The 71,783-nt window shown below is 34.9% G+C and overlaps 6 protein-coding genes across 9 annotated transcripts in view; 4 read left to right on the forward strand and 2 right to left on the reverse strand.

Annotated features, from left to right (window-relative positions):
* Window positions 1–5,581, forward strand: part of LOC111431019 (beta-amyrin 11-oxidase-like) — a 5,663-nt gene extending 82 nt beyond the window's left edge. Inside the window, exons 1-8 of the mRNA XM_023067509.1 lie at window positions 1–248; window positions 1,113–1,596; window positions 2,549–2,815; window positions 3,371–3,460; window positions 3,552–3,630; window positions 3,725–3,831; window positions 5,162–5,283; window positions 5,372–5,581. The exon at window positions 1–248 is cut by the window's left edge and continues 82 nt beyond it. Of these exons, the coding sequence (XP_022923277.1) occupies window positions 16–248; window positions 1,113–1,596; window positions 2,549–2,815; window positions 3,371–3,460; window positions 3,552–3,630; window positions 3,725–3,831; window positions 5,162–5,283; window positions 5,372–5,465 (1,476 nt within the window). The 5' untranslated portion in view covers window positions 1–15 and the 3' untranslated portion in view covers window positions 5,466–5,581. The remainder of the gene's footprint in view (window positions 249–1,112; window positions 1,597–2,548; window positions 2,816–3,370; window positions 3,461–3,551; window positions 3,631–3,724; window positions 3,832–5,161; window positions 5,284–5,371) is intronic.
* Window positions 5,582–10,611: 5,030 nt separating this feature from the next.
* LOC111431020 (beta-amyrin 11-oxidase-like) lies at window positions 10,612–18,660 on the forward strand. Of its 2 annotated transcripts, XM_023067510.1 has the most exons (9): window positions 10,612–10,745; window positions 11,561–11,858; window positions 12,710–13,193; window positions 16,336–16,602; window positions 16,720–16,809; window positions 17,323–17,401; window positions 17,476–17,582; window positions 18,250–18,371; window positions 18,465–18,660. In XM_023067510.1, exons 2-9 carry the CDS (start codon window positions 11,626–11,628, stop codon window positions 18,553–18,555), a joined length of 1,473 nt encoding a protein of 490 aa, XP_022923278.1. In that variant the 5' UTR covers window positions 10,612–10,745; window positions 11,561–11,625; the 3' UTR covers window positions 18,556–18,660. The 2 variants fall into 2 exon arrangements, with proteins under 2 accessions (XP_022923278.1, XP_022923279.1); XM_023067511.1 differs by lacking the exon at window positions 11,561–11,858.
* Window positions 18,661–28,519: 9,859 nt separating this feature from the next.
* On the forward strand, window positions 28,520–34,371 carry LOC111431015 (protein phosphatase 2C 29-like). 2 transcript variants are annotated; one of them, XR_002708426.1, is made up of 5 exons: window positions 28,520–30,565; window positions 31,461–31,574; window positions 33,020–33,284; window positions 33,692–33,887; window positions 33,967–34,371. XR_002708426.1 is itself a non-coding variant. In XM_023067504.1 (4 exons), the coding sequence occupies exons 1-4, from the start codon at window positions 28,658–28,660 to the stop codon at window positions 33,814–33,816; spliced, it is 2,412 nt and encodes an 803-aa protein (XP_022923272.1). In that variant the 5' UTR covers window positions 28,520–28,657; the 3' UTR covers window positions 33,817–34,371. The 2 variants fall into 2 exon arrangements, 1 of the variants encoding a protein (XP_022923272.1); XM_023067504.1 differs by having other exon boundaries at window positions 33,692–34,371.
* A 52-nt stretch (window positions 34,372–34,423) lies between these two features.
* Window positions 34,424–36,756, reverse strand: LOC111431017 (pentatricopeptide repeat-containing protein At5g46580, chloroplastic-like). Its single transcript, XM_023067506.1, has one exon. The coding sequence runs from the start codon at window positions 36,621–36,623 to the stop codon at window positions 34,506–34,508; it is 2,118 nt and encodes a 705-aa protein (XP_022923274.1). The 5' UTR covers window positions 36,624–36,756; the 3' UTR covers window positions 34,424–34,505.
* Window positions 36,757–64,022: 27,266 nt separating this feature from the next.
* LOC111431018 (protein NRT1/ PTR FAMILY 6.3-like) lies at window positions 64,023–68,450 on the forward strand. The gene is made up of 5 exons (XM_023067507.1): window positions 64,023–64,273; window positions 64,388–64,565; window positions 64,705–64,744; window positions 64,836–65,404; window positions 67,389–68,450. Exons 1-5 carry the CDS (start codon window positions 64,156–64,158, stop codon window positions 68,257–68,259), a joined length of 1,776 nt encoding a protein of 591 aa, XP_022923275.1. The 5' UTR covers window positions 64,023–64,155; the 3' UTR covers window positions 68,260–68,450.
* A 2,064-nt stretch (window positions 68,451–70,514) lies between these two features.
* LOC111431016 (oxysterol-binding protein-related protein 2A-like) overlaps window positions 70,515–71,783 on the reverse strand; it is a 6,639-nt gene continuing 5,370 nt past the window's right edge. Inside the window, exons 11-12 of one of the 2 annotated variants that reach the window (XM_023067505.1) lie at window positions 71,103–71,289; window positions 70,515–70,858 (exon numbers count right to left, since the gene is read on the reverse strand). In XM_023067505.1, coding sequence (XP_022923273.1) covers window positions 71,107–71,289 — 183 coding nt within the window. In that variant the 3' untranslated portion in view covers window positions 70,515–70,858; window positions 71,103–71,106. Of the gene's footprint in view, window positions 70,859–71,102; window positions 71,290–71,783 lie in introns of those variants that run through there. The other variant, XR_002708427.1, reaches the window with a different exon arrangement.

A 71,783-nucleotide genomic window follows, 5' to 3' on the forward strand; every position in this document is an offset into this window, starting at 1 on the left:
AGCTATGAAGAAGAAATGTTAGCAATGGAGGTGAAGAACTGGTTGGTGTTGGTTGTTGCAGCCTTTGTTTTTGTTTTGGGGGTTTTGAAGAGACTAAATGGTTGGTACTATGCGGCCAAGCTGGGGAAAGCATGGCCTAAGCTTCCTCCTGGTGATATGGGTTGGCCTCTTCTTGGTTCTACCATATTGTTCCTCAAGAGTTTCAGCTGTGGCCAGCCAAGAAATTTCATTAGCAACATTTTCATAAGGTCTCTTCTTCATCCCTTTGATTCAAAGCTTATGTTCAATATGTTCCAATAATATATTTCTTCTAAAACCGGTATTATCGTGTTTGGATTCTAATTTTCATTTTATGTCATTGTTACACGTTGTTTCCAAGTCTCAATTTTCGTCGAACCCTATAATAGATTATTATTGTGAAGTTCAAGATTATTGTGTAATTTAGCATTTATTGACATGTAATAACAATTTTGAAAAGTGTGAGATTGCCGTTGATTGGGGAGTAGAATGAAACATTTCTTATAAGGGTGTGAAAACCTCTCTTTGGCAGACCCGTCTTAAAATTGTGAAGCTGACGGCGATACGTAACAAGCTAAGACGGAAAATATCTACTAGTAGTGAGCTAAGGCTGTTACAAGTAGTATCAGAGCAAGACATCGGGTCGTATGCCAGTAAGGACGCTGGACTCCCAAGAGGGAGGGCATGTGAGATCCCACATCGATTGGAGAGAGGTAAAGAAGTGGAAACCTCTCCCTAGTAGACGGGTTTTAAAATCATGAGGTTGACGACGATACGTAACAGACTAAAATGGACAATATCTGCTAGCAGAGGGCTGGGGTTGTTACAAGTGATATCAAAGCTAGACACCGGGCAGTGCCAACAAGGATGTTGGGCTCCTTAAGGGGGTAGATTGTAAGATCTCACATCGGTTGGAAAGGAGTAAGAGCGGTGAGCTAGAGCCGTTACCGGAAGAAACATCAAAATTATTATGAATGTCAGCTAATTATTAATATGATTGATTAAGATATCGATCAAAATATTACGAGCTCAGATGAAAAGAATAGAGACACTATTTCGATATCTCTCATCAAACTTCTTTTCTTTTTTTACAGATATGGGAAAGGTGATATGTACAAAACACACATACTTGGTAGAGCAACTATAATTGTTTGTACATCTGAACTTTGTCGTCAAGTCTTAGGTGATGAACACAACTTCAAACCTAGTTTTCCCGTAAGCATCAATAGGTTATCCGGTAGAAAGTCACTGATCCAAGTCTTCAAGGCGGAGCACAGGCGGCTTCGGCGGCTGACGATGGCGCCGATCAGCGGCCACGCGGCGCTGAAGATGTACATCAATCATATTGAACACACAGTGATGAGTGGGTTAGAGGAATGGGCAAGTATGAAGAATCCAATTGAACTATTGTCGGAGATGAAGAAGCTGACCTTCAAAATTATTTGGAACATTTTCATGGGTTCTTCTTCTTTTGAGTATTCCATTGATGAAATGGTGGTTTTGTTTTCTGAAGTTGCATTAGGGTTTATATCTTTACCCATCAACTTTCCTGGCTTCAACTTCCACAAATCACTCAAGGTAACTCCCTTCTTTCTTCTAGTTTTGCCTTTACTTTTACTTGTCAATAATTCATCGGGTTTAGTTCACACATGTACGATCCCATATCGATTTGGAGAGGAGAACGAAACATTCTCTATAAGGGTATAGAAACCTCTCCATATCAAACATGATTTAAAAAGCTTGAGCGAAATCCTGAAAGGAATAGCCAAAGATGACAGTGGGTTTGAATTATTACGCAATAATAATTTAACTTGGTATCAAAATACTGAAGTCGTGTGTAGAAATGTCCATAGGTCATAGGGTAGAGATGCCTTCCTTATCTTTGTTCCCGCCTCCCAATTTTATCTCTGTGAAATTCTTCATTTATTTTGTCAGGAATCTCGTTCTTCAAAACATTTTTTTTCCCATTTATAACCTTGATTAAGTCATCCTAATAAATTTACTATATTTAATGAACAAAAATATAATATAATGTTCAATATAACATCTAGAAACTCAAATTTCAATATTACGACCTAGTATTTCACATATGAGTATATATAAATTGGGCAGAGCAGAATTTGGCATACTGTTCAAAACTTACCTAGTTAGAAATTTGTTAAACTGCTATCGGTTATAGGATGTCAAAACTACCTAAGTCATTGTCATATTATTCCATATCAACGCCACACTCATTCCAAGTCTCAATTTTCATCAAAGATTCTAATAGATTTCTACTCCTTTTGAAAAAAAAAAAAAAAACAATGAAGAGTAATATTGCAACTTTTAAAGTACATTGAACTTAAGAGGTATTTTTGTAGTTTAACTTAAATTTATCATAACCCATCAAGTTAACTTTTAGAATTGACCGAAGAATGGTTACAAACGCTAATTGAATTGATAAATGTCCGTGTAAATTATAGCTAAGAACTATTGATTTCTTTTCTTCTAATTAAAAACCTTCTCTCTCAAAATACATATTTCAATATAGGCTAGAAAGAAGTTGCTCAAGATACTTCAATCCATCATCCACCAAAAGAGATTGGTGAAGAACATGCAAGGAAAAAGTTGGGAAGCCAAAGACATGATGGATTTGCTTATGGACGTGAAAGATGAAGATGGTGAAGAGTTGGATGATGAAACCATTATAGATTTGATATTTGGTAACTTATTTGCAGGCCATGAAACTTCATCTATTACAGCAATGTGGGCAGTTTTGTTTCTTACAAAGCATTCACATATTTTTCAAACGGCGAAGGTAAGTTTTTAATAATACTCGTAAACTTTCTGTTTCAAAATTTTCATTTATATACTTAAACGTTTTTAAAAAAATTCAAAAATATTTTTACTATCGGTAAAATTTAAAAAATATTCATGAACTTTCTAAAGTAGCATAGCATTAAAATGTATATAGTTAATTTATGAGTTGTCAATAAACGTTTTTCATCCATATATTGACCGTAAGAATTCTTTTAAAAAAAATTTGTATAAAATTAAAATGCTTCTACTTTTTAAAATTTTAGGATTTTTTCTAAAAATATTTTTGAATTGTAAAAAAAAATTGAAAGGTATTAATAAAACTTTTAAAAATTTAAAGATATTTTAAAAATATTATTAAATATTTGGGGATATTTAAGAGTAAAAATATTTTATTAGGTTTTTTTAAATTTAAAAATATTGGAAAGTTTATGTATTTTTAAAATCAAGGAGAAGGTTTGAGAGTATTTTTATTTATTTAGCCTAAATTATTGAACCGCTTGTTTAAATTTATATATTATATGATCCATTATATTATAAAATATATTTCTTTTAGGAAGAACAAGAACGTATCGTTGCACAAAGACCCACAACTCAAAAGGGTATAACTATCTCAGAGATTAAACAGATGAAATTTCTTTATCAGGTATATTTTTAATATGTATTTTTCTTGAAATTGATTTAGAATATATATGTATATATATATTTTAACGATAGTATTATTGTTGATATTTTAGGTTATAGATGAGACGCTACGTCTTGGTGGAGTCACATTTATGGTTTTTCGTGAAGCATTAGCGGATGTCGAAATTAATGGTTAGTTATTAAATATATTTTTGCTGAAGAAATTATAATAATTTATTTTTTAATAATATTGGGTTGTGTTATTATTCTTTTTTATTTTGTTTAGGTAAAATTATACCGAAAGGATGGAAAGTGATACCTTGGTTTGGAGAGCATTTCATTGATGAAAAATATTTTCCTTCCCCACAAGAGTTCAACCCTTCAAGATGGGATGTATGTTACTCAATCCTTTCTTTTCTAATCAAAGTTATTGGATTAATCACTTTTTGTATGCAATATGTGAGATATTATTATGCTAAACTTGTGAGGTCCCATACCCTAGCCATCTTAATAGTCACCGTGATGTGGGCCAGCGAGTGGTGGATTATAAGATTGGTTGATGGATTGTGAGATCCCAACAAAACATTTCTTACAAGATTTCTTAAAACTGTGAGGCTACTAGTGAAGCACTTCAGGGTGTGGCGGATTGTGAGCATTTCTTATAAGACTTTTTAAGATCGTGAGGCTGCTAGCGAAGGATTTCAGGGTGTGGTGGATTGTGAGCATTTTTTATAAGACTTCTTAAGATCGTGAGGCTGCTAGCGAAGCATTTTAGGGTGGGGTGGATTGTGAGCATTTCTTATAAGACTTCTTAAAATCGTGAGGTTGCTAGCAAAGCATTTCAGGGTGGGGTGGATTGTGAGCAGACTTCTTAAAATCGTCCAGCTGCTAGCGAAGCATTTCAGGGTGTCGTGGATTGTGAGCATTTCTTATAAGTCTTTTTAAAATCGTGAGGCAGCTAGCAAAGAATTTTAGGGTGGGGTGGATTGTGAGAATTTCTTATAAGACTTCTTAAAATCGTGAGGCTGCTAGCGAAGCATTTCAGGGTGGGGTGGATTGTGAGCATTTTTTATAAGACTTCTTAAAATCGTAAGGTGGCTAGCAAAGCATTTCAGGGTGTGGTGGATTGTGAGCATTTCTTATAAGACTTCTTAAAATCATGAGACTGTTAGAGAAGAATTTTAGGGTGTCGTGGATTGTGAGCATTTCTTATAAGACTTCTTAAAACCGTGAGGCTACTAACGAAACATTTCAAAGAGTGGTTGATTATGAAATCCCACATTGATTAGAGAGGAGAATAAAACATTTCTAATAAGATTGTGAGATCTCACCTTAATTGGAGAGGAACTAAACATTCCTTATAGGACTTTGTAAAGCCGTGAGTCAGCTAGTAAAGTATTCCTTATAAGATTCCATATCGACTAGCGGTGGACTTGAGCTATTACATGACCCGATGAATTTAAGCAACCCATATCTAGATTGAATTATCAACTTAGAATTCAAACAAAATATCATGAGTATACAAGGAACACTATCTTCATTAGAACGTAGCCTTTTAAGAAACCAAAAGTAAAGTCACAAAAACTTATGCTCAAAGAGGACAATATAATATCATTGTGGACGTTCGTTATTCCTACCAAACGTATAAAGTTTTGCTATCTATTTCCTTTCCCCTTTGATCTAATGGCATATTGAATGGAATTTTGGTTGTTGTTTTGTAAAGAATTATGTAGCCACGCCAGGAGTATTCATCCCTTTCGGATCAGGAAGCAGACATTGCCCCGGAAGTGATCTTGCCAAGTTCGAAGTCTCAATTTTTCTTCATTATTTTCTCCTCAATTACAAGTCAGTTTTCTCTTAACTTTTCATTAATTAATAGATTTAAACATGAACATTATCTTAATTACTACACAATTATTTTGTAATAATGCAGGGTTGAACTACTTAATCCAAATTGTAAGTCGACTTGCTTGCCATTTCCTCATCCCAAAGACAAAGGCTTGGCAAGAGTGTATAAAGTTGAATGAAAATATATATGATTCAACTATATTGTATATTTGTGATTGTAAAATAAATTGTAACGATTTATATGATTTGAACGTTACTACATGAATGCTATGAAAAAAAAAAATTCTAAGCTTAATCAAGTAAATGTACGTAGAAGATAAAAAGGTCGAATGGAAAATTTAAATCATAAAAATAAACTTTAAACTACGTAACAAAGGATTTTAAAATTTGAAAGTCGAACTCTGACTAACTGTTCGATGACTTCATTGCAAGCATAGTCAATTGTTTGAAACGTCATTGCCAATGCATATATATAAATATGCCTATGATTATTAGGGTTGTAGTAGGAAAAACCTTGTCTTGGATTGTAGTTTGTTTTTTTTTTTTTTATACTCGAGATTTATATCACTTTCATACACTTCAAATACATAGTTTTGTGTGCATCACTACGTGCACACGGAACTCATTATGTATAACACCCGAGCTCTGATGAGAATTAATTTTTCAATTTTTACTTATTAAGTCTGAGATTCAGGCTTTTATCGATGGTAAAGCTGGACTTTAACATGGTGTAGAAGAGAAAAATACTTCCAAATTTTCAAAAACTCAAGAAAAATAGGAAAGAAAGTAGTGAGAAATTGGAAAAAGTTGTGAAGGGACAAAATGGTCATTTTTGCCCTCTTACTTAATTTGGGATCTAGATTAGCTCTAAGCATTTTGACCCGATTTTTAACGCTTTGCTAGCTCATATTGTCTGCTTTGTCCGATTACTTATCATTGTCAGCCTCAAGGTTTTTAAAATTCATTTGCTAAGGAGATGTTTCCAAACTCTTATATAGAATCGTTCGTTCTCCTCTTCAATCGATGTGGGATCCCCAATCCATCTCACTTCGAGGCCAGCATATTCGCTGGCACTCCGCCTCATGTCTACCCCCTTCGAGGCTCAGTCTCCTCGCTGGCACTCCGTGTTGAGGATTATTGGGATTGGGAGTGTCCCACATTGGTTAATTTAGTGGAAGATCATGGGTTTATAAGTGAGGAATACTATCTCCATTGGTATGAGGCCTTTTGGGGAAGCCCAAAGCAAAGCCACGAGAGCTTATGCTCAAAGTGGACAATATCATACCATTGTGGAGAGTCGTGATTCCTAACACTCCGTTTCGTGTCCACTCCCCTTTGAGGCTCAATCTGCTTGTTGGCACATCGTCCAGTGTCTAGTTCTGATACTATTTGTAACGGCTCAAGCCCACCGCTAGCGGATATTGTTCTTTTGGGTTTTCCCTTTTAGGCTTTCAATCAAGATTTTTAAAACGCGTCTATTAGGGAGAGGTTTCCACACCCTTATAAAGAATGTCTCATTCTCCTCCCTAATCGATATGAGATCTCACAAAGTCAACATGGAGTGTAAAATCAAAATAAGTTGCTAGCTATCAAGGTCGAGCAACTATTGTTATTTGTGTGATTTTATTATCTTATAAGCTTCATTTCAAAACGTAGTTGAAGAAAAAAATGCTCAAAATATGACCAAAAGACCTAAAAAAAAAATATAAGGAAACTTGTAGATTTTTTTTTTTAAAAAAATAAAAAATAAAAGTCAAAGTAGCTTCCAAAGAGAAAAGAAAAGAAAAATGAAAGACGAGAGTTTGGTAAGAAATGACCATCATAGGTTCCAGATCCGGCCACTTATAAGCTTTTTGAGTCGAAAGTTCTTCACCAAAGTTGCTCATAACCTCATAGAGAATAGGTATGGGCTCTTGAATCATTCAAATTAATGAATAAATGAGAGAGTTCTGAAGGTAAAAGATCGTTAGAGAAACCAATTGAAAGTCAGAGTTCCTATCAAGGCTCGAGAACAGTGAATATCGAGATATCTAAATCTTTCTAAAACATTCTTGAAATATCTCAATATTCTACATAATTCTAAAAGTTCTAATAACTTATAAACTTCTGGACAATTTGCATAAACAATTATTGTGTTTGACCCTATTTTGATGCAATCCATTAGGAATACACTTCTCCATACTAATATATAGTTAATTAAAGCAAACGAGGTAATTGTAGCAAAGACAACAAGAAAATCACTAATCTCCGTGATTCCCGTTTAGTAGGGAAAGTAGATTAAATAGCAAAAACTAACTTACTAGAGTTTAGATACTAATTCGTTCTAAAATTAAATGCAATAACAATTGCCAAAATTTAGTGAGGTGGGACCGAGAATATATTCTCCTTCTCCATTTAGTCATTAAGGTGGGACGGAGAATATATTCTCCTTCTCTATTTAGTGGTCGACAAAAAAATCTTTCTCGGATCTCTTCTCCATTTTTTTTTTAATTCCGTCTAATTCTTCACCATTCTCTACGTAAACCTAAATGTCGTTAAATGGATATTTCTATTTATACTGTATTTTTATTTAATTTGGTTGTTAGATGGAAATATCTCATAATAGTAGGAATTTCTCGACAAGGGTATATTTGTCCATACAAAATTTAAAGTACGATCACATTTAGTCGTTTTGCAAATAAACCCCACATTTTGGCTTATTTATTTAAAAGGGTATTTTAGTTTAGCAATTTGTGCACAAATAAAGGGTATATTTGATAATATAAAAAAAAAAACATTAACAAGAGTAAGAAAATGACAAAAAATTAAATGAAGAATAAGCCAACTATTTTTTTTCTATTTTTCATAATTAATTATAGAAAAAAAATTTTGTGGAATACTTGCAAAAGATTAGGTTTAACGGTCAGTTTTTTTTTTTTTTTCAAAAAAATAATAAATAAATAAATTTTTTTAAAAATTACATGCAATCGCCAGAAGCCCCGAGGATTCCGGCGAGGCGAATGAGGGAATGTTACATACGTACGACGAGAATGAAGCTACGAGCCAAACATATTCATGGTTAGATGTTTACACTCCTAGCCGTAATGCACCGTGGAAATGAAGGGAACAAAGAATAGATAGTCACGAGAGACAAAGGAGCGACAAAAAAGATGCGGTGAAGAGAGAGAAATTTAAAAAAGAAATCTGGAAGGTCTAACTCTTAAATCATCATCGTAAATCTTAACTTATATTAAAAACATAACATCAACTTAAAACACTATCATAGTTTTACGTGTTCGAAAACGTAATTCAAAAATAAAATAATAATAATAAAAATAAGTAAAGCAAACATGAAATGCAAAATGACCAATACTAACCTAATTCTAAGAATTAAAAGTATTACTAACTTATTCATGTGTTATGGTCTCCGATTGCAATATCGTCGTCAACCAATATGGTGTCTTACCTTTACCTGAAATAAATGTAGCACATAGCCTGAGTATTTTGAGAAATACTTAATAACTGACCCACTATTGGGGCTGGAAAAATGTAAACACATGCAAATCATGCTCTAGGGACGTATCGTTAAACTCATTATAAGGGTAGCCTCCAGTTCGGACTAAATTGGATGTGTAGTACTTTCCTACACATGACCCACACGTACGAGCGTGAATCTCCAGGCGGTTCGCACCCCCATGGACCCATCATAGTCGAGCTAGCTGTCCGCAGCGACGTCTGGAGGTCAGCAGACCCCTGAGTGTCACGTGAGGCATGAGCACCACCATCATCGTGGTGGTACGCATCCGGACTCGTCATCGTAAAAGGGGAAGTAGCCTGATGTTTATATATACACAGAATGCATGATGTCCTTATAATTTCTCATCTTTAAAACATCTTTACGACACAACCCTCAGTTCCATTCTTATATTACTACAAGTAATATACGTGCATTGGTCTTCATACATTCGTCATCATTAACATTAACTAGGGTTGTACCCAAGGAAAATCATCCTCATAATGCAATATGACAGTTAAAACATACATCTCATCTTAATATGAAAATAACGTCATATTAAAGAAATTCCACAATCTCACCTCGTCATGTCATCATGCATCATCATCATCATACAATGTCATCATATAACAACATCATATTAATCATGTAACCTCATAAGGTATCATCATATAACTCATTCACGTTATGATACATACATCATACATCATCATCAAAGCACAATAAGAGAAAGCATAAATGACACGTGCAGGAGCCACTCAGCACGTGTTGTCATACATCAAACAATTGTCCAACCTATCTTATAGTAAGGCCACTTACTTTGTTGGCCGTAGCCGGCGTCTCCCTAAATTCGAGTATGCTAATCTTTCGTTCTTCAAAGTTGCTCCAAATGTCGCTAGAAGTCGTTTCCTATTAGGATGTCAATTTCGTTTTGTTAGTATTTCACAGTTCTAATGAAATTTAACTTTAATTTGTGAAACAGGGCATCATATTGACCTTAATTACCTTAATTAGGGTGAAAATTAGCTTCGGGATGGTCGGAACGGTGGAAATTGCTCAACTTATCCTTTACTAAGCTTAAGGGTTGGTTTTTGAGCCCGGACCTGAGCCGAGCCAAGCCGATTAAGTCGTGTATGTCGAAGGAGTGTCTGGCTGCAGGCATGACACGTGGCACAACGAGGCGCTAATGCCTATACAGGTCGAGTCGGGTCGAGGCACGCGTCACAAATTGATGCTAGGCTAGCTGCAAATCTAGGCTGAGGCAATGGATTTGGCCTCGGGTTATGAATGTAGACTGCAGGTGGGTATTGGGTGTAGTGTGCGTGGGCGGAGACGCGAGGTTGTTGGGTTTGAGTGCGGGTCTCTGGTTATGGGCTGGAGGACTTCTTGTGGGTTGCTGTAGGTTGAATTACTTTAGATGAGTTCGACACCGATCTGAACTTGTCTATTTCGCATAAGAGCTTAGATTAAGATGATGGTAGTGACTTTAAGTTAGAAGAAATCGAAGAAGGTCATTATCTTAGGTGTAATAATTAATACAATATATTAAAAAATTAGACCTAATAAATGTATAAAATAATTGCCTAAAATGAAAATATTCCTATTATTAAAGTATAAATTCAAATTAGACCTTAGAAAAGTAATATAGACATTTAAGGCAAGCTAAAATTGGCATTTTTATAAAAACCATAATACTTTTGAATTTTTAAAAAATTTAAAGGTATTTTGTTTAAATAAAATATTAAAGTATTTTTTAAAAAAAAATAAAAGTTTAAAAATAATTAAAAATATAAAGAAAAAGACAAAGAGTTTGAGCATCTTCTCTTTCATTCACCTTTTGTCTTATAAGCTGAGAGACAGCCTCACACTCTCCACTCGCAATGTCTGCAACTCGATCTGGATTTGGGGCCAAATCATCAACTTTCAACCATTTTGCCTTTAATTCTTCATCTCTTCACCACACCAGGTAAAAGTTTCTGCCTTTCTTTTTCCAACTTCCTTCCCTTTTCTCTCTTTTCTTCTTCCGATCTGATCTCATAGTTCGTGTTGCTCGTGTTCGTGCTCGTGTTCGTGTTTAATTTCGTTGTTGATGTCTGATCTTGTGGTTGACTTCTCTGTTCGTCTCTTCATTTATTGTCTTTCTCTTTCTACGAGTTTAGAATTTCAAGAACTCTCATCAGCTCAAACCGACCCAAATCTCGAACTAGTTTAAAAAAATTCTCCGACCCATCTCTTGGGCTTTCCCATCCAAACTTTCCTTTCATTTTTTTAAAAAGTTGTCTGCGGGTGAGAGGTACACCCTTGTAAAAATGTTAGAACTCACAATTCACCCCTCTTCAGGGTCCAATGTTCTCGTTGTCACTCTTTTTTTTTTTCTAATCGATGTGGGACTCCCCAATTCACTCCCCTTTGAGGCCCAACGCCCTTACTGGTACACCGCCTCATGTGTACTCCCTTCAGGGCTCAACCTCCTTGCTAACACATAGCCCAGTGTCGGGCGGTCAAGGCCCACTTCTATTTGAGCTTTTCCTTACCGGTCCCTCAATATTTTTAAAATCCACATAGAGAGAGGTTTAACACCCTTATAAACAATGTTTCGTTCTCCTCCCAATTAAAATGAGATCTCACAGCTTAACCAGTGTACACCTTATTCTTAGCCGGCAACCTCTAATCCCGTTGTATGTGTCGACCCTTAAATCATTTAGTATTTATTTTCTTTAATATTTAAATAATCTCTGTCTTTTTCTCTTTAATGCTTAATTTTTTTAAATTTTCTTCTAGTCTTGGATTCTTGGATCAAATTATTATTAAAGGGATCAGGAAGGTAGGGGAGGTGTGAAGAAGAAATGTTAACAATGGGGGTGAAGAACTGGTTGGTGTTGATTGTTGCAGCCTTTGTGTTTGTTTTGGGGATTTTGAAGAGAGTAAATGGTTGGTATTATGCGGCCAAGCTTGGTAAAACATGGTCTATGCTTCCTCCTGGTGATATGGGTTGGCCTCTTCTTGGTTCTACCATATCATACATCAAGAGTTTCATCTCTGGTCAGCCAAGTAATTTCATTGCCAACTTTTACATAAGGTCATTTCTTCATTCATTTCATTCAAGTTTATGATTAATATGTTCAAATAATATGTTTCTTTCCTCATTCTACTTAGAATGTTGCATCAAAATTGACATCTGAAACGGGTGTAATCGTATTGTTGAAGTCTTATATTGGTTTATTAAGGGGAAGATCATGGGTATATAAGTAGAAAACACTATCTATCAGACCTTCTGGAAAATCAAAAGCAAAGTCTGAACAATATCATACCGTTGTGTAGGTTCGTTGTACCGTTGTGTAGGTTCGTTGTCTCTAACAAATGGTATCAAAGTCATGCCCTTAACAGACATATCAATAGAATTTTCAGGTGTCGAACAAATTAAAGATTTATGGTAGAGCTCGATTAAACTAGCAAAAAAAAAAAAAAAAAAATTGTTGTGCGGGATAGTGCTAGACGAATGATACTTTGTTCGAGAGGAGGATGGTTGGAGTGGTTAATTGAGACCCTTACGTGGAAACCAAAATCAAAACCATGAAAATGTATGTTAAAGTGGACAATTTCATACCATTTATTGAGGTTCGTTGTTACTAATAGGTGTTTGGATCCTAATTTTTATTCCAAGTCACTGTCACACGTCGTTTTCAAACCTTCTAATGAATTACTACTCCAAACTTCAAGAGTATATTTCGTATAATTTAGCTTTCATTTGACATATAATTGTTACTTTAGAAATTACTCTCAGAAATGAAGAAGCGATGCATCAAAGTCTTAATGAATGTTAGCTAATTGTCGATCAAAATATCAGAGTTCGATCATAGCTCAAACGATAAGAATCAAGACACTATTTTGATATCTCTCATCGAACTTCTTTTTTTTTTTTTTTTACAGATATGGTAAAGGTGATATGTACAAAACACACATACTTGGTAGAGCAACTATAATTGTTTGTTCATCTGAACTTTGTCGTCAAGTCTTAGGCGATGAAGACAACTTCAAACCTAGTTTACCCAAGAACATCAATATGCTAACCGGTAGAAAGTCACTGGTACAAGTGTTCAAGGCGGAGCACAAGCGGCTTCGGCGGTTGACGATGGCGCCGATCAGCGGCCACGCCGCGCTGGAGATGTACATCAATCATATTGAACACACAGTGATGAGTGGGTTAGAGGAATGGGCAAGCATGAAGAACCCAATTGAGGTATTGTCAGAGATAAAGAAGCTGACCTTCAAAATTATTTGGAACATTTTCATGGGTTCTTCTTCTTTAGAGTCTTCCATTGGAGAAATGGAGGGTTTGTTTTCTGAAGTTGCTTTAGGGTTCATATCATTGCCCATCAACTTTCCTGGCTTCAACCTCCATAAAGCACTCAAGGTAAGCCCCTTCCTTCTTTTCTTTCCTTTTTACCTTTGTTTCTTGTCAATAATTCATGTGGGATTTGAATAAGTAGTTGTATTTGATCATCGAAACGGCTAAAAAGACTAAATTAACGGTAACTTATGTTGAGAATTGTTAGGAGAGAAGTCCAAGTAAAGAATACTTGTGCGTTAGTACAGGGGCATTTTGAAAAAACCTAAAGTAAAGTCACGAGAATTTATTCTCAAAGTGCATAATATCATATTATCGTATCAGAGTCGTGTCCTTGATTTAGTCATGTCAATAGAATCCTAAAAAAAAAGAAATTGTGAGTGTGAGAACCCACATTGATTGGAGAGCAAAATGAGTGCCAGTGAGGATGTTGGGCTCCGAAGGGAGGTGGATTGTGAGATCCCACATTGGTTAGAGAAGAGAACGAAACATTTTTTAAAAGAGTTAAGAAAACTCTCCCTAACAAACGCGTTTTAAAAACCTTGAGGGAAAACCCGAAAGGAGCAGTGGGCTTGAGTTGTTATAGTGAGCCTCAAAGGTGTAGTCAAAAGTGACTCAAGTGTTGAACAAAATGTCTATTTTATTCAAGGGCTTCAGAGGAGTCGAGCCTCGAAGGTTGTTCGAGGGCTACATAAGCCTCAGAGGAGGCTCTATGGTGTGGGAACCCACATCCGTTGGAGAGGAGAATGAAACATTGTTTATAAGGGTGTGAGAACTTCTCCGTAGTATATGTGTTTTAAAAACCTAAAAGTTCGAAAGGAAAAGTCTAAAGAGGACAATATCTGCTAGCGGTGGACTTGAGTTATTACATATGGTGTATTTTGTCGGGAGAGGAGTCCAAATAAAGAATACATCTCCATTGGTATGAACTCTATTGAAAAAACCGAAAATAAAATTATAAGAGGGTCGTTATTAATAACAACTTATCCACGAACGTAGCAATAATTTAACATAGTATTATACAAAGTTCTATGTTTGAATCCTTATAATGTCGTGGTCATCTCTAGTTCATTTTAGATTAAAATATACATTTCTTTACTAATACTTAATTGTATTTGTCACTATGTTACCGCTAAGAGGGATTTAAACTATAATATTTGAAACTAATTCAACATTGTTAGGTTGGACTTATTGTATTCTTTAAATTATATTTCATATCTTTCCTCTCTCATTTGATCAATGCAAAATAATACTTTTTTTTATAGTAATTAAATATATTTTGCAGTTAATCCCTTGATTATGCCAAATTCAAACCTTGGAAATTTCAAAGGTTTGGCCATTTAATTAAATAACCTAGTGTTAAAATAAATCGAAAATCATTCCTAGTTTTTAATTATTGTTGTTTAAGGTAACCTGCAATTAAAGTAGGTGAGAGTCGGAGTAGAAGGGCTTTAATTAAGTTACCCACACAATTAACCATTTCCTCGGGTTCGCTTAGTCAAAGATAAGACTTAGTACATTGCCCAAAAAAATAATAATAATAAAATACTAGTGGAGCAAAATTCAAAGTTGAGGATTGTTGAGAAAATAGTCAAGTGAAGAATACAGCTCGATTGGTACGAGACTTTTTCGGAATTTTAAAAGCAAGACCTTTGGGGAATATCAAAAGCAAAGTCATAAGAGTTTATGCTCAAAATGGACAATATCATATTATTGTAGAGGATCATGATTACTAATCTCGTATCAAAGTCATGCCCTTAACTTAGTCATATCAATAGAATTCTCAAGTGTCGAACAAAAAACTTGTGAGTCTCGAATGTATAGTCAAAAGTGACTCAAATGTCGAACAAATGGTGTACTTTATTTGAGGGCTCCAGAGAAAGAGTCGAACCTCGATTAAGGGGAGGTTGTTCGAGGGCCCCATAGGCCTCAAAGGAGACTCTATGGTGTACTTTGTTCAATGAGAGAATTGCTAAGGATTGTTTGGAGATGAGTACAAGTAAAGAATACATCTCCATTGATATTAGCCCTTTTGGGGAAACCAAGAGTAAAGACATGAGAGCTTATGTTCAAAGTAGACAATATCATACCATTATTGTGAGATCCCACATCGGTTCGGAAGGAGAACGAAACAAATTTTTTAAGAGAAGCTTGAAAGGAAAAATCTCAAAAAAGACAATATCTACTAGTGATAGGCTTTGGTCATTACAATTATAAAGGGTCGTGATTACTAACAACTTATCAACAAGTTTACACAGTAATAATTTAACATGGTATCAAATACAAGGTCGTGTTTGAATTCTTAGAATGTCATCGTCCTCTCTAGTTCATTGTAGATTAAAAGATGTGTTCCTTTACTAATACTTGAGAATGACATATACTTATTGTATTTACGTCACTATCTTACAGCTAAGAGGTTTAAACTATAATATTTGAAACTAATTCATCATTGTTAGGTTGGACTTATTATATGCTTTCTCTATCTCATTTGATCAATGCAAAATAATATATATTTTTTTATTGTAATTAAATATATTTTGTAGTTAATATCTTGATTATGTCAAATTTAAACCTCTCACAAAGTCCAAACTAGGTTAAATTAATAAAAATACTCTCGAATTTTGCACTTTTATCTAAACAAAGTTTCAAAAAGTTTAAAAACACCGGTTAGTATTCTGTTTCAAAAATATCTTTCTTCTGGGTATTTTTAAACAGGTTACCAATTCGAGGTATTAATGAAATTTTTAAAAAATCAAAGGTATTTTTTAACACGATTAAAAGTACAAAGTATTTTTGAAACAAAGTACTAATAGTTTCCATCTAACGGCAAGGGTATTTTTTTTAGACTCATTCAAAAGTTTTTAGGGTATATTAAAAGTTTTAGGGTATTTTTGAAATAAAAGTATACCGCTTAGAGGTACTTTTATTAATTTAGCATCAAAACTATTTCATATCAACACCATACTCACTCCAAGTCTCAATTTTCATCAAGGCCACTATTGTAACTTTTAAAAGAACGGGAGTATGTTTAAAATAAATAGCAAACTTCAGTGGTATTTTTGTAACCTACCTTAAATTTATCCAAACCCATCAAATAAACCGGTAGACGAGTAAAAACGCTAATTAAATAGATAAATTTTCATGTAAATTATAGCTTGAATTATTGTTTTATTTATTTTTTTTTTTCTGTTAACATATTTAAACATAGGCTAGAAAGAAGTTGCTCAACATACTTCAATCCATCATCAACCAAAAGAGATTGGTGAGGGAAAGGCAAGGAACAAGTTGGGAAGCTAAAGACATGATGGATTTGCTTATGGAAGTGAAAGATGAAGATGGTGAAGAGTTGGATGATGAAACCATTAGAGATTTGATATTTGGTAAGCTATTTGCAGGCCATGAAACTTCAGCTTATACAGCAATGTGGGCGGTTTTGTTTCTTACAAAACATCCACATATTTTCCAAAGAGCCAAGGTTAGTGATTATTTCTTTCTTAACTTTGCTACATTTCATGTTCTTTTCAACTATATAATATTTGGGATTTGTAGTATTTATTATATGATCTATTATATTATAAAATTTGTGTTTTAGGAAGAACAAGAACGTATCGTTACCCAAAGACCCACGACTCAAAAGGGTATAATTCTCTCTGAGGTTAAACAGATGAAATTTCTTTATCAGGTATGATTTTAATATTTATTTTCCTTGAGATTGAAATTACTCATTTATATTGTGAGATCCCACCTCGGTTACAGAGAGGAATGAAACATTCCTTAAAAGGGTGTGGAAACCTCTCCCTAGTAGACACGTTTTAAAACAATGAGGTTGATGGCCATACATAACGGGCCAAAGCGAATAATATCTACTAGCGGTGGACTTGAGTTGTGTTACAAATGGTATCAGAATCAAACACCTTGTGCTAGTGAGGACGCTGGCTCCCAAGAGGAGTGGAATGTGAGATCCCACATCGATTGAAAAGGGGAACAAAGCATTCCTCACGAGGGTGTGGAAACCTCTCCTGTAGATCGTGAGACTCCATAACGGTTGGAGAAGGAAACGAAACATTTTTTATAAGAGTGTGGAGACCTCTCCCTAGTAGACGTGTTTTAAAACTGTGAGACTGACGATGATACATAACAGGCCAAAGCGAACATTAGGAAATCAAAATTAAGAATACATTTTTTGATATTTCAGGTTATAGATGAGACGCTACGTGTTGGTGGTGTGACATTAATGCTTTTTCGTGAAGCAGTAGTTGATGTCGAAATTAATGGTAAGTGATTAAATTTCTATACATATATGTATGTCTTCTAACACATGAATTATGATTCCTTGTACTTTATTCAGGTAAGATTATACCAAAGGGATGGAAAGTCATACCTTGGTTTGGGGAGCTTTATATGGATGAAAAGCTATTTCCTTCACCACAAGAGTTCAACCCTTCAAGATGGGATGTATGTAACTTATTTATGGGCAATATATTAGATAATCATTATTCTAAAGGGTATTCAAAAGATTCCACGTTTTCATATCCTTGTAATGATGCTTCGTTCTTCGTCTTCAAATTTTTATAAGGGATGCTTCGTTCCTCGTTTTCACAATCTTATAAGAGATGTTTCGTGCCCCATTTCCACACCCTTATAAGAGATTCTTTGTGCCCCGTTTCTACACCCTTATAAGAAATTCTTCGTGCCCTGTTTTCACACCTTTACAAAGGATGCTTATTGTCCCGTTTTCATACCCTTATAAGGAATGCTTCCTGCTTAGTTCTCCGTTTTGATCCTCGTTTTCACACCTTTAGAAGGAAGGCTTTGTTTCCTTCTCTAACCAATGTGGGATCTCAAAGAGGTTTTCACACCTTTATACGTAATTCTCGTTTCCACACCTTTAGAACGAACGTTTCATTTCATTCTCTAACCAATATGGGATCTCAAAGAGGTTTTCACACCTTTATAAGGAATCCTTGTTTCCACACCTTTAGAATAAATGTTTCGTTTCCTTCTCTAACCATTGTAGGATCTCAGAGAGGTTTTCACACCTTCTAAACTACGTGCATTTTGTTTTCTCTTTTGATCTAATTAATGGCATATTGAATGGAATTTTTCTTGTTGTTTCATAAAGAATTATGTAGCCACGCCAGGAGCTTTCATCCCTTTTGGATCAGGAAGCAGGTATTGCCCCGGAAGTGATCTTGCCAAGCTCGAAATCTCAATTTTTCTTCATTATTTTCTCCTCAATTACAAGTAAGTTTACTCTTAACTTCTCATTAACTTTAACACAAAATTTAAACAAAAAGCTTTTCTTAATTACTACACAATCATTTTGTAATAATGCAGGATTGAACAGCTTAATCCAAAATGTCCGATGACTTACATGCCATTTCCTCATCCCAAAGACAAATGCTTGGCAAGAGTGCATAAAGTTTAATGGATACATATATATATAAGTGTATGTATGTATACATAGAACCTGATTTGACTATATTATAGTTATGATAGCAAGATTAATGATTACGACTCTACTTTTAAAGTATAGTCTAGTTCGTTATTATATGAATGGTATGAATTTTAATTGCATAACAAAAGGAATCAAGTATAGAGGTTGAACTCTGATTAACAAACACAATCAACCGTTCGAGATGTTGTTGCCTTTACTTGAAAAAATACGGAAAATGTTAAGTATTATAAATACTTAGTGACTCCACTATTGGAGGTCGGAAAATGAAAAACATGCAAACTTGGCTATAGCTATGGACATCACTTTTATAGTTTCTCAAGTGGATTGGGTATGCATCACTTTCTCAAGTGGATTGGGTATGCATCACTTTCATACGTGAGTATCACTTTCATATACAATAATTCTATATACATCACTTTGCATGCAGAGTCCTTGAAAGAGTAAAGATACAATGAAAAAACGTGTAATTATTTTATAGCTATAATGATCACATACATGTATGAGGTTCGACATATAGAAAATATCAATTCTTAACCTGTATGAAACATAGAAAATATTTTATGCACCATTTGTAACAGCTAAAAGCGGACAATATCTTTGTAACAGGAGGCTTATTACCGTTTGGTGACTGACTCTGATACCATTTGTAACAGTCAAGAGAGACAATATCTACTAGCACTAGGCTTGGGCGGTTACAAATGATATCATAGTTAAACACTGGGTGGTGTACCAACAAAGACGTTAGGGCTCTAAGGAAGATGGATTGTGAGATCTCATATCGGTTGGAGAGGGAAACAAAGCATTCCTCATAAGGGTGTGGAAACCTCTCCTTAATAAACGCATTTTAGAATCATGAGACTAACGACGATATGTAACAACCCAAAATAGACAATATCTACTAGCGGTGGGCTTGGACTGTTACAAAGCTTCTCAAGTTTCTAATCTCGGATTCTATCCTTTTCATGGGTGCCTCACATTTGTGTTGAATTTGTGGACCACCTAAGTACTGGTTCAATGGAAAGGGATGTGTGTTGATGATGCCACATGGGATTCGGCCATCATATAGTATCCAGTTGTAACCTCCCTAACTCTTAGCCACTTGTTAGAAGGAAGTGCAGTTTGATTGTCGGCCGGAATGAACAGGAAGGCAAATACGTATAGAAAGAGGTTAATCAACCGTTGCACAATGCAAGGATAGGAGGTTGGTTAGGACCGTCAACATGCAAATACATATAGCCTGAGGTTAACCAACCGCATCACGGATTCTAGAGCGATTGAGAGCTCTTGAATTATCCCCATCATCAGGGTAACTTTCGACTAATTATCATTGACTTATCTACTTTGAGTCTACTAAAATTGTTATTTGGGTGTCTCGTTTTCTGTCTCTATATGTACTCATTAATCATGCCCTAACTTGTATCACATATTTCGTCTTGTAAGTGCTATTATCGGTAGTGTGTTACCTATTGAGTTATGACTGAGGACGATGTGTATTTTGATTATCATGGTAGCTTGTAGATTGAGTTCCGCCTTTATGTACACAATAGCTTTGTGTTACATTTTCCATCATGTAACAGTGCAATATCATTCTAATTAACTCTAAATCTTAAAAAATTTCGATGTTTATTCCATCTTCAATGAAGGATTCATGGAGCTTCTATGGACCCAGAATGTTGATCATCTCGATAGAGACATCCAGTGGGTCGGTTCTGATCATCTCATTATTTCATAAACAAAAATATAATACATTATTTGACATGAAAAATATATATATATAAAATAAGGTGGGCAGAAAATTAGGTGAGGATGGAGATGGAGACGGAGACGAAGACGAGAATATATAATCTCTGTCCTAATTTTGTTCATGATGATATAACGAAAAAAATTGAAGATTCAATTTCATAATCATAATCATATAAGGAAGAAATATTGAGATTGATGATAACCACACAAACACGAAATCCTAAGATTTGAACCTAAAGTCAAATTAATAAAACTCTAAACCCTAATGATTAAGAAAAAGTGACAACCACTCTATTTGCATAACGAGATTATGTTTTTTTTATTGGTTTTAGTATCGAATTGAGATTTGATACGATGATTAAGTGCGTTTTTTTTACAAATTTCATTTTAAAATAAAAATATGTGTTTTATCTACTCGATCATATGTGAAATGACGATTTTAACCTTGCCTATAGATTTTTTTAATATAGCTATTTACAAATGTGAGATTGAAATTTGAATCTCTAATTTCAAAAAATCAAGTATAGTCTTCCATTTTCATCCCATGTGTCAATAAAAAAGCAATGCAATATACATCCATATATGAATATGAAATAAGGTTAAATTTCAAATTTAGTTCCTGAACCTTGAGATTTTTTGTGTCGGATTTGTGTGAGATCTCACATCGGTTGAGGAGGGGAGCGAATCATTTCTTACAAGACTGTAGAACCCTCTATCTAATAGACGCATTTTAAAACCTGTGAGGTTAACGACGAATACAGACCAAAACCGCCAAGGAGAGTGGATTTTGAGATCCCACATCGATTGGAGAGGGTAACGAAATGGATTGCGTTGGTGGATTATGATATCCCACAACAGGGGAACGAGAATCCCTTATAAGAGTTTGCATTTGTGGATTGTGATATCTCACATCAGGAAAAACGGACATTCCTTATAAAAGTGTGAAAACTTCTCTTTAATAGACGCATTTTAAAAACTGTGAGACTAACGATGATACATGATAAGTACGATCCGACAATATTTATTAACAAGATCCTTAAACTTTCAAAATTGCAAATTTAATTCATAAACATTTTTTATTATTGAATTTATATCTAATAAAAAGACTAAAATATTAATTTTGTAGAGATGATTTTGAAGTGGGAAAGTGGGAATAGCATTTATTATGATTGGATTAAGTCAACCATAGCATTTTGTTGAGTGACATAACACATTGATTATAAACTTTTGTTAGACCCACTACTCTCTTTTTTCCACTCTCCCTTCCAATCACATTTATTTATATGTTCATATATCATTCATTTCAATCTAATCTACTTTTTGTCTCTACTCTCGTTTATTTTGTTCGAGTTCAATTCTAGTTCGTTCGGGTTTAGTTCCAATTTTGTTTCTACGATTTTAAAAGTTTTGAGTTTGTTCGATCGTTAGACGATTTTATGAATATTGTACCGCTTAATGTTTAGGATTTGAAATTCGGATTTGGCACTTGATGGTCATGACGTTACCCTGTGACATGATCACGTTACCTATTTGGCTTCAATTATTTCTAAGAGTGAAGACTATCTCACAACTCAAATTGGGTTTTTTTAGCTCGTTTTGTCATCACTTACCTATTTCTTGCAAAAGTTTCTAGAAAATCATCCAACATGGAATTTTTCTACTCAAATATGCTTAACTTTGGAGTTGTTACGATTGAATTGTCGAAAAATGTGTTTAGGGTTTAGGGTTTTAGGTAATGACTATTGATTTTTTAAAATATTCCGTGACCATCATATCTTCAAGATCACTTTTATTCAAGTATCCGTTCATTTATGTATCTCTCCTTTACTCTGTCACAAATTGTAACAACTCATGTCTATGATTCAAAATTCTAATCTGAATATTGGGCATGAGTCGTTACAAATGGTATCAGAGCGGTAGTACTCAAAGTAAGATGTGTTTCGAGGACGAACCAACGCAAAAATTGGTGGGCAAGTGATACTCGAATAAATGACGTGTACATGAATGAACGGAGACCAAATCTGAAAGAGAGCAATCGTGAGGATGGAATGACTAAAAAAAGCTAAAAAGAATTGAAAGTCATTGTCTATACCTATAACGTGACCACTTAATGTGACCAGGTCGCAGGGAATGTAGGAGAGTGTCAGGGTCATCAGGTATCGAATTCTTACTCGAATCCCGGGCATGAATTGATATTTTTTAAAAAAATTATAAAAATAAAAAAATATTATTATCAAATGTATGTCCAAAATTAATGATGTTTTTGTTATCTTTAATCTTTTTTAGATATACTAGAGATTCACCACTTATGTTGACTTCAACTTCATAATTATGTGCAAAATGTTAAATGTCAACAAAAATTTAATATTATATTCACCACCTAATTTCTCATGGTTTTACGGAAAAAAAAAAAATAGTTTTTCGATAGTATCCGCTTTGATCCGTTACGTATTGTCATCAGCCTCACAGTTTTAAAATGCGTGTTTTAGGGAGAGGTTTTCACACTCACTGTTATAAGGAATGCTTGGTTTCTCTCTCCAATAGACGTGAGATCTCACAATCCACCTCTTTGAGAGCCTAACGGTCTCACTGACACATCGCTTAGGTCTGACTCTATACCATTTTTAATAGCCCAAGTTCCACACTCTATAAGAAATTTCTCTCTCCAACTGATGTGAGATCTCCAACGTTCTCAATTGCGCATCGCCAGATGTCAGGCTCTGATACCATTTGTAATAGCACAAGCTCACCGCTAGCAGATATTGTCCGTTTTGGCTCATTACATATCGCCGTCAACCTCGTAGTTCTAAAACATCTGCTAGGAATGCTCCGATCCCTCTCCGACCGATATGAGATCACACAATCCACCCTGTTTGAGGACCTAGCGTTCTCAATGGCACATCGCCAAGTGTCAGGCTCTGATACCATTTGTAATAGCCCAAGCTCACCACTAGTAGATATTGTCCGCTGTGGCTCGTTACGTATCGTCATCAACCTCACAGTTTTAAAAACATCTACTAGAGAGGAATTTTCTCATCCTTCTTCTCCAACAGACGTGGGATCTCGCATTCCCTCCTTTATTTGACTCACAATTTATTCAAAATTATAATTAAATTTAATGAAATTGAAAGTAATATAGGGAAAATGACAAAATTACTCGAAATTCAAATAATAATGAATAGTCAAAGAGAAAATTATGATTTTTCAACAAGAATAATAAAAAAAAAACAATTAAATTTTTGTTTTTAAAAGTTGAATTAAATTATTATTTTTTTAAAAACAAAGTTTGACTTCTATATGCTATAAAGGATTGAGATATCCCCTAATTTCACTACAAAACTTATTAAATAAAAGCATCAATTTTGAATTGTAACAATTTGAAAAAAAAAAAAAAAAAAACATCTTTTGACTATTCATTTATTTTCAACAAAAGAATCCTTCAAATTATGTCAATATTCAAACTCATGGCTTGAGAAGACTTTTAAATATAAGTCAAATGCTTAATTATTTCGTTAATTAATTTTTGAATTTTCTAAATTATGCACGAGATTTATTTGATTATGTAGATCAATAAACCCGACCCAAGAGACCAAATGTCGTTATGACCTAAAAAAAAGATTAATTCTTTCGTTTTGTCTAAAAAATACCTCTAAAATTTCAAAAGTTTCAATAACGTCTAAATTAAAAAAAAAAAGTTTAAAAAATTCTTTTATAATTAATTTGGGATGGAAACCGTTAATACTTTGTTTTAAAAATACCTTTTAACTTGCCTTAAAATAATTTATTTATTTTAGAGATTAAATAATTCATTTAACCTAACGAAAAAATAAAAATTAATTTGAAATATATAAATAAAATATATCGAATGAATGTAATCCAAATGTATTATTTTGGCATAATCATTTCAAAAGTCAAATTTGAAATTAATAACTTTCCATAAAAAAATAATAATAATAATAAAACAAAATTTGAAATATATGTCACATTAATTGTATTTTTATATATTTTTCTAACTAAAATCGTCATGCATGTTATCATCGTTTCAAATGAATTTCATAATATATTTGAAAAACGTTCAATTCACAAATTACTGAAAAAGCTGTTGAATTCGAAAAGAATACATGAACCCATAGCATTGCCAACAACCCTGTTCGTTACGTCTTTAGTACATTTTTACCTATACCGAAAAATCAAGATTTTGACTTCCGCGTATATGCAATGCGGAAAACGAAGCATTCTTTTATAAAGGTGTGGAAACCTCTTTTTAGTCTGAAATCTTGAGGGATAACTCGAAAAGGAACAAAAAAAAAAAAAAACAATATCTACTAAAAGTGGGCTTAAACTGTTATAGGTTGAATATTGAACATATTCGGTAAGTTGCTCTCATTGGGGTTAGATAGACATACACAACAAAAATATAACATAAATTGATAGACATGATTCGTTAGAAAAATGGGTCATCTAGATTGTGACCTGCCTCGGATACAGGATTATCTAGCTTGTAGCCCTAATCAGACGTTAGAAATCTTGATTATTTAGTACGTGACCCATTATATACAACATGGGTCATCGAGTACGTACCTAAAATTAAGAACCAAAACACAAATCATCTAATCTACGACTATGGTGATACGGCTAACCAATTCATTGAAGAGTAATTATCACAATCTCATTTCACTAATCGCATCGAGTAAGATAAATCAAACTCAATCCAAATAGAAGTATACAACTCACTCAGCTCAATAGTCAATACTTAATCAATTAACAACTAAATCAACCTTACACGAGATGATTCTGGCATTGGCATATTGACCTTAAAACTAAACCGAACAAGAGTAGCCAAACCAAACATGTCTAATCGAGCGGGACCAAAATAAGAATACTTGGGGGAAAAAAAGTTCACAACTTTTAAAATTCCTTCAATTTACTTTGTCAAAAGTCCCCAAAGACAATATATAATTTTAAATTAAAGTAGGTAAATTAAAATTAAGTATTATAAATAAAATTATAAAATGGGAGAAAAAAATGGTTCAAACAATGAATCTTTTGCATTATTTTAAATATTAAAATTTTTAATTTTATGTTAATATTTAATTTTTTTAAAAAATTATTAAATATATTATATATCTAATAAAATTTTAAATTTCATACGAACTTATTAAAATTTATTGATAGGAAGAAAAAAAAATAAATAAAAAACCGACAAGATGACGTCATCTGTATGGCCCACTTCGAAAAGAGTGGGCCCCACTCCGAGGAGCTTTTGTCATGGGTCGTTGACTACTGAGGTGTCATGGACCCCACAGCTCACCAAAGCATTGAAACGTTTAAACGGTTTCCTTTATCTTTCTCTCTCTCTTATTTTAAATAATTTAAATAAGAAAAAGTACTTTAACTAATTCAAACTTTTAAATTTGAATTAAAATTATTATTCATTAATTTCAGATTAAAAAAAATATATTATTTATTAATTTCACTATTATAAATTTATCCTGATTTTTTTAATTAAATATTAATCTCTATTAAAAATAATTTTGAGAAAAGGTTGAGGTTAATATGGTAATTTTAAAAATAATACATGAAGTTGAAATTTATTTATTAAATATATTTTGTCTTTAACGAATTTCCCTAAACTAACTAACACTTTGACTTTCCATAATTTTTATTTTTTCTTTTAATTTCTTTTTACCCCGTTTAAAATAAATAAACAAAAAGCTTCCCGCCTTCTGATGCGAAATTCCAACTCTACCCTTTATTAATATAAATAATTAATTAATTAAAGCGAATCCTTTTTTTGTTTTTCCTACTTGTTGACCGTGTGGGCACATAGGACTTTTTGTCGACCCCCCAAAATAAATATTATTTAATTTATTATTAAATAAGTATCAATAATGACGATTTTTTTATTATTTTTTTAATTTGCGAAAAACGAAAATAAATATATAAATAATAAATTGAAATTCGAGTAGCGGGTTTGACTAATAGTACGGCGTAGAGGGAGTGAATGTGAGCCGTTGATGTATGTGGTCAGAGTTTGATCGTGCGGTTGTTGTTGTCGGATATGCCCGACCAGGATCCGTGAGTGGCAGTGATGGGGATATGTGAAGTGGGCTTGGGCTTTTTCAAGTCAAACCCCCCCTCATTTTCTCTTTGGACCTTTTGGCCCATTTGACTCTATTATTATTTTAAAAAAAATAGTATCTTTTCTAAATTACCATTTTACCCTTGCTTTTGTTTCCTTGCCACTTGTGTGTGTGTTGTTACATTTGATAAACTTTTGGTTAGTAAGAGACAAAATTGTACCATGTTTTAAGTCAAATTTGTACGTTTAATATTCTCGAGCAGCTTTGTTTAATAGGTCATTACAGTGGCAGTGTCTTCTCTTTTAGGTTTTTGACTTTTAAATATCAACCAGGTGCATCTCTCATTTTCAGTGGAACTCCAAAATTAATCGTGTTTTGACTTGTGTTCATCTGTGCAGATAGTCTTCAAGAAAATTTCGGAGGCATCAAGTGCTAAGTCTGAATTTCGAGTCCTAAACATGAGTTATTACAATTTTACCCTTGTTAGAATATTAGATGGAAACCGAGAGTTTTGAGTAGTATGGAGGTGACTTAGAGTAGTGTGACAATTGAGCCCCTAATTTTTTTACATTTTGTAAGGGTAAAATGGTCAAATGAACACTTATTTATTTATTTTTTTGGGTTCGGGTACAAAGACAAAATAATAGGAAAAAAGAAAAAAAAAAGTCCGACACACACAAACAACGAAAAAGACAAATGCAATCCCAGAAAAGCCCTTCGTTTCGTCTCGGTTTTCCACATTGACCCTACCCCTACACTTTGGAGGGCTCCCCCGTCATTTTCCAAAATTTTCAGCCCCAAATTCGTCATTTCGCTTATTACTTTTCCGTGGGCCCATCCCCTTGACAACCTGGCATCCTACGTGGCACACATTACCCCTTGTATTCGCGTAATGCCAGATGTGCAGTCCCAACAAATGCATAACCGATACCTAAACCATGTACACCAAAATTCAAACCATTTTTCTTTTTCTTTTTTCTTTTTAACAAATAAATTAAATAATAATAATAATAATAAAGAGTAAAAAATAATATGCAATGTTATATTAATTAATTAAAAGGGTAAACCTTAAACTCTAAATCATGTACGATAGGATTCAAAATCTTTAACTTCGGGATCGACTGTAAACCTTAAACCCTAAACTATGTGCACCAGGATTCAAAAACTTTAACCTCGGGGTCGACTGTAAACCTAAAACCCTAAACCATGTACATCAGGATTCAAAATCTTTAACTTTGGGGTCGACTGTAAACCTTAAACCCTAAACCACGTATATCAGGATTCAAAATCTTTAACCTCGGGGTCGACCGTAAATCTTAAACCCTAAACCATGTACGTTAAAATTCAAAATCTTTAACCTCGAGGTCGACCGTAGAACCTTAAACCCTAAACCATGTACATTAGGATTCAAGATCTTTAACCTCGGGGTAGACCGTAAACCTTAAACCCTAAACCATGTACATTAGGATTCAAGATCTTTAACCTCGGGATAGACTATAAACCTTAACCCTAAACCATGTACGTCATGACTCAAAATCTTTAACCTCGAGGTCGACTGTAAACCTTAAACCCTAAACAATATATGTCAAGATTCAAAATCTTTAACTTCGGAGTTGACTGTAAACTTGAAACCCTAAACCATGTATGTCAGGATTCAAAATCTTAAACCTTAAGGTCGACCGCAAACCTTAAACCTTAAACACTAAACCATGTACGTCAAGATTCAAAATCTTTAACCTCGAGGTGGACAGTAAACCTTAAACCCTAAACCATGTACGTTAAGATTCAAAATCTTTAACCTCGGGGTCGACCGTAAACTTTAAACCCTAAATTACGTATATTAGGATTCAAAATCTTTAACCTCAAGGTCGACCGTAAACCTTAATTCCTAAACCATGTACGTCACGGTTCAAAATCTTTAACCTAGGGTCGACACTAAATCTTAAACCTTAAATCATGTATGTTGAGATTAAAAAAAATGGTAATTAAAATAAAAAAAGAAAAAAGAAAGTAAAAAACTAACAAGGTTTCTCACTCCTCTCTCTCTCTCTCTCTTTCTGAGTCTCTGTTCACTTCATTTGTTTATTTCTTTTGTTTTTGCTGCGAGAGAGAGAGAGAGAGAGAGAGAGAGAGAGAGAGAGAGAGAGAGAGAGAGAGAGAAGAGAGAGAGAGAGTCCGCCGGAAAAGTAATTTTTGGTGCCATTTTCCTCCCTTTGCAGAGCGCACAGAAGTTCGAATCAAATGTGATGGGAAGCGGAGTCTCCAGCCTCTTCTCGTGCCTTAAGCCGGAGACTCGACCCGCCGCCCTTCCAGCCGACAATTCCGACCTCCTCTTCTCTGCCTCCGAGCCTCTCGATGAAACCCTAGGCCATTCCTTCTGTTACGTCCGCTCTTCCAACCGCTTCCTCTCTCCTTCTCATTCCGATCGCTTTCTTTCCCCTTCTCAGTCGCTTCGTTTTTCGCCTCCTCACGAACCGCTGCCTCTCGGGACTAGGACTAGAACTGGCCTGCCGGAGACTGCCTTCAAGGCCATCTCCGGTGCTTCTGTCAGTGCTAATAGTTCTATTCCCAGATCTGTTTTTATGGTCGATAGTGTTTACGACGATGCCACTGACACTGCGCTTGGGGCTTGTGGTAGTGGGTGTGGAGTGAGAGGGAGTATTTTGAATGGCTTTGAGAGTACATCTTCTTTTACTGCTCTTCCGCTTCAGCCGGTGCCGAGAGGTGGGACCGAACCTTTGGAGCGAGGTGGGTTCTTTCTCTCTGGTCCAATTGAGCGTGGGGCACTGTCTGGTCCTCTCGATGCGAATGTTGATGGTGGTGGTGGTGGAGGCGCCGGTGGTGGCGGTGGTGGCAGTGGCGGTGCTGGGAGAGTTCATTTCTCCGCTCCGCTGGGTGGGATGTACGTGAAGAAGAAGAGGAAGAAGAGCATTTCGGGGTTTAGGAAGGCGTTTACGAGGAATTTTTCAGATAAGCGGCCGTGGGTTGTGCCGGTGTTGAATTTCGTTGGCCGAAAGGATAGCTCGACGGCGGGAGATGAGCCGGAGTTGAGGAATGAGAGTGATGTTCAATGGGCGCTTGGGAAGGCTGGGGAGGATCGGGTACATGTGGTTGTATCAGAAGAGCAAGGGTGGTTGTTTGTGGGGATTTACGATGGATTCAATGGCCCTGATGCGCCTGAATTCTTGATGGGTAATCTCTACAGAGCTGTCTTCAATGAGCTTCAGGGATTGTTTTGGGAAATTGATGATAATGAGGAGGCTGCTAATTCCAACCCTTCAAACATTGCTGAAGAGAGTACAGTCAGTGTGAATGAAACTAATGCTGACCCGTCTTCCAGAGCCTCTAGTCAAAGGATTGAAACTAATGGAAATGAAGCGGAAGTGGAACCACCGGCTACTGATAGAGGATCGGTCAAGAGGGTTACATTTCAATCCGAGGTTGGATCGGAGAACAGGCGGAGGCGGCGGTTATGGGAGTATTTAGCAGAGGACGATACACAGGATGGACTTGATCTTTCGGGGTCGGAGAGATTTGCATTTTCAGTCGACGATGCGCTTAGTGTAAATAGTGCAGGTTCAGTAGCTGGTAGAAGGTGGCTGTTATTGTCCAAGTTAAAACAAGGGTTGTCAAAGCATAAGGAGGGTAATGTTAAGACTTTGTTCCCATGGAAGTATGGTTTGGGAGATAAGGAGAAGGCTGAGGCTGAGAATAGGGTGGAAGAGACATCTTATCGAAGTGGTAAGAGGAGAAAGGAAGGTTTAATTGATCATGAGTTGGTGTTGGGGGCACTGTCACGAGCTCTTGAGATAACTGAATTAGCATACTTGGATATGACAGATAAGTTGCTTGATACCAATCCAGAGCTTGCTTTGATGGGTTCTTGCTTACTGGTTGTGTTAATGAGGGATGAAGATGTGTATGTAATGAATTTGGGTGATAGCCGTGCCATTGTTGCACAGTATGAGCAACAAAAAGTTGGCCCCAGTGAAGACATGAAGGAGGAGGGCGACAAAGGGACGGGCATGGAGGGTATAATTGAGGAGTCTACAACGAGCGAAGGGAAAATAACTCGAACGAATCAACCTTCGGCTCAGACCACGAGATTGACTGCATTGCAGCTATCCACCGATCATAGCACGAGCATTGAAGAAGTAAGATTGGTTCTTTGTTCTTTGTTAATGTATTTGATGCCCTTATACCTCTTAGTTTCTTTCCTTCTACTCATGCACATACATTCTATGAAGATATATCGCATGTTAGGAAATGGTATTAGATCCTAATAATTTCCAAGTTCCCAAGGCATTGGTTTAATTTCCCCCTCCCCTCTCATGCCAGTGGATGATGCACCAGAGATCGAATCGGTAAAAGTCGAACAATTAACCATTTGAATTTGAAAAAGAATGTCTAGATTCTAATCTATTGTCTGTCAGCCATTTGAAACGGTAAGCAACCATGCCTTGATTTCTTGTGCTCGATTAATCTGAACAAGTGAACTTATATTTGATTATATTCTCAATCACTTTGGCTGATGGCACAAGGCTGGAAATGAAACTTCCTTCTCAGATAGTCTTTTTTTGGTCATCTGAACTGCCTGATGGTCCTGGATGATTAGAGAAGACCTATTTCTTGTGTAAAAGCTTCTTTCAAATTCCTTGTCCTTGTAGCTGAGGTTTCATAGGCTTGTTTGCATTTATTCTTATGGATTTTGCTGTCTGAATTGTCTTAATTTGGGTTTTGTAGTGAAAAAACTACACACAAAAAGAATACAGTGCCTTGCAGGCATGGTACTTGATGGTTAAGCATTTGCATGTCAAGTTGATTGGTTTTTTCCTTTGCATAACTGTTAGTTGAACACGACTCTCCACAATGGTATGATATTATCCACTTTGAGCATAAGCTCTCATGGCTTTGCTTTAGGCTTCTCCAAAAGGCCTCATGCCAATGGAGAGAGTATTCATTGATTATAAACCCATGATCATTCCCTAAATTAGCCAACATAGGACTTTCATCATCCAACAATAACAACTTTGATCCTGCCATGTACAGGAAGTAAGAAGAATAAAGAATGAGCACCCTGATGACAAACGGTGCATTGTCAACGATAGAGTGAAGGGTCGTCTAAAGGTTACAAGGGCGTTTGGTGCAGGATTTTTGAAACAGGTTTGTACTTGCTTCACTTCCTCATTTTGGTTTTCTAAAACCTCCTTGGCTGCTTGATTTAATTACACTTCTAATTGAATCAGTCATCAATCTTCTGAATGTTATTTATTTCTTCTGCATATTATATGTATAAAGCTTCAAGAGCACATGACATACTGAGAGTTACTTTTTCTGTTTCTTGTACCATCAATAATATTGTTTACATTGATGCATTTCTCCTCTGGATTCCTTTGGGTTTTCTTTTGTGCCTAATAGAGATTATGGTCCATGATTGTAACAACCCAAGCCCACCACGATAACCGATATTGTCCTCTTTGAGCTTTCCCTTTCGGGCTTCCTCTCAAGGTTTTTAAAACACGTCAGCTAAGGAGAGGTTTCCACATCCTTATAAAGAATGCTTCGTTCTTCTCCCAACTGATGTGAGATCTCACAATTCACTCCCATTCGGGGTTCAGTGTCCTCATTGTGGAAACTTCTCCTTAGCATACGCGTTTTAAAAACTTTGAGGAAAAGCTCGCTAGGAAAAGCTCAAAGAGGACAATATCTACTAGCGGTGGGCTTAGGCTGTTACTTCTTCTAGCGTTTTCATCCTTTTAGGGGTAAATAGAGAGTTCTTTGGCAAGCAAGCTTTCTTTTTTTGGTTGCTGTTTTATGGTGTATATGAATAGAAAGAAATAATAGGATTTTTAGTGGGATGGGACGTTCTTTGAGAAAACATTAGGTTTTATAACTCCTCATGGACGATATCCATTAAGACCTTTTGTAATTATTAGATAGGCATTATTCTTTTGGGTTTGAGGCCTTCTTTTAGGTTTGGAGACCTTTTGTGTAATGTCCCACGTTGGTTGAGGAGGAGAACAAAATACCATTTATAAGGGTGTGGAAACCTTCTCCTAGCAGACGCATTTTAAAGCCTAAAAGAGAAAACCCAAAGAGGACAATATCTACCGGCGGTGGGCCTGGGTCGTTACAAATAGTATCAGAGCCAGACACCAGACTCGTTGTTCCTCGAAGGAGGGTAGACACGGGGCAGTGTGCTAGTAAGGACGTTGGGCCCCAAAGGGGGTGGATTTGGTGGTGGTCCCACATTGATTGGAGGAAGGAAAGAGTGCGAGCGAGGACGCTGGGTCCTGAAAGGGGTGAATTATAATGTCTCACATTGGTTGTTAGGGAGGAGAACAAAACACCATTTATAAGGGTGTGGAAACCTTCTCCTAGCAAATGCGTTTTAAAGCCTGAAAGGGAAAGCCCAAAGAGGACAATATCTGCTAGCGGTGGGCTTGGGTCGTTACATTTTGAGTGGCAATCCATGATGGGATTGGTTCGACCAACTTGACTATAATAACATGGTTTTTTACCTTTCCTGATTTTGCTCTATTATTTTTAAACTCCTTATCCGATTGTTTTTAGCTTACAAAGTGGTGCTGCTGTCCATTTTTCTACAGCCAAAATTAAATGATGTCTTACTGGAAATGTTTCGGAACGAGTATATTGGTACGGCGCCATATTTATCATGCTTACCTTCTCTTCGTCACCATAAACTCTGCCCCACTGATCAATTCATCGTGCTTTCATCTGATGGGCTATATCAATATCTAACCAATGAAGAAGTAGTTTCCTATGTTGAGAACTTCATGGAGAAGTTTCCAGATGGAGACCCTGCACAGCACTTGATAGAGGAGCTTCTTTGCCGTGCAGCCAGAAAAGCAGGTAGTTGCTAGATCTTATGCTACGCCAAATTTTCGCTCTTGTTTCCGTTAATAACTCGAGTCAAAGCATAACATATAATTGGTCTTCCCTCGGAGTACCTTCGCTGCCCATCAACTATTCTAATATGAAACTTCATAATTTACAATACACATTCTAGAAAACCGATCGATACTAATCGAACCAGTTATGATTATGAGAAGATTTGTTCTTACTACTTTCAACATATGATGAATTCACAATTTTCTATTGTTGTGGGCTTAAATTATGTCTCTGAAGCTGAGTTTAATTCTGAATTAAATAACACCTTTGCAGCTAGTTTTCGTTTCCTCTGTGTTTGGGAGTTTTTTACTGTGGTTTCTTTTCCATGGTCGATTCTCATTCGGGGTCGGTGTGTTTATGCTTTACAGGAATGGACTTTCATGAATTGTTGGACATCCCACAAGGGGATCGGAGAAAGTATCATGATGATGTTACTGTTATGGTCATTTCACTTGAAGGAAGAATCTGGAAATCCTCAGGAAAATATCTTTGAAAAACTTCTGTAAATCACAGGTGAAGTGAAACGACATTCGCGCATTCGACCCAGATGGCACTCTGTAAGTGGTATGAAATTGCACTGATTGCCTTATGTTATTTAACATCTCAAGTACCATGCTTGACTGAAGAAATTGAGTGCACACAGACAATATCGACAACAGGGTACCGTTGGATGAACGTTCCTGAACGTGTGCCTTCGTTGGAGGATGAACAACAAGCAATTGTCAAATGGGATTTTCGGTATATGATGCCTTTTACAAAAGGAAAAATCTTAACTTCTCTTTCATTTTCTATTTGTTATCTGTTATTTCCTTCCTCATTTAGACGCCTCTAATAAGGAAGAGAACACATTTTTGCTTAGGGTACAGGCACTTGCCATTCGTTTGTGCCTTTTTCTCATTTTAGAGCCAAAAAGAACAAAAAAAGAAAGAAACAAACGTGCTTGTAAATTGGTGGGGGGGTATAATTTTACTTGCTGGAAAACTGAGCAGTCCCTTGTGTATGGTGGATTCCACCACTGCGGATTATAGAGGAAAATTTTATTCTACAAGTTTTTCTCTATTGAAGGCCTCTGTTTCTCTCTGAAATTGTGTGTTTTTAGCAGCAAAATTCGATCAGAAGAACTCTATTATATATACTTTTTGCATTAACTCATACATTGTAGTGATGAAAGATGGCTGCTGGTTAAGCTCTGGTAGCCACAGATGGTACTCTTGAATGTACCCAAGCAACGACATCCTCCCTCGTGGCTACAAACCAACCAGCCCGATCTTCTCGCAATCGAAACGGAGCAGCTAGCTTCTCGACATGAGAAGCGAATGAATTGGCAAGTCCTTGAGAAAACCTGTGAGTTCCTGCACCGGTTTGAGCTGATAACAATTCAGGTAATGCTTCTTCTCGTTGTACGATTTTTGATAGAGTTATCATCCATTCTTCGAGTGCAGTCTGAGCTGCGCCTACCGATAGAGATCGAACATCTAGGCACCATTCACCTTCGGTTTTGTTGTGTAGGCCTGGGTACAGTCCATATAAACTTCCCAAGTAGAGCAGCTCGTGAGCTCTCTTGGAAAGATTTTGGTTTCGACATATATCAATCAAGCAATTGCAGAAAGGTCGTCGGGCTTCGGTGGCGGTCTCGCCGAGAATGGTTCTGAATTCGTCTTTGATAACGTCGAAGGTAATGTCATTTTGTTGCAGTAGATTTACAAAGGCAACTAACTTTGGGTTAGCTTGTTGTAGACAAGTGAATACCTTGCTAATATCTTCATTGTTGTCACACAAGGACACAACAGACAACAAGCAACCACAAAGCCTGTCATCTGGCTCAACTCCTTTTCGTACAGAAACGTCGAAAACTCGAACTAGATCATCGATCCTCCTAGCCTTCCCCAAGCATTGAATCAAACAAGTGCAACACATCACATTAATCCCAACACCCAACTCGAGCATTTCTTCAAACAACTCCATCGATCTTTTTACATTACCTCCGCTACCATGTATATTCAACATCGCCGTATAGCTCCAACTATCCGGTCTAGAATGCTCCGATTTCTTCATCTCTTCAAATAGCTTCTCAGCTTCCTCCTCCAAACCAAGATCTGCACACATATTCAACAATGTATTATACAAAATGAAGTCCATCGGCCACCCTTTCGACCTCATCCGCTCCCACAGCTCCAAAGCATCCCGAGCCCACCTTGCCTTCCCATAAATCTTAACCAGAGCAGTTAACGTCTTCTCATTCGGCGTTATCCCCGATTCAATCATTTCCTCGAACAAGCTTCTTGCAAAACCAGGCCTCCCAGCCTTCCCCATTGCATCCAACAAGGTGTTATACACCACAAGATTAGGCTGCACCTCAATAGACTTCATTTCTTGCAAAACATACATAATCCCATCATAATCCCCTGCCTCTCCAAACATCTTCCCCAACACAGAAAACGTATAAGGATCAGGCTTCCAACCACTAGCCCTCCCTCTCTCATACAAACTAAGAGCCTCCTCAACCTTCCCCAAATTTGCATAAACATCTAAAATAGCAGAGTAAGTAACCTCATCGGGCATCAAACCAGTTCTATACATTCTCTCAAACCATTCCATTGCCTTATCAAACCTACTGCACTTCTTAGCACAAGTGATAATAGTAGAATAAGTAATGTTATCAAGCTCAATCCCAGTGTTAATCATCTCATTTGCTAGTTCTTCAATGAGCTGAAACTGCCTACCATACCTCAAAGACTTCATAGCCACATTGTAGAAGATAGTCTCCATAGGAAACAGATTCTGGGTCTTAATCCAATTGAAGAACAAATGGGTTTTCTGCCATGGCTTCAAGCTATTGAGAATGAGAAGGGCATTTTCTTTAGTGGGTGGATGAGGGATTTCCTTAAGAACCGCCATGAAAGCAGCTTCAGAGGAATCGGATGCATTGAGCTTATGGGCGAAGGTTTTAAGCTCTCGCATCTTGGGGTTATAAGAGTAAGAAGAACGTTTTTGTCTCTGGAGTGACAGAACCGAGCGCTTGGGCTTGGTGGGATTCACCCAAATGGATTTAGGGTTCGATAAGAGATGGGATTCGTCGTTGGATGCATTGGAAAGAGTCGATGTGGAGAGGTCTTTGAGCTGCTCCGATAGAGATGGGTTCTTTTTGTCGGTGGATCGAGGGGATTTGGAGGAGGAGGTACAGAGAACTGTAAATCGCTTGGTGAAATTGTTTCGCCGGAGAGGGGAAGTGAAGAACAAGGGCGGCGTTGGTTTGAGTTTGAGTTTGATATCGAGAGAGGAAGAAAGAGGAGCCGCCATGGGAGGGAGCTTAGTTTTTGGAGGAAGAAATATCGCAGATGGGTGATTCCAGTGCCTTATCCCATTCCCCAACACAAATATCAAAGGATCAACGGCAGCGGCCGCCGAGAGTTCGGAGAAATTTGGTCCAAGTTTTCAATATGTTTATAAATCACAAAATTTTAACAATAATTAAAAATGACATTTAATTTTGATAATTATTTTTAGTATTTAATTGTTACAAATTTAAAAATTTTAAGCTTTACCATCTATCTTTAAATGATATTGGTGTGGCCATTAATCAATAAAGATAAAATAGAAAAGGAATAAAGATAAAAATAGTAAAAGGAAAAATAGGTGAGTATAAAATAATCTGTAAATAGTCTAACTTGTAGGCTCTTATAGCATCTTATCTTAATAAATTTTTACGGGCTTGTCATAGGCTCTAAGAAGTTTAAACCTAGTTGAGGTATCTTCGGCCTAATACCACACACCTTGGTGGCATCTTTCATGAGCTAAACTATTTATGTCATGAGCTGAACTATTTATGTAGTTCCTCATCTCCTCTCACAGTGGTTCCCAACACATGCAACAGTATCTCCTCTATATACTATCTATGTAATCCTTCGTCCACTCTCTGGGCGGTTTGTCCTACACACAAGAGTATATTCTCAATCAGTTACCTGTGTAGTCTCTCGTCCCCTCTCAGTCTACTTGTATGCTTTATGATATGATATGTGTACGGTATGACATGATATGCATATGATATGATACATATGACATGATAAGATGTATGATATGAATGACATGCAATAAAATGTTTCAACATGATACACAACCCTGAAATTACATGAAAAGTTATGTTAATGATATTATATGATATGAAGGAAAACGCTAGAGAGGTTGTCATACATGATAATGAAAAAGAAAAAAATATTGGGGCCTCATGCATCATTGTGTGTTCATGCATCGGGAGATTCTCCTTTTTCATTTACGATGGTACGGGCATGTACACTGCGAGCTAGGGAAACGATTGTTCTATTTATTATAATGCTGTAACGGTTGCTATTCCTAAATGAGTGTCCGACATCAACAACTACCAGAGAATGCTCACTCGACAATAAAGGGGCCCAGAAGGTGTACAAATCGACTGGTGGGTTCATACTCGCACATGTGGACCATGTGTAGAACAGTAAATATACATCCAATTAGCCCATTTAGGATAGCAAGTAATATAGACTGATATGACAGGTCTCACTCATGATTGTGTGTGTTTGCATCGTCTCACTCATGATTGTGTGTGTTTGCATCTAACCCTAATAGTGGGGTCACTTACTGAGTATTTCTTAAAATACTCAAGCCACGTGCTATTCCTATTTCAGGTAAAGGCAAGACATCATTGTACGGTTGACGACGATATCACAATTCAAAACCATGGCACATACATAGAGTAGTTGTACTTATTTTCTTAGACTTCGGTTAGAATATGATGTTTTTAATTTTAACGTTTATTTATTTCATTTAGTATTTCGTTGTGTTGTTTTAAGGATGTTTTCGAACACGTAAGTCTATGACAGTGTTTTAAGATGAAGTTTATGTTTTATGATAAAGTTTAAACCCTTATTTTCACACAAAATGATTACGTTATGACGACGGTAGCGACTCTATGTAAGTAGAAATCTAGGGTCATTACACTTAACCTCACAAACATGACATGTTTTTATTGATAACAGTAGGTAAACACGTACCACACACAAGATAAACGAACATGAAGAAGAGTATAGTTTAGTGGTTAAGATGATTATCTAAACCTCGGACTTCAAGGTCAAAGGTCGATCACTCCGCACCTCCACGTACTCTTCAAATTTATTGAACTAAAAAGACATTATTAACTATAACAAGTTGTTTATTTGTTGGATTGTTGAAGCTGTGTAGTGTATATTAGATAGGACACTGGGTTCCAGCAGGAGCGGTTCGGTTGCATCGGTTAAGCACGACGGAGAGGTTAACTCTTATAGAGACAAAGTTAGCGAGGCTGATGGCAGTGCAAAGACAAGAAGAAGCCTGAGCATCGGCGAGCCCTCGAACCAAGATGCAACATGGAGCTATGGGATTGCCAACAGTTATATTAGCAACTCCAAGCACACCTGCACATGAAGCTATGGAGAGGGGGCCTCTAGGGCAGGGAGTTGGGGTGGGGCTTGGCGCTGGTACCACTGGCTGAGCACTAACAAGAGAAAAGAAGAGAAGGTTGAGAGCCAATAAGAGAGCAAGAAGGGAGCTTGGTTTCTTTGAAGAACACATTTCTTTAGCTAATGAGAAGGGATGGAGAATAAAGTATGGTCATGGAAGGGTTTTTATAGGGTTTAAGAGGTGGGTGTTTTGGTAATTATCCAAAAGACGAGTCGTAATTAATGGTTTAACCAATCAATATGAATATACCATACGTTTGTACGTAGGCAGGCTTGAAAATGAGTATAACTAAACGTCATTAATAAGTTTTGTTAAAAGTCAAATGTTTGAACACTCCAACGATGTTTAAATTGTAATATTCTTACAACTATGAGATTAACTTAAATAAAGGTGAAAAAAATGATAAACATAAGATTTTAGGTTAAAAACTCCTTTCATTTCATTTCATTTTTGTTAACAGTTGAAATGGTAAAATAATAACGGTACACAATGTATAACATGATTATAAATTAATTATTGTACTCGCAACAAGTGTTTAAGCTTAATGATAGAAAGCGTATAATGTTAAAAACAAATTTATAGATGTACTCAATATTGGGTCAGTACGGGGTGTATGACCGTTCACCAAAATCGTGTCTACATTTGTAAGGGCTAAAATGCCCCAAAATGTACTATAGGAGATATGACTAGTTATCAATTTCTTCCTACCCGATAGTTATATGTTGTAAGCCGTTATTGTTGCCTTTTGCTTCCATCACATATAACACCAATTTCAATCTCTCAAATCTTGCTTTCAAAACTCTGTTTCGAAATCTCTCTGACCTATTTTCTAAAACTTTTTTCTTAAACCGGGCCAGAAGCTCGAGCATATGTTGCTGCAACAAATGTTTAAGCTTAATTTTAAAAAATAAAAAAGAAAATTTTGAATAATCATATGACGTATCGCATGAATATTGTTAACAATATAATATGAAATCTAATAAAAAATAAAAATTTGCAAATTTTTTTCTTTTTTTGTTTTTTTTAAGAACTACCTAGTTGTTAAAATTTGGTTTAATTTATGAAACATCGATAGAAAGCGTATAATAATATAAAAACTTACCGTATATGATTAGAAAGAAATGTAGAAATACATTATTTTTTTTTATTAAATTGGAGTAGTTTAGTGTGCATGACATGTTTATTTTGCACGAAAAATTTCATCTAAACATTTTGTAACTAATGCTATAGACTCAAACGTCCGTAAATTCATTTCAATAAAAAAAATATCAACGAAATAGTAGAAATGAAATAACCATATGTTCAAAGTAACAAAAACGCTATGAGCTAACCTAAGGGCTACAATTTAAATATAAATGCAACTACCCTAGTTCGGTTTCATGACTTTTATAGCAACACTGTCATCTGTACAAGGGTGTCTTACCTTTACCTGAAAAATAAAAGCAACATGTGGCTTGAGTAACCTCATTGTTGAGGTTGAGAAATGTAATCACATGCAATCGTGGTAGGACCTTCCGTTCATAAAAGCATCATGACATGACCTTGGACTCCGTTTTTCAATTTGAGTAGCGATGGATGTGTAGTACCTCCCTACACATGACTTATAATAACATAAATCCACATAATAACATAGTCATACCATAGCGCAACTTATAACCTAACTTAATATAATAGAGCATGTACTAAAAAAAATCATAACCATGACGCGTGGGGGAATCACTAAAATTAAAAATATATGCTAAAGTTCAAATTAAATTCGAGAGAATAAAATAATTTTATTTATAGCCTCATGAGTTGTAATCAAATTGACTCTAATAATTATTGGGTAAAATTAATAACTCTATAATGAGCATGATTAAGGGTTGAAAATATTGTTATATTAATTAATATATCTTTTAATATCACAATAAATGAAAGAAAAGTCATAGTATTGTGTAAAGGGAAAAATAGAAGATAGTTTTTCAAAAATATAATGAAAATTAACAATTAAACACCTTTACTAGAAATATATATAATACACCCACTTAATTTTCGAGTAGTTGGACAACAACGTTTGTATGCAGATTGAAAAAAATACTTGCATAGATTGTTGGTGATATTTGTTCTTGAAAATTATATTTTCAAGCATTGTGATTGGAATTTTGTTGAACTTGGTTGCACAATTTAATTTTGAACTTGCATGGTTTGATATGAAAAAATGTTTACTTATATGGAGATTTGGAAGAAGAAATATATATGGCATAGCGGTTGGTTTTCGAGTAATTGGACAACAACATTTGGAATCTAGATTGAAGAAATCTTTGTATCGGCTCTCTTCGTCAATGGTATATGTATATTTTTTACTACTGTGTACATTTTTGGTTCCTTGTTGATAACTTGTTCATCTATTTGATCTTGTATGTTGATGGCATGTGAATTGCTTCCACCAAGAGACGAGTGGAGATTGATAAGCGTCAATCCACTGCTGGTTATTTGCTCACTATTACTGGTGGACTTGTTTGTTTGCTTCAATATTGCAGTCTATTATTGCATTGTTTACCACCAAAACAGAGTATATGATAGTCACCGTAGCTTTTAAAGGAGCTATTTGGATCTATGGTTTGATTAATCACTCGGGTATTTCTCAAGAACACATAGGAGTGTTTTTTGATAGCTAGAGTGCTATTTGTTTGTCGATGAACCAAGTCCATCATGTTTGTACTAAGCATATTGATATCTGATTTCATTTTGTTTGAGAAATTGTTAATGAAATTGACATTCGTTTATTGAAAATTAGAACTGTTGATAATCCTGCGAATATGTTGACAAAGATAGTTGCTCGTGAAAAGTTTTGACATCGCTTGGATTTAATCAACATTAGACGAAAGAAATAGCTATTAACTTGATGACAGACGATGCGGAGATTGTTGTAAATTGTGATGTATTGTCATAACTCTCATTTAGTTATAACCCTGGATGGTTCATATTCTCATCTATTTTGGTTATTAATTTTCATTTATTTTGCTTATTTAGTTCATAACCATTTTATTTCATATTCTCGTTCATGTATGAGAATTAGTATTCTTATGTCTATATAAAGACTTGTCTAACATTATTTTAAGGCATGGAGTCAAGTGAAATCATTGTCATCAATTGGGAGGAACTTTTGTTGAGAGATTTTGTTGTGTGAGAGTGAAAAATACACTTATAAATACTTTGATTATAGTAATTGGCTACCACTCGTGGATATGGTGAAATTTCTTCCCTCCAAAATCACGTAAATAATTGTGTCTCCTTATTTACTTTTCTGTCTGCAGATGTGTAATTGCGATCGATTTTTGTTTTCACTTCCATTATAACAATTGAGTATCAGAACATTTTGATTGTGACATAACGGCACAAGTGACATAAGAGCTTTAAAGCTGATTGGTTTTTTCCTTGGCACCCTAAGAACAATTTTGATCCTGCCATGTGCAGGAAGTAAGAAGAACAAACGGTGCATTTTCAACCACACAGTGAAGGGTCATCTAAAGGTTACGAGGGCATTTGGTGCAGGATTTTTGAAACAGGTTTGTACATTTTGGTTTTCTAAAACTTCCTTTGCTGCTTGATTTAATTACTTCTAATTGAATCAGTCATCAATCTTTTGAATGTTATTTACTTCTTCTTCTGCATATTATAGGTATAAAGCTTCAAGGCGGGTTATCGTACATACAGTAGCAGTTTCTTGCGTTGTCTACTCGTGCAGTTCCTTGTCCTTTTTCAAGGCGTATTTTGTCCTACACGCAGTAGTGAGTCTCTGATTCAACAATTTATGTAGTCTCTCATCTCCTAGTAAGGTGAGTTACATTCTACACACAATAGTGACTCCTCGAGATGTTCTGTTCACGTAACCATCACTTCTCATAAGGTCTCATAACCTCGCTTGAATGCCATGAGATATATTAGGTTCTAAGGCATTTCGGCGGTTAGATCACATCTCGCTTTACCAAGTCTCTCGTGGTTAGTCATTGTGACGATTACGTACTAACAGGTCAATGCGTATACTGCTCTAGCTCTACCACCCCAAACTTATTTCGGTTCATGGATGCTCTACAAGGGAGATACTATATCAATCATCTAATGTATTGAAATCATGATTTAAGTGTTCTTGCAACCTTAATAGAGAGACATTTCTAAAAATCAACTATGCTAAGGTATTTTATAGAAACATACACATGAATCTAGCATACAATTCAAACATTGTCAATGGGAGATAACGTCCATCCAACACTTAGAGTATATCCCATCCTCCATATAAGTTCGGTGGAAATAATTTAATATACATGCATCATCTATTTTCATACAAGGGTATTTTCATAATTTTTCTTTACATACACACCTAGAGTTCGTGTGGTTACTTACTGTAATAAAACTTGCCCTTTGTAGCTTGCGTTTTTGCTCCTTTGAGGCTCCAAATTTCCTAAAATCTAATAAGTAGGTCTTGAATCAAGCTAAATTATGGTTAGTATTGAAACCGAGACAAAAAAACAATAGAACAGAGGATGAACGGTCCAAAAATGATCTTGCACGCGCCACCACACGCGAAGAGTAGCTTCCACGCGTGGCACCATGTGCGAGTGTCACGTGCCTGCGGGGGAGGGAAAGTTGCACCTTTGTGCCACCACTTGTTGCTAGATGATTGGTGGCCACGGTCACATAGCACGCGTTCAAATCCTACCATGCATGGATCAGTTGGACTTTCCCTTCGTTGACACATGTCACAAACGATTCAGTTCGAGTAATCGAGCTCGGGCCCGATTCGCAGGTCATGCAAACGAATCAAGTCTCTGCTGTCGCTGGTGTCGTCATGCGTTGCGCATCTCTTCTCGTGACGTGTGTCCCTTCGACAGTCGTGCACTTGTGCAATTTCCAAATTCCGATGATAATTCATTTTAATCTATTTCTTTGAAATTTCACATATTCATGCACACAACTTGGATGGAATTAATTCATTCATCAAAAGTGGTAGAGTTTTCATCCTTGTACACTATGGTATTTTTCTTATAATATTTAAAGATACCCACAGACTTGATATAATTGCACTCAAACATTAAAGTCTATGTATTCTTGCCGTTTTTTTAGGCTTTTGGGGCCTCCTTTCGTCATGATTCGACTTGGGATTCCATCACAAAAAATGTGTGAAAATATAACAAGATCAATATACTATAATTACAAAGTCTAATTCCTTCAAACCCTCACTAATCTTGAAAAAAAAAAATGAGACTTAAAAATTCATAGGACTCACCCTTCGTTCCTTCTCTGTTCTAGGCGAAATCGAACGAATCCAGTGCCCAGAATGAAGCTCCTCTACCCATCGCGAGTTTTCTTTGTCACATATAGCCTCTTGCCGGATTGGAGCGTTTCCATCTTTTAGCGTTTTTTTTTTTTTTTTTTTTTGCAGGTGGTCTGTCAAGGACCTCGTTAGATCTCCGAAAATAGCACGAGGAACAAAATAACCATTTTGCCCCACGGTGACTTTGACCATCATTTTTAAAAATTTTCTACTATTTTATTTTATATTTTTGGAGGTCGTGGGATTATCCCGAGAATTGTTCTCTTCTACGTCATCTTCAAGTGCAACCTTTAAGGCCCTTTATAAAATTTTGGAAGTTCGACTTAAACTGAAGAATCGAAAAAATTTAAGTATGTTAAAAAAAAAAAAAAAAACCTAGTTTTATAGTTCAACTCAATTAAGTTGCGTATGTGCCCATAGGTTTGTCCTTTGGGGTTTGTATATTGGTAGATAACAAGATGAACTATAATAACAAAAGCTTTTGTGTCTCTGGGAACTTGATTGCTAGTATTTTATGAGTACAAGAGTTATTAGTGGCTTCTTAAAGGAGTACTCACTTAAAGCCATTATAAGTCCTTTAGAAAACCCTAATAACTCCTCTTTTTAGAAGTCAAATGTTCTTGTCATACAATAATTTGATTGTAGTATTCTAATAAAAGGAGTTTCTTGATTGAGTTGGGCAAACAGTTTTTAAATAATAGAGTTTGGCAGCACACATTCAATTGAATGAGAAAGATTAGATGGGAAGTAAAAACCATCATTAAATGGTTTGATTCTAACCTATCTGATCACGAGTATACTTCCTTGAGTATAGCTGTTGAGATGATGCTACCTCGCTAGAACTCTTGCAAACTACGATAATAGTGCGGTTTATCATAATCATGAAGAGAGTAGGTTGTGACCTTCACATTGTGATAAGTAAAGTGGTGACCCTCAAGATTCCAGATGGTGCCCTGATGAGTGCCCTGATACGACTGAGGAGTATGGTGCATCATCCAACATACCATATGATGTGTGCATTGAAAAGAAGATGAGACATAAGCAAGATAGGGGCAACAAATAGACAAAAGTGTCGAAGATAGGTTTGTTGAAGGATTAGGTAGGGCCCTGGGCCTTAACTTCAAAATTCGGGATTCCAGATGGAATTTGCATGTGGTTTTGGAGTCGAACCCGTCCATATGAAATATGAAATATGAAATCTCGCAAAATTTGGTGTCAATTTGACACCGAACAAATGTTTCATGACATCGTATAATCATTTTCTGAAATCATGTCTACATCTGTTAGATTGAAAATGTCTCAAAATGTACTGCAGGGAGAGGCATGGTGTCAGCTCTCCACCATCCCTAGGCCTTGAAGCACATGTCTGTGTCCCAATTAGGGCTAGCATTGCTAGACAAGTGTCTCGGGGGACTTCTAAGTTACAATAATTGCTCCATTTTCATCCCACTTGACTAGTTTAGAGCTAGTTGGAGAATACATTTTCTGATTGTTCCAGGTCGGCTTCTCGACTGATCTAGTTTGGGTCTGGTATGCTTGGACCCTTCCCTACTAGTTTCAAATCTTCAAAGTCAAGTTTAAATTATTTTATGCAAAATTAGGTGAGCCATATCCATAATAGAATTATAAGTTATGATTACGAGACTCTTTAGGTAGAATTAAATTTCATGGAGCAACGTTAATCTAGCATCAAGAGAGTAATGACTTCAACCTAAGCTTGGTTGGATGAATTGTATTATGTATGATGACGTGTGCCCCATGACCTCTACACGTGTCATATTTATCCATGATATGTTAGACCATGTACTCTTCTTGTATTATGTATGATGACGTGTGCCCCATAACTTACTGAGCATTTCTTAAAATACTCAAACCATGTACTCTTATTTTTTACCAAGATGGACAATAAATAAAATAAAAAAGGAAATTATAGACTTAACCTCGCAAACATGACATATTTTTATTGATGATTATACGTAAACACGTACAACACACAACAACGTAAATAAACATGAAAATAACAAACATGAAGAAGAGTATAATTTAGTGGTTAAGATGATTATCTAAACCTCGGACTTCAAGGTCAAAGGTCGATCACTCCGCACCTCTACTTACCCTTCAAATTTATTGAACTAGAAAGAAAGACATTAAGTAAAACAACTTCTTTATTTGTTGTGTTATTGAAGTTGTATAGCGTAGATTAGATGGCACACTGGGTTCCAGCAGGAGCAGTTTGGTTGCATAGGTTAAGTACGATGGGAACTGTAACGTTTGCAGTGAGAGTGTTAACAAGCCGGAGAGAAGCGCAAACACAGGCAGCAGCCTGAACAGCCGTTAACCCTTGAATCATGGAGCAACATGGACCCACGTTAGAGCCAAGGCCTATACTAAGAAATCTAAGCACACCTGCACATACACGTACCGGGACGAGGCCTCTAGGGCAGGAAGTTGGGCTGGGGCTTGGCGGTGGTACCATTGGCTGAGCAGTGACAAGAGAAAAGAAGAGAAGGTTAAGACATAAAAAGAGAGCAAGAAGGGAGCTTGGTTTCTTGGAAGAACACATCTTTGTTTCTTTCTTATGAATTACAAGAGGGTTTCTTAAGCTAATGAGAAGGGATGGAGAATAAAGTATGGTGATGGAAGGGTTTTTATAGGGTTTTAAGAGGAGGAGGGTATTTTGGTAAATCACCTTCATTTTTCCACTTCCGTTCTCGATTTTCAAAATTTTCAAAATAATATTCGAATCATTTGAGAAATACTAACATGGTATTACGTGAGAGCAGACAATATCAGACCATTGTAAAGATCGGTAATTGCTAACATGGAATCAGAGTCATGCTTTTAACTTAGTCATGTCAATAGAATTCTCAAATGTCGGACAAATGGTGTACTTTGTTAGAGAACTTTATTGAAGGAGGGCTCCATAGCCTAAAAGGAGGCTCTATAGTGTATTTTGTTCCAAGGGAGGATTGTTAAGGATTGTTGGGAGGGAGTCCTACATTGACTAATTTAGGGAATGATCATGCGTTTATAAGTAAGGAATACATCTCCATTGGCATAAGACCTTTTGGTGAAGCGCAAAACAAAACTACGAGACTTTATGCTCAAAGTGGACAATATCGTACCATTTTGAAAGTCGTAATTCTTAACGCTTAATCCCATTCAAAATATCAAAATAAATTTTCTAAGATTTTTTTATTAAGTTTAGTTGAATAACAAAATTTATTGCTTTAACTCAATTGTTATGAATATGCCCAAGGTATGCACGTAGGTAGGCTTGACAATGAGTATAACCAAAACTCATTAATAACTCTTCTTACAAGTCAAACGTTTGAATAGTCGAACAATATTTAAATTGTATTATTATTAAAAAAAAAAAATTCTAAAATTTTGATTCTTTCTTTTATTTCATTAATAATTTTCGATGAATAAGTTTAGAAAATAGTTGAAGATCTTCTAATATTCGCATTTGAATATCCTTGAAGTACGACATACCATATACATCAAGGGTACAACCGTAAATCTACCACTACTTACGTACTTATGTACAAATGTAAATAATGTAAATTGAGATAACTTGCTATCAACACAAATTTTGATCTTCTAATATTCACATTCTAATATTCACATTTGAATACCCCTAAAGTACAACATATCATATACATCAAGGGTACAACCGTAAATCTACCACTACTTGCGTACAAATGTAAATAATGTAAATTGAGACAACTTGCTGTCAACACAAATTTTGATCTTCTAATATTCACATTTGAAGTACGGCATATTATATACATTAAGGGTACGATGGTAAATCTACCACTACTTACGTACAAATGTAGATAATGTCAATTGAGACAACTTGCTGTCAACTCAAATTTTCCTTTTCTCTTTTGTATTTTTGAAATTTAGGGTTTTTTTTTTTATTTATTTTATTTTTAATTTCTTAATATTTAAATTCTTAATCTAATTCAAATAAAGAAAAAAAATAATTTTTTCTTTTAAGAATTTGTTAGAACTTGGCTTAATTTCTGAAACATTGGAAGTGTATAATAATATATATAAAAAACTTATTGGGTGTTGGTGAATTGATTTGGACATCTATTAAAATTTTGAGTTAAAATCGTTAGTATAAACTTCTACACGTATAAAACTTATTTAAATAGAGGATTAGAAAGAAATGTAGAAATACATTTTTTTTTTATTAAAGTTGAGTAGTATAACAACGATCTTGTTGTCGTGTTAAAAACAAGGTCGTCATTACAAAGTAACGAAAATGCTATAATCTAACCTAATGACTATAACTTAAATACAGATGCAACAACCCTAGTTCGGTTCCATGATTTTCATAGCGACACCATTATCTATACAGGAACGTCTTACCTTTACCTAAAAAATAAAAATACCATGTGGCTTGAGTAACCTCATTGTTGGGGTCAGAAAATGTAATCACATGCAATCATGGTAGGACCCATCCTTTCATAAAAGAATCATGACATGACCTTGGGCTTTGTTGTTCAGTTTGGGTAGGTTGGATGTGTAGTATCTCCCTACACATGGCTCATACACGCGTACATGGACCTACCAGGTGGACTCGTGTACGTACCCGTAAGCTTAGCTTGTACTTAATGTATGAGATCCCCATAACTTAAAATCATCGCATATACTGATTGTACAAGTCATATCTCCATTGTTTCATGACATAACTTGCCTATGAGACATGCACACATAATACTTGCTATATCTTTCATAATTAACATGTATGGCTTCCTAATGTTTCATAGGCATGACATGAATGTCTTAACATAGCTTACATGTCGTGGTATATAGAGGCTCATGCTTCATACTTCATTGATATCATAACATAGTTTCCCAACATGATATGATTACTTATAACATAATGTAACATAATATAACAAAGTACATGTCAAAAAATCATAATCATGACATGTGCCAGAATCACTAAAGTATGCTAAAGTTGAAATTAATTTTGAGAGAATAAAATTATTATATTTGTACCACTTGAGTTGTAATTAAATTGACTCCAATAATTGTTGGGTAAAATTAGTAACTCTAATAATGAGCAAGGGTTGAACATATGGTCATATTAATTAATATATCTTTTAACATCACAATAAATGAAAGAAAAGTCATAGCATTGCGTAAAGGGAAAAAATAAACAATTAAACACCTTTACTCAACAAATATTTCTTCAATTGAAATATTGAGCTTATATGAATTGAAATCGTGTGTGATATGGAGAAGTTTTCACACTTTTATAAAAAATGTTTCGTTCTCCTCTCAATCGATGTAGAATCTCACAATCCACCCACTTCGAGGCTCAGCATCTTCGTTGACATCTTTTCCTTTCTCCTCTCAACCGATGTGGGATCTCACAATCCACCTCCTTCGAGGTTCAGCATCTTCGTTGACACTACTTTCCTTCTCCAACCGATGTAGACCCCCCAATCTATCCTTCATCAGGGCCTAACATTCTTACTGGCACACCGCCTCAGTCTCATCACTGACACATCACTCGGTATCTGGCTCTGATACCATTTGTAATAGTTCAAGCCCACCGCTAGTAGATATTGTTCTCTTTAGGCTTACCCTTTCGAACTTACCCTCAAGGTTCTTAAAACGCGTTTGCTAGGTAGAGATTTCCACACTCTTATAAAATATGTTTTGTTCTCCTCCCCAACCGATGTGAGATCTCACATCGATGGTTCAATTCTCCACTCTTAATTAACAAAAATTTCTCCAAATCTTTTGTTAAATCTGTAAGAACATGAATCGTGGGCTAAGACTTAGTGTGGAGGGAGGAGAACCGTGTCTCGAAAGCTTTGAGTTCTCACTCATGGGTAGCTAGTTCGTGTTCTCTTATATCAAAATCAACTTAGACAACCCTCTCAATCTCCCTCCCTTTACAACTCCTAAAAGAATACTATTCATATATTTTAAGAAGGGATATCTAAGATGTTTTGGGAACAAAGTTATCCAAATAAGGAATAAAAATTTAGATATTTTAAGAATAAAGATTTCTAGATATTTTAAAAATACATATAGAAAATAAAATCTATAAGATCACAAGATGAGGTTTATATTGTCTAATCTCTATTATGTGTGGTTTATATTTGATATTAAAGTAAGGTTGGTATAAGTTATTTGATCTCTTAGAATTTTTAATATGCTCTGTAATTGCGGTTCTGATTAATCTTCCACATCAAAAATGATTTCGTGAGATTATTAGGAAGTTTATTTTGTCATGAATAGTCTCTGACTTTGCAAGTTTTGTGTCGAAAACTAGCATGTTTAATACTATTGAGGTACTGCCAAGGTAATGTCCAAGTCGTCGAAGAAATCAAGGAACTCAACAGCAAGAACTATAACAAGTGAATGATATGCATGATGTCCTACCTACAAGGCCAAGACTTTTGGGAGGACATTGACGGAAATGAAATTACGTTGCTAAAGGAGGTTCCTACTAGCACCTTGCCCAAATGGAGAATCAAAGCGAGCAAAGTAATGTTTGCCTTGAAGCCCACAACGAAGAAGATGTGTCGTAGCACATTCAGAATGACAATAAACCGAAAGAAACATGGGACATGTTCGTGATGCTTTTCTCAAAGTGGAATAATATGAGGTTACAACTTCTAAAGAACGAACTGTTATCAACTCACAACGCGACATGGAAATTGATCAGTACTTCCATAGTTCGTCACGGATAAGCTCGAATGAAGAAGATCATCATCCACAACTTGCAACTAAAATATAGAAGTTTTGTGATTGTTATATAAGGATGCTCGCTCAACCATCACTTGTAAGTTTAAAAATTTGTTAGGGTTTAGAAGAATGATAACAAGAGTTTTGAAGGAAGATATTTGGGGGCATTATTTTCACCTTAGGAAGAAGGGCCACAAGTACAAGGATTATTGCTAAAAAAAAAATGTCAGTTGAAAGCAATGCCACAACATCCAAAAAGTAGATGGAGGATAAATAAGATGCATAGGTACTATGTGTCTTAGAACAAAAATAAGTAGCACTCATGACGATGGTAGGAGAGCATATCGATTATGATAATAACTAGATCATGAATTTATGATGCTCAAACCACATAACTAATTATTAGAGTGGCACAACGAAAGTGTGGTGGTTCTTGGAGAAGCACAACGAAAGTGTACTGGTGGTTCTTGGAGAATGAAGTCATACAAAACTCAAATAACATTGAAGAAATTCTACCAAAGAAGATACGGAAGCAAACTGAACACATTTGATCAATTGTTGATGCGTCTGAAGATCAAAGTGACACTGATTTTACTGAGCAAGAAGTGACTCAACTAAGCAAACTCGATCAAAAGTAAATAACACCTCAACAACTTTAGTTTGGATGAAAACAATCTTCATCTTTAAGACTATGACTTTTCATTCCTTTATTGGGATATTAAAAGATTTTAGAAAATCAACTATTAATTAATATGACAATATTTTAAACCGTTTAGTGCATCCTTCTCATATCTTATCTCAAACATATCATTGAACACAATATACGGTAAGTATTATCATACAATTTACATATTATAACATATACACATTCAATCATAAGCATATAGATCCATAAACAATTCACACATATCAATATATATGATACGTACAAAATCACGGAGCACGTGTCAACATCAAATATAATCATGTCGATAGTAAGAGCACTTACTTGAATGACCTTAACCGAAGTTCTATCTAATTCTAAATTAGCTTGCTTTCGTCCCTTGAATTTGTTCCCACTTATATTAAGGTGCTTCACCCTATTAACGATGTTCACCGGATTCGTTCGATAGTTCTAATTCCTAAATTTTGTTAAGTATTTAACAAATTCTTAATCTTTCCCATTATATGTTTGATGGGATATTTAATTATATTTAATTTTTGAAATATAATATGTATAATTAATTATGTTTTAACAATAAATTGAAACTGAAATAGATGTAGGATAGTGATTAAGGATTACTAAATGAATTAAAAAAAAAAAATCTTAAATTTATGAGCTACTATTTTAATAATTTTATTTAATAAAATAAACTAATTAACAATAATTAATTATATAAAATTCACAACTTTTAATTATGTAGCTCACATGGGCTTGGGCTTGGGCTTCTTCAGTATTCATAACGAGCTAGATGGATATAATCTTCATGAATATTGGGCTTGGGTTTAATGTTCATTATAATGTTTCTATCATAATTCATTATCATCTCGCCTAATCTTCGACAAAAAAAAAAAAAAAAAAAAAAAAAAAAAAACGTATGAAATTCTTTCTAGAATAACATACTAAAATTTTAAAAGCTAATTCTTTGGGAATCTTGTAGATTTGAAGAAAACTCGAAGCTAAAAACTTCGCCATTTTACCTCTCGTTCTTCCAAGATTTTTAATGGATTTGGATGATCTGAGCAAGTTTTGTGAAAAAGTGACCTTGGCTAGAAAACGCCTCTTCACGGTCGGATAGGAGTACCTTCAATGGTTACTCTACTTTCCGAAGGATAAATATTTATTGTTCCTTCTTCTTCACTTACCCATCATTTGGGACAGTGTGTGGGATTCCCCAACCAATGTGGGACTCTCCCAATTTATTTCTCTTTGGGGCCAGCGTCCTTATTGGCACACCGTCTCGTGTCTAACCCCCTTCGGGGAAGAGCCTTCTCACTGGCACATAGTCCAGTGTTTGGCTCTGATACCATTTGTAACGACCCAAACTGTGTTTCGTTCTCTTCCCCCAATGAATGTGAGACTTCCTAAAAAAAGATAATTATTTAAGTAACAAGATTATTTTAAAAAAATAAAAATAAAATAATTAGTTGACGACAACTGAATTGACTAAATAATTGACCATTTAAACAAAATTAAACAAAAATAGTTATCCAAACCGACCAAAACATTATCCTTAACCAACATCATATATTTTGTTCTTCATTTTTTTATTCGAATAATTCAATCTCTTTAAAAAAAATGAAGAATCTTTGTTAATTATATTACATGTGATGATGAAGACAAAGACAGACATATAGGTTATTAGCCAAAACAAAGCCCTAAGTACCAAACAAAACATGATCGAATTTATCAAAACTCACGAGCCAACTTTGAAAATAATGTGAAAATTTCAAGATAAGAATGTGATCATTATAAATACATTTTGGTAGAGAACTTTTTGAGGAAAATAAGGTTAAAAAAACTGGTTGTCAGCTTTGTTTTTCTTACCCACTTGAGTTGAAATTTGGAATTTTAGCCCACAGATCATAAATGGTTTCCCTTTCCCACATAGTGGATTTGATCATCCCAAAGCCTTGTTCAAACCTATGCCATACCAAAATACTCCGAAATCGTAAGGTCCCATATCGATTGAAGAGGAGAACGAAATATTCTTTATAAGGGTGTGGAAATCTCTCCCTAACAGATGCGTTTTAAAGATCGTGAGGGGAAGCCCGAAAGGAAAGCCCAAAGAGAACAATATCAACATTCTTTCTAGCGGTGGGCTTGGACTGTTACAAATGGTATCAGAGCCAGACACTGAATGATGTGTCAGCGAGAAAGTTGAGCTCTAAAGGGGGTGGACATGAGGCGATGTGCCAGCAAGGATGCTGGGCCCCGAAAAGGGATGGATTTGGTGGGGATCCCACATCGATTGTAGAAAAGAACGAGTGCTAACGAGGACACTGTGCCCCAAAATGGAGTGGATTATGAGATCCTATATCGATTGGGGAGGAGAATGAAACATCCTTTATAAGGGTATGAAAAACTCTCCCTAGCAGACACGTTTTAAAAACCTTGAGAGGAACCCCGAAAGAGAAAGCCCAAAAAGGATACAGACTTGGGTGTTTTAAAATCATTGAGGGAAAGCCCGAAAAAGACAATATTTGCTAGCGGTGAGCTTGATTTGAAAAGTAGCATTAATACATTTTTAAGTATATTTCATAGATTAAATTAGATTAAATTCCCGATAATTTTTATTAAATTAGGCATGAAATTTATATTAATTTTAAAGCTTTGTATTCTAGTTGTTGCTTTCATTGAAAGCCTATAATTGTCTTGTTGATTCAGGGAAAGCTCTCTCTTTGTGTACTTTTTGCCTCCTCAAAACCCAAATTGTCTCTAATGAAGCTGAAGGAACAATATTGGCTCTTCATTAGAATAGAATTGTCCACTCCCTTTTCACATGTTTATGTGTTTTATCATAAATTTTGTAAATAATAATGGTAAGATGGATCACAAGTTAAAGGACTATATGAATGGTGACATTTTGCTCATTAATTTATCAAAGATTTAGGAAAAAAAACATACACTTTTGAGTTTGAAAAGTGTTGGTCTGTTTTGTTCTCAAGATTTTAACGAACTTTTGTGAGAGTGACTTGTAATCCTCATACTTATTTAGCAAATATTCACAAGTCTTGTCACACGAGAATGTTTAGGCGTGCTAAATCCAAATTTTGAATCCAGGGCATGATTCGTTACACTTTTATTACAATCTTGCATGCCCTTGTCCTTACCTGAAAAAGAAAGATTGAGTATTGACATTAACCTCATATTGAGTTTAGGCATACATACATTCTATAACGACCCAAGTTCACCACTAGCCGATATTATCTTCTTTGGACTTTCTCTTTAGGGTTTTCCATCAAGGTTTTTAAAATGGGTTTGCTAGGAAGAGGTTTCCATACCTTATAAAGAATGTTTTGTTCCCCTCTCTAACCGATGTTCGATCTCACAATCCACCCTCCTTCGGGGCCCAGTGTCATCGCTGGCACTCGTTCTTTTCTACAATCGATGTGGGACCCCCACCAAATTCATCCCCTTCGGGACCCAGCGTCCTTATTGGCACACCGCCTCATGTCTACCCCCTTTGGGGAATAGCCTCCTCGCTGACACATCGCTCATTGTCTAACTCTGATACCATTTGTCATCTTTGAGCTTTCCCTTTCGGACTTCTCTTCGAGGTTTTTAAAATGCATCCGCTAGGGAGAGGTTTCCAGACCCTTATAAAGGGTATTTCGTTTTTCTCCTCAAACGTTTGAGATCTCACATTTGCTCCCTTATCTTTACAACTTTGTTCTTATTGTTTAGTAACTTTGATTTGCTTCAATCGTGCAAGTGGAGATTATTTTTTGTCATGTTTTGATAGCTCTACGTGATGGAGGACTTCATTCTCCAAACAATTGATGTGTTGGAACGTCGGCCAATCCAAACCACACCTACAAGTGGCTATCCATGTCTCCCTCTCCCTCCCTCTATTATTGCCTTAGTATTTGCTCGTAATTTTCAGCTCTCTTCAATTATCAAATAGATAAGCCTTCAAATGAGTCACTCAAGTCAATATCTATTGTACTTGGCACAAACCATACAAGGCACCCCCATAGAGTCACCAATAGCCATGTTGCCTACTAAACTTCAAATCCTAAAATTGATAGCTTTCATGAATTTTTTTTTTTTAACATATTCCTATCAAAATCGACAATTTAGCTACCAGTTCTGACTCGTATTAATTGTAATAAAGAAACTAAATCGTAAGAATAGACTCGTTATGGAGATATTAGATTCATTAAAGACATGTCGAGGTTCAAGGAATCAACAATTATTACAAGGAAAAAAAAGCATGATTTTGACCATGTTTGATAGATTAAAACGGAGTAGTTTTAGTAGCATTTTTCTTCTCATATTTTTGTTTATAATAGTTTTCATTAGGAATTGGATTGAAAATGTGAAAAGAAATTAGTTCAATTATCTATCGGTTTTTGTGATTGGATAAAAAAAAAAAAAAAAAAAGGTTAATATTAGGGACCAAAAACAAGTGTGTTGAAAATGTAGTTTAAACCTTAATGTTGGCAAACAATTTTGTTATTTTGTTGGGGAAATATTTACGAACTAAGTCAAACAAGTTGCTGATATTATTTCAAAACATGTCGTTGTTGAATCCACCAATTACGTCCTAGTTGCATATTTTGTATTTGCTACCAATGTCAAGTTAATCTTTTAAGGTATCTTTCATAACTCTTTTTAGTTTATTTTCTAAAAAAAAAAAAAAAAAGTTTATTATTAGGTTAAAAGATAATTTGATTTTTCTCCTTTTAATTATTATACTTTTTTTAACTATTCAAATTTAGTCTCCATATTAAATAAATTTTAAAATTAATTTTTCATAGTTAATTTCTTATTAAAGAATAGTAATAGTTTTCATGTAAAAAAAAAAACGTTACGTGAATATATTCCGAAAATTTATAATGGAATGTTAATAGAGATTAATATTTCTTAAAGTGAAGGTGCACGTTGAAAAGTAGAGAATTAAAAGTACAGAGACTAAAATAAAATAAAATTTGAGAGTACGTTGTGAGATCCTATATTGGTTGGAAGGAGAACAAAACATTCCTTACAAACGTGTGGAAACCTCTCTCTAACAGACACGTTTTATAACCGTGAGGGTGACGACGATCGTAATGAGCCAAAGTAGTGGTGGACTTAAATGGAATTAGAGCCAAACATGGAACGATGTGTAGTGAGGACGCTAGGCTCCTAAGAGGGTGGATTGTGAGATCCCACGTTGGTTGGAGAGGGGAACGAAATATTTTTTATGAAGACATGAAAACCTCTCCATAACAAACACGCTTTAAAACTGTGAGCTGATGGTGATATGTATTAGGTCAAAGCGAACAATATCTGCTAGCGGTGGGTTAGATCTGTTACATACGTTAATCGAAAAGATTGTTAAACCTTATTATGGTTGATTTTTCTAAAACTTTCCATTTGGTTACTGTACTCCGACTAAAATATAAAGATCACATAACACTCAAATGCAAAACATATATTGATCACGTGAATTGTTTGAAAGAGTTGGTTCAACTTTGAGCTAAACTAAGTTAACAAATGGATAAAAAATATCCATACAATTTCAAAACCATATGTTTATAACTTTTTTGTACGACAAAACTTGTGGTGAACAACGATCCTTATTAACTAAAGTTACGTTCATGTTGTTCATATCACGTGTATTATTTCTCTTTAGGATTTTGAATGGCCTCCATGCTCTCGTTTATATGAAACCACAAATTGTTTCAATATGTTACTGTAATTAATGCATTCATGAATTGTTAATATGTCAAGAAAAAGTAAGAGAAACGGATACAAAGGCTCTCCCAAGATGAGTTCAAGGTGAAAGGTATTGTTAACCAATATAATGGTGAATGGGTGTGAACTATTTGGCTAATCATGTTATGATGTTTATCAATTAAAAGAAATCAACTAGAGAAATCTATTTTTGTAATTATAAAGTAAATAAATAAAATTTAGAGCTTATAATCACGAGCGTATAAAGGTCTGATTCAAATTAGGGTTATACAATACTAACGCTCTAGTAAATGAGAGTTACATGATTGAACTAAAATCTTATTTAAAAGAATTGATAGTTATGCTAAGAGATATTGTCTGTTTTGGCCTGCTTCAGTCTCATAGTTTTAAGACGTGTCTACTAGTGAGAGATTTCCACGCTCTTATAAGAAATGTTTCGTTCCCCACTCTGACGTTGTGGAATCTCACAGTGTGAGTATAAAGCATGCTAAAACGTCATGGGTTCGTTTGCAGCGATAGTTTTTTTTTAAGCTTTCTTTCTTTTCAATCTTCTTTCAACCCATTTTTGAAATGAAAATCAAAATTTAAAGGGGAAAAATCTATTACTTTTGCTTCGATCAACATTTTCTACGATTCCAACTTTATGTACCAAGTTCATAGATTTTAGTGGTGTGGGAGTGGTGGGGTTGCATTCTTTTACTTTTCATTAATTTTATTCAAATGATTCTCGTGATCATTTGTTGGTAAAAGTAAGAAAAATTATTAGAGAAAAGCTTCACAAGTTACACAACATGATATGTGTTTTTTAAATTGCAACCACAAAAGGTATACATGTACGCCTAACCACTAACTAAGAAATGTGTCACTTCATCCCATATGGACTACTTAGGTAACAGTTCAAGTTCATTGTTAGCTGATATTATCTTTTTTAAGTTTTTCTTTTTGGACTTCTCAAAGTTTTAAAACGTGTCTACTAGGTTTTCTACACTCTTATAAGGAAGAAATGTTTCATTCTCCTCTCTAACCGACTTGAGATCTCACAATCCATCCCTTTTGGAGGGTGTCAGCGCCCTAGTTGGCACATCGCCCGGTATTTGACTTTGATACCATTTGTAACAACTCCTTTTGGAGGGTACCAGGTATTTGACTTTGATACCATTTGTAACAACTCCTTTTGGAGGGTACCAGCGCCCTAGTTGGCTCGGTATTTGGTTTTAATACCATTTGTAACAACTCAAGCCTACTGTTAGCGGATATTGCCTTTTTGGGCTTTCCCTCGTGGGCTTCCCCTCAAAGTTTTAAAATGTGTACACTAAGTAGAGGTTTCCATACACATATAAGTAATGTTTTGTTTCTCGTTCCAATCGATGTGGGATCTCACAACTTTCATGTATGAACACAAACTTTCTCAAATTTATTACCGATTAAATAATTAACTCAATTAATAAATTTTGGTGTATGTATTCTTGAGATAAGTAAAAGTAATAAGAAAAAAACCAATAGAACATAACTCAACTGGTGTATACATATACTTTCGATCAAAAAATCGAAGGGTCGAATCTCTCACTCAAAATATTATTGAACTCAAACAAAGTTAAATGAATAGAAAAGAGGTAAAAAGATATACAAAACATTTAAATGTGAGATCCCATATCAACAGGAGAGGGGAATCAGCAAGAACATTGACCCTACCTTCTAGGTGTGGAAACCTTTCCCTACTAGACGCGTTTTAAAATCGTGAAGCTGACAACGTAACGGGTCAAAGTAAATAATATCTACTAGCAATGAGTTTATACTGTTACATATTGATAATATCTACCTAACCCTTTTGAATTCAACTCGAGTATATTTCAAATATATTTATATTATATAAATTCAAAGATAAATTATAATTTGAAAGTGGAAGACAATCTATCAAATCATTATATTATAAACTTTTTAATAGTTGTACCAATTAATTTGATTCTCTCAAGAAAGGTTTGTCACCCAAGGAATCTTGATGAACACTTCATACATGCATGTGACAATATATACACCACATAATTTTCTTTAGTTAATATGAATAATGGTTAAAATTAAAGGTATCTAGTTCCATCATGTATTCATACTTCCAATGCACCACGCAAATCTAAGTGGGAGTACTCTATTATCCCTTTTGGTACTAATTTTACCAAATTTTATTCTTCTACCCTCCCTTCAAACATAATGCTCACAAACAATAATGGAAGTCTTCCTAATTTTTATTTCCAATCCACCTTTATTCACATCACCATCTTTTTTTTAATAGCATCTATACACCTGAAAAAAATTGAGTATCAGTTTTAAAATTTAAATGAATCAAATCTGTTGTACTATTCGAACCTACAATCAATTAATTAATATTCAATTGTTCTACCACTAAACTTTTGAAGAACAATAATAAATATTAGAGTGCTAAAAAAATTAAGTCGGACAAAAACAACATCCAAAACTTAATATATGTTCGTCTTTACATAATCTATTTTGTATGAATTTTTTATGTCATTGAAACTTAGAACGTATTCAGTCTTTTAAATATGATTTTCTTGAACTATATTATCTTATATCCCCTTTATTAAATAATTTTTTTTCTTTTGTGATTTTTCCATGATGAGTAATCACAAGAGCTTTGCATATATTTTTAAATTTCAAATTTATATCTTCTAATGTGCTAGGATTAAACTAGATCAGTAATCAAACATTTTCTCAATAGATCATTACATTAAGACCTTGCTCTTATAATGATCAATGACCAGAATTTGGAATAGAGTTCGAATCAAGAAGGCGAAAACTGGTGGACATGTAATATCCAAGTAAAGAAAATGTACATAAATGACCGAGACCACGTCTGAATAAGAGAGATCTTAAGTATGAGATAGTTAAGAAAAACTTAAAAGAATTAAAAATCACTACGAATACTAACAAGGTATACCTTCTTTTTCAAATCTTAAACATGGATCGTTAGAACTCTGCATCATCAAGGTCATCAAGCTTAAAGTATTGGTAAAAGTTGGAATCTAAATTTGCAAAATGTAAGGAAAGTTTGCTTTTGAGCCTGCAAAATAGAACGATCTTAATAGCTTGGCTCTCAGCCTAAGATATAGCAAACAAAGTCTAACTTTTTAAGTTTTAGAGAATAATTATACAAATGAACCCTTTATTCACTCAACTCTGAAAAGTTACAGTTAAGGAGCAAATTTCAAGATTCTTTGACTTGTCAATCTATTGTCGGTATGCTTAAATATTTATACAGTAAAATCAGGTTATTGACGATTCTACCATAGAATATAAACATTGGAATCAACTTTAATCTTATTGCTCTAGTTTTAAACAGCCAAATCTATTCCTAATGTTTTTTTTACGACAAAAAAGAAAACAAAAAACAAAAAAAAAATCAATGTAAACTTGGAGAAAGAGAGTTCTAGAGAGTATTTTCTATAGAAAATCTTATCTAAATAATATTTTTAAATATATAATATATTAGGATATAATATTTAATATTAATCCAACTAACCCAATCTTATCTAAATAATATTTTTGAATATACATTTTTAAATTTAATATATTAAAATTAATTTAAAGATATGAGGTTATAGATTATAAGTTCAAACAATACAACGTTAATTAATTAAGATCTAAGTTGATTTTTCACGAGTAGTTTGTAATTACAATTGAGTCAAAAGTTCAGTTTATACTTGTAATTACATCTTATGCCTTAAGTACTATTATTGTTTCTGTAATGAAAATTTTATTTATGATTGAAAATTTTATTTATGATTCAACCAAAAACCAAGTCCCTCTCCCGCTAGTGAGAGGGTGAGGTTCTATTCCCAAAATCAACACTTAAAGGAAACTACTCATCAAATTACCAAATATGGAAATTATGTTCTCGGTATCTTATTCGGCCAAGTCTTAAAATGGAGTCACATTGGAAGGTAATGGCCCAATGCCCAAAATGGAGACATATCAAATGTATCCACCCAAGACCGAAAAATGGAGACATATCAAAGATTGGCCCAAGGCAACCGCTAGCAGATATTGTTCTCTTTGTGTTTTCGGATTCCCCTCAAGGTTTTTAAACGCGTTCTAGGGAGAGATTTGTTCCTCTCTCCAACCAATTGAGTTGACTACAAAAGTCATTCTCACCTATGTAAATAAAAGGACAAGTTCTCAGAGGCACAAGATTAAGATCGAGTTGTATATAATCATCTTGTGACTCAATTAATAGATTTACAAAAAGAAATTAAATATTTCGTGATCCAATCTTATACAAATTCATTATACAGGACACCCACACTCACATGTCTCCACATGAACGTTTTTCATCAAATTATTTGTAACTATTATAACCTAAGTTGTATCAATAGTGTTACAAAGATGAGACATTCAACCTTAACTATATACTATTATTATTTCATGATTAGTCAATATGTCAACTTCATATTATTTAAAATTAATTAAAATCAAATAATTAATTAAGAGACTTCAGAGATTAGTTCCAACCATATGGTTTCTCTATCCTTAAATTTCATCTTTTTTGCTTAATAAAATTGCTTTATTCGTGTGCTGAATTTTAATTCCGAGCTTATGGTTCTTATAGTATTGTCAATCCCATCTCCAATTTAGACCACTCGATCGATCTCATCCACTTTCAAATTCTTGTAAAAGTTTGTAATTCTACTTTCTAATAAAGTCGTTAGTTCCACAGTTCCAGAAGAAAATTCCATAATTCTAAATGGTCTCGAGTCAAAAGAAAATGTCGCCAGTGATAGATCCTGCCCAGATCAAGAGCAAGCTTCTTTAAAAAGAACCGAGCAAAAGTAGGAGTGTGACCCTCACCCTCGTTCCTTTGACTGTTCAAAATAACACTAAGCTTGCTCAATGAGAATTCCTTGTCATTTTGAGCCTTGATACCCAGACCTCGTCCAATAGCCAGTCCCTACCTCGAAAAAGCTCTTCCATCTTTAAGATGATTTATCTTTGACTCTCGAGAATGCTACTTAGAAGCGAAAATAGAACGCAGCCACTCATGCACGTTTTTGTTATCGCATATTGATTCATTTAATTAAGTTAATTTTGTGTAACAAAAACATAGATATTTGGTCAATAACCCACCTTAGCTATGTTATATTCTTAATTAATGGTAGATTTTTTTATTCTTATCCACATATCTATTTTTGTTTATTCTTGATCTAACCATTCTTTTGAAATTATACTTTAAAAAAATTCCAAAAATAAAAATCGTTTTCAACTTTTTAATTTTAGATTAAAAATTTCTAATTTAATCTAAATAAACCATAAACTTAAATGATAGTCAAATTTAAAAAATAATTCATCGACCAATAACTAATAGATCACTCAAATCAATAAAACAAAAACATTATTTGAGTTTAAATTGAGATTATTGGTTGATTAGTCTTCAAATCATAACAATAATTCATCCACTAATTAAGGTTTAATTTATTTTTATTTTTTATTTTTTATAATAAATAGTTTAAAAAGTGAAATTAGAAAAATAAGACATAGAATATTTGGGGATAAATGATTGAAATGATAATTGAAAGAAGAAGAAAAATTCTAATTTTGGAGTTAACAAAGCATTTCAAAATATATTCTAAAATCGGCTTCTAATTCCGATGGACCATATTTCTAACTTCACATGGCCTCCGAATATTATTTCATTGCCTTTTTCCTCATCTTTGTGAGGACACCACGCTATTTCAGTCACTTCACCAAACAATACATATATATAATATTACAATTTAGTCTCGGTTTGAAGTCGGTCCATGTGTAATACTCCAAGTCCACCACTAGTAGATATTATATGTTTTGGCCCGATAAGTATTATCGTCAGCTTCACAATTTTAAAACCTGTTTGTTAAGAAGAAATTTCTACACTCTTATAAGAAATGTTTTGTTTCACTCTCCAACCAACGTGGGATCTCACTATTCACCCCCTTTAGACACTTAGCGACCTCGTTAGCACACCGCCTAGTGTCTGGCTCTGATATCATTTGTAATAGTCCAAGCTCATCGTTAGTAAATATTGTCCACTTTGGTCCGTTACATATCGTCATTAATCTCACGGTTTTAAAACGTGTATGTTAGGTAGAGGTTTCCACACCTTTATGAAAAATGCTTCGTTACTCTCTCCAACCAATATGGGGTCTCATACTATGAACTATCAATAAATTTTAAATTGTGACACACGACTAAATGAGGGGTACATAGATGAATCGAGACCATATTCGAATGAGAGCGATCCTAAGGATAAAATAGTTAAGAAATACTTGAAAAATTAAAAATTGCTACATATATCAACAAAATATACCTTCCTTTTCAATGGCTCAATCATAGGAGGCCCAAAAGTCCAAAATTAAACGTGATTTCCTTAGAGTAATCCTATGTTAGGTGACCTCTACAGAATTTTCCTAAGATGCATGTGAATGAGAACTAAACATTCTGAAATGATCTGTGTTGATATGTGGGGATAATTTTCACTTTTAGAAGCGAGAAGTAAGTAACGTGACCATGTCGTAAGGGATACAAAAGAATGTCGGGATACACAGATGTCAAATTCAATAAATTTCGAATCTTCGGCTAAATAAGAAAGATTTAAAATTTATTGAACGTATAGAAATGGAAAATAAAATAAAATATATAGAATAGAGATCAAGATGTTATTTAATAATAAATAAATAAATAAAATAAATGAACTCACTATTATTTGAGCTTTCTCAATTATTTTTCACCCTATAAAAAACCCCTTTCCTCTCTTCATTGATTGCCCAAACCCACACACATCTCTCTCTCTCTCTCTCTCTCTCTCTCTCCCCCCCTTATCACTCATTTGCATACACAAAACAAAACAAAAAAAAAATACACCATTTTCAAACCTTCTTTCTTCTTCTTCTTCTTCTAAAGCCATGAATTCTTCCTCTCACTCACAAACCAAAGAAGTTCTCCAAGATGCGTGGGACTACAAAGGCCGCCCGGCCGAGCGCTCGAAGACCGGCCGCTGGACCGCAGCTGCCATGATTCTCGGTCTCTCTCAAACACTTCTATGTTCCCGTCATTTTTGAATCGTAATAACCGTTGGATGTGGCCGAGGACGAGTCGAAAAAGTAAAATTTTTTTCTTATTGGTTTGATTTTTCAGGAGGTGAGGCTGTAGAGAGGCTAACAACACTAGGAATTGCAGTGAATTTGGTGACATATTTGACTGGAACCATGCATTTGGGGAATGCCACTTCTGCTAATACTGTCACCAATTTCCTTGGCACTTCCTTCATGCTTTGTCTTCTTGGTGGTTTCATTGCTGATACGTTTCTTGGCAGGTTCTAATTTTGTAATTTTCATGTTTTTTCAAACAAAAAAACCAAACCCTTTTTAGATTTTTGCTTGTTTTTTGTTTGTTTGTTTAAGGTTGTCTTTTATTTTGGTCTCAATTTGAATGTTTGATTCATGTTTTTTTAGGTACCTCACCATTGCCATCTTTGCAGCCGTTCAAGCAACTGTAAAAATTGTTTCTTTTTTTGTTTTTTGATTTGGGATTTGAATATTTGGATGAAAAAATCAATTTTTTTTTTCTTTTTTTTTTTCTATAGGGTGTTACAATCTTAACAATTTCTACCATAATCCCTTCCCTCCGGCCGCCGCGATGCACGGCGGATGCGCATTGTGCTCCGGCCACCGACTTTCAATTAACAATCCTCTACCTCGCTCTCTACACGACGGCGCTCGGTACCGGTGGCCTGAAATCTAGTGTCTCTGGTTTCGGTTCCGATCAGTTTGATGAATCAAACAAGGAGGAAAGGTCTCAAATGACTAACTTCTTCAATTGGTTCTTCTTCTTCATAAGCTTAGGATCACTCGCAGCCGTGACAGTTCTCGTCTATATTCAGGATAACGTCGGCCGGCAATGGGGATATGGCATCTGTGCCAGCGCCATTGTCGGCGGGTTAGTCGTGTTTGTCTCCGGTACTAAGAAATATCGATTTAAGAAGCTGGTCGGTAGCCCGTTGACACAGATCGCTACGGTTTTCGTCGCTGCTTGGAGGAAACGACGTATCGAATTGCCATCCGATTCCTCGTTTTTGTTCGACATCGATGAATTTGGAGGTGAAGGACATGGGAAGATGAAGAAGCAAAAGCTTCCTCGTTCTAAACAGTTCAGGTTAGTTACTTCAGTTCATTATTTCCCCATCTACCTTGTTTTGTTCAAAAATATCTATTTTTTAGATAATATTTTTTAAAATTAAATAACTACTCGGGTCATTTAGCTCGACCGTGTATACTCAAGCCTCCGACCCACTTTTGAAAAATATTTGAAAAACAATCTTACAACCTAGTAACAATAAGCAACAACAATGACATTGATAACATATAATTGAACTGACAGAATTGACATTTTATCGTGTCTTTCTCGTACAATTTGAGGAAACTCGAAAATTATCCATAATTTTTATTTTATTTACTAAATTATATTCGATTTTAATATTTTTAATCATCTTTATATAATTTTGGTATTGTTTTTATAATATTTTAATTCGATGAAATAGAAGATATTTTTTCCTTATATTTTGATATAATATGTTATTCTCTTCCTGGAAGGCCCACATGAATTATTTTAATTGTCCCACCAATAATAAGAGATATTATTATTTATTTCTATTTAAAAATTTATGATATATTTTATTTTAAATTAATTTTAGGAAGGTTTTAATTTCAAAACTCCTTTTTATTATGGTAAAATTGTGTTAGAGTTCTATTTAATGAATAGATTACTTTTGAAAAATAAATAATTAATTGACCGACACTATAATATAAAAAACATTTTACACTAAAATATATAAAAATAAATTATGTCGATGTCTTTTTAGTTCTATTTTCATTTCTTATCTGTTCAAATTTATGGATAGGTTCGAGTGTTTTTTTTTTTAAAAAAAAAAACTAAATAGTTACATGGCCTAATTTTCGTCGGTTATTATTATAACTCATTAGTCGAGTTACAGATAATATTCTAATCGAAAACTTTGAATAACTATAAATAAAAGCTTTCAAGGGTCGAGTTTGACCTCTAAGTTAAATTTGTAGGTAAAAATAAATTTCTCCCGTTTTGAACGGAGATTCAACTCTCTGAACTTCGGAATATGAAAAAAGAAAGACATGGAGATAGATCTAAGCTCGATGGAGGTAAAAGTGTGGTAAAAAAATGTTGAATAATTTCATAGAAGACATCGAAAAGGGTCACGAGAAGTATTGTTGGGACAGTCTGTCTTGTAAATCAGTGTTCTCATGTTTGTTGTCTCTTTTGCTGATTTAAAAAGAAAAAAGAAAAACCCTGTTTTGACCTTCCCCAATTAATCCCTTCTTCAATCTCTTCCATTTTCCAACCTTTTCTTCCACATTCTTTTAATTGGATCTCACTCTTTCTCTTTCCATTTATATTTTTAAAAGATTTGTCTTTTGAATCGTTGAGTTTTTCGTAATAGATTTATTTCGTCTTTCGAGTTCAAAACGTACACTTTAGCTTATGAATTTTGAAAATTTTGTTAAAAAAAAAATGTATGTTCCTGAATCTTGAAAAATAAGTATAAACTGTTCTTTCGAGTTTTGTTTATAAACGCACACATTTTGTTCGTACATTTTCAAAAATAGGTTTAAACTGTCCTTTCGAGTTTTGTTTATAAACGTACACTTTTTTTTCCCCTGAATTTTGAAAAATAGGTTTAAACTGTTCTTTCGAGTTTTGTTTATAAACGCACACTTTTTGTTCGTAAATTTTCAAAAATAGATCTAAATTGTCCTTTCGAGTTTTGTTTATAAACACACACTTTTTGTCCTTAAATTTTCAAAAAGAGGTTTAAACTGTCCTTTCAAGTTTTGTTTATAACCATACACTTTTTATCTCTAAATTTTTAAAAGTAGGTTTAAACTGCCTTTTCGAGTCTCGTAACGTACACTTTTAGTATTTGAATTTTAAAAAGTAGGTTTAAAATATACTTTCAATTTCAAGTTTCAAAACTTACACGTTCAGTCTCTAAATTAATATTATCGTACATTGATAGATCAAATATTCGTTCCATGTTAAACCCTTTTTTATAAATTTATAAAATTACAATTTTTTTTTTTTTTTTTTTTTTTTTTTTTTTGTGCAGATTTTTGGATAAAGCAGCAATCAGAGAATCAGAAAAAGGGGCTGATATTACATTAATGAACAAATGGTACATATCAACCCTAACTGATGTTGAAGAAGTAAAAATGGTTATTAGAATGCTACCCATTTGGGCCACAAGCATCATGTTTTGGACTATCTACGCCCAAATGTCCACCTTCTCCGTCTCCCAAGCTTCCACCATGGACCGCCGCATCGGAAAGGCCTTCGAAATCCCCGCCGCCTCCCTCACCGCCTTCTTCGTAGGTAGCATTCTCATAACTGTCCCAATTTATGATCGTATCATCATCCCCATCGCCCGAAACCTACTCAAAAACCCTCAAGGTCTCACCCCATTACAACGAGTCGGTACAGGTTTAGTTTTATCGATTCTCGCCATGGTAGCTGCAGCTCTCGCCGAGCTAAAGCGACTCAAAGTTGCAAGTTCACACGATCTAATCAATGATAAGACCGCCGTGGTTCCGTTAAGCGTGTTTTGGTTGGTGCCACAGTTCTTTTTAGTAGGGTCGGGTGAGGCGTTTACGTATATGGGGCAACTTGACTTCTTCTTAAGGGAGTGTCCTAAAGGGATGAAGACAATGAGCACAGGGCTATTTCTAAGCACACTATCATTAGGGTGCTTTTTTAGCTCATTTTTGGTGACAATTGTGCACAAAATCACAGGAGGGAAGCCATGGTTGGCTGATAATCTCAACCAAGGGAAGCTTTACAATTTCTATTGGCTTTTGGCTATTTTGAGTGGTTTGAATTTTGGGGTTTATTTGGTTTGTGCTAAATGGTATGTGTACAAGGATCAAAGGCTGGCTGAAGTGGGTATTGAGTTAGAGGAATCAGACATGCCTTGCCATGCATAAAGAGTACTCATCATGGCCCAATATCATACCTCTCTTTTGCCTTTTTGGCATATAAAGTTTGTAATATCTTTGCATACAATATGAAAAGGAATAGAGAAAGAAAAAGGGGAAATTGAACTTTTCCGAGTGGTTTGAATGTAATTGTCGATCAATCAATGATTATGATGAATGAATACAAGAAATAATTAATACAAAATGATGTAATTGTGTTTTTTTCTTGAATTATTATGAATTTTAGATCTGGGTTACATTTTTTTTTCGAGATAAACGATTTTTCGATAGCAAAATCATGTGGGTTTCTTTTTTAAGCCGTTAATTATGGTTTGTTTAATTGAAATAATTGAAATGATCATCCATGATTGATGGACCTACCCTTCATTGATTTTGTTTTGATTGCTTGACTAATTTGTTTTGAATAGTGAAATACAACTAGTTTTGTTTACTTATTTTAATAAAATAAATTAGTATGCTGGTCAAATGAACATGAATCCACATATAAAGGCAATAATTATTTTGTTTTGTACACTTTTTCTCAATTAAAAAAAGTTTTAGAGTTAATTCAAATGATTAAAGGGCTTGACTAGGAAAGATTCGAGAAGGGTAATCACTCGTTCTTAAAACCAGCATGTTTAAGAAGAGCAAAGAGACGACTGGCCTTTTTTGTAGCTGGATGCTCCACGACTCGATACCTTTTTAGATTTGAGAAGAATTACTCTTTGGAGGGTATAATGCGTTGCTCTTAGCCTTATGTCATTGACTGTAATTATATTAGGGTTAGTGCTCGATTAGCTCCTATGAACGTAACAATACTAAGAAAATCTTATATCACTAGTTACTTATTTTCTAGCTCATTTTAATCATGGATATCATGTGGCCCGACAAATAATTTGTTTCCCATCATGTAGCTCCTAAGCTTATATCAATTATTGGTTTTTCGTGACCCACCACATGATTAGTAACACATCATTTAGCCTCTCTGATCTTATCTCAATTATTGGTATTACATGACTAAACTCAATGATTAGTTTCATATCATTTAGCTCCTCTGAACGTATTTCAACTCGATTCAAGTGAGGCTTTACCTCCTCTTAAATAGCCCAATTCTAAGGCATATGTAGATACTATCCTACGAGAGAGTTTACCTCTACAGTTTTAGTTAGCATTACTCAAGTAACTAGTCCAAATCACAAATCACGTGTGAGCAACCCCTGTCCTTCCAACTTATCTCGATGTTATGCAGACCTCTGTCCCTTGAAACAAGTTCACTATTATTGGATAGTTGAAAATCATCTAAAGATTTTCTACGTAATACGACATATATGATATATTTCAATAAATACCATGTGAGTCCTGTCCATCGAGAAAGTCATAATAAAAAGTTAATTAGCGACCCTTTAATAGTCTCCACATTGTATAACAATAGGAGTGATCCATGTGTCTCTACCACTTCATACAACACTGTGTGGATCGTTGTCACTCGTGTAACTTCTAACCATCCCCACATAGTAAGTAGCCCATAAACAACATGAACCATAGATAGGGTTTGATAAATTACATAACCAAACAACATGTCATACTTTCTTATTCAAAGGTTCACGTGGTTCACGTGGTATACTTCAGTTCAACAAACTCGAGCTTTGTTTTGTTTTTCTTCTAAAATACAATGTAGCCCCATAATTGGCATGGAAATGTTAACTAGTCTATATGATTCTTTTACCAATCTATTCTTATTCTTTTATTAACGAAATATGAAGACTAATTAGCCTATATGTTTCTTTTACCATGAAAAAATGGTTGGTTTTAGTCACAAATATAATTATTATCCTAATTTTAATACAAGTACTATACAATATGATTTTCTTCCATAAAGGAAAATGGTTCAATTTTTGCAACATCTAAGGGCAATCTATTTTTCAATTTTAAAGATAAATAAATATTTTTAATATTTAATGAGATGACGTAGATTGTGAGATTCCACATCAGTTGAAGAGAAAAACAAAACATTATTTATAAAAATGAAAATCTGCGCATTTTAAAAACCTTGAGGCCTTGAGGGGAAGCCTGAAAGGAAAAACCCAAGGAGGATAATATCTACTAACGATAGGCTAGGGCCGTTACAAATTAAGTCTATTACATCATAAAAAGTTTTATCTTTATTTACACTCATGGCTCATCACAAAGCCAGAGAAGTTTTGTTCATTGCAGCAGCAAAGAATTATACTTGGTATATATATATATATATATATATATATATCTATATATATGGAATATGTGTATATTCAGCTGAACAGAAGCGCTTACATAATGGATTGAGGGAAAAAAGAACATACTTTGTCCCCTTCTCATCTAAATACCATAAAAAAACTAAACAATCGCTCAAAAAGAAGCTTATAGAGAGAGAGGGATGACCATGAAAATGGTGCATAAGATTTTAATCTAAAGAGTATGGCTGAAGGAAGAATTCCTTACCTAAGGCCTCAAAGAATCATCAGTTCTTATTAACCTTTGAGAAGAAGTATAGTGAAAAGAATTAAGTAGAAGAAGGCCAGGCTACTCGTGCGTGTTTGTCGATGATTCAACAACGTTTTCGAGCTACTCCCTGCATTATTTGGGGTAAACATGAAGAACATACAAAGAAGGTAGGGATTATACAGCTTATCAAACTATATCTCTTCCTAATTATGATATCAGATCTTGGAATAGTTTTGTCATGAATAAAGCAACTTCAAAGATGATGGAAATTGCAGAAGTTTTAAGGAGCAATATGCACAAACAAACTTAGACTGGCATTTCTTTGGAGTGGCAAAAATTCTGCAGATATGCAAAGGAAACCAATGACTCACCTGACTAAAATCTTGATCCCGATTCGCCGACCATGCTCTCGTTCAACTCGCTAAATACATCTGGGCAACCATCCCATTTTCCTTCCTTTCGTGCTTCCCAGTAGCCACCCGTGTATCGGTATGGCCCATCTTCACCTTCTTTATAGAACCATCTGGGTTTCCAACCACTGTCTTGCAACTTCCTAGACTGTGTAGTGGGAGAAAAAAATGAGTGATGGAAGAAATTTGGGAAGGGAAAAAGAAAGATGAATCATGCCTGCCCTGATAGAAAATAAATCATACCAGCTTATGGTCTATATTCAGAAGGGATGGGGTGCTAGTCTTCTCTCTAGAGGCATATAAATCTATCTGAATGCTAAATCTCATTTTCTAGATTCAAATTGGTAAAATAGATATTAATCTTTTGCTTCCTGTCAGATCCTACATCGGTTGGGGAGGAAAACGAAACATTTTTTATTAGGGTGTGGAATCCTCTTCCTAACAGACGTGTTTTAAAAACTTTGTCGATAAGTCCGAAAGAGAAAACCCAAAGAAGACAATATTTACTAGTGGTGGGCTTGAGGCATTACAAATGGTACCCAGGCGATGTGCCAGCGAGGGGGGCTGAACCCGGAAAGTGGGTGGACACAAGGTGTGCCAGCAAGGATGTTGAGCCCTATAAGTGGGTGGACATGAGACGGT

Source organism: Cucurbita moschata, unplaced genomic scaffold (genome assembly GCF_002738365.1).
Source record: "Cucurbita moschata cultivar Rifu unplaced genomic scaffold, Cmos_1.0 Cmo_Scf00035, whole genome shotgun sequence".
Lineage (NCBI taxonomy): Eukaryota > Viridiplantae > Streptophyta > Magnoliopsida > Cucurbitales > Cucurbitaceae > Cucurbita > Cucurbita moschata.

Bases quoted from the DNA above. Each gene is read 5' to 3' on its own strand.
- LOC111431020 (XM_023067510.1), top strand. From the start codon at position 11,626: ATGTTAACAATGGGGGTGAAGAACTGGTTGGTGTTGATTGTTGCAGCC. The intron at 11,859-12,709 runs GTCATTTCTTCA...TTTTTTTTACAG, and splicing joins ATTGCCAACTTTTACATAAG to ATATGGTAAAGGTGATATGT. The intron at 17,402-17,475 runs GTAAGTGATTAA...TACTTTATTCAG, and splicing joins AGTTGATGTCGAAATTAATG to GTAAGATTATACCAAAGGGA.
- LOC111431015 (XM_023067504.1), top strand. From the start codon at position 28,658: ATGGGAAGCGGAGTCTCCAGCCTCTTCTCGTGCCTTAAGCCGGAGACT. The intron at 30,566-31,460 runs GTAAGATTGGTT...TGCCATGTACAG, and splicing joins ATAGCACGAGCATTGAAGAA to GAAGTAAGAAGAATAAAGAA. The intron at 31,575-33,019 runs GTTTGTACTTGC...ATTTTTCTACAG, and splicing joins GTGCAGGATTTTTGAAACAG to CCAAAATTAAATGATGTCTT.
- LOC111431018 (XM_023067507.1), top strand. From the start codon at position 64,156: ATGAATTCTTCCTCTCACTCACAAACCAAAGAAGTTCTCCAAGATGCG. The intron at 64,566-64,704 runs GTTCTAATTTTG...ATGTTTTTTTAG, and splicing joins GCTGATACGTTTCTTGGCAG to GTACCTCACCATTGCCATCT. The intron at 65,405-67,388 runs GTTAGTTACTTC...TTTTTTGTGCAG, and splicing joins CCTCGTTCTAAACAGTTCAG to ATTTTTGGATAAAGCAGCAA.
- LOC111431017 (XM_023067506.1), bottom strand. From the start codon at position 36,623: ATGGCGGCTCCTCTTTCTTCCTCTCTCGATATCAAACTCAAACTCAAA.